Source organism: Necator americanus, chromosome X (assembly GCF_031761385.1).
Source record: "Necator americanus strain Aroian chromosome X, whole genome shotgun sequence".
Taxonomy (NCBI): Eukaryota; Metazoa; Nematoda; class Chromadorea; order Rhabditida; family Ancylostomatidae; genus Necator; species Necator americanus.
In genome coordinates, this window is record NC_087376.1 from 6329277 (window position 1) to 6390224 (window position 60948).

Sequence of the window (60948 nt, forward strand, 5' to 3'; positions counted from 1 at the left end):
CACAGCTCTTCTGGTTTATGTGACGCTGAAAAAGATCAATGTGTGAAGAAAATAGTACATGATACATAATCGCATGATTCAGTAGGAACTTCGGAAGTTTTAAAGAAAAAAAATTGACAGAGATTCAGGTGATGGTTACGCAAGGATGCTGCGCAGACCTTTATCAGAAAGATTCACTGTGATAAGAAACACATTTGTGGGGAAAAACACTTTCTACTTGCACACAGTATATACTGTAAGAAATACTTCAAGTACATAAAGTAATAATAACTAACAAGCTCTGTAATCATGTTGGGCAATTCCGAGATTGTTTTTCTAAGTGCCGTAATTTCATAGTGACGCAATTTTTAATTGGTGAAATGTAGTATGCTGAAGATTCATACACCCAAGCAATGTGACTGAAATGTTTCTGATGCAAATGTGTGTTTGCGTAGGAGGGCGTTAGGAAGGTGGTGGGTTAATTGTGCGAAAAAGGGCACTATTTTTTATCTCACAGCTTCTGAATTCTCGCGTTGAAGGATTATCCAGAAATCACATAAAAGGAAAACAGGTTTTAACAATCTGCCATTGCAATGTCGGTTTCAACGAATTTGTTTTGTAGCGTAAGTGTGGTTGTTTCATACCGCAAATTGATGTAAAATTTGTATATGAAATTGTATTGTGATCTTCAGATCCTCATCCTTGTAATTATGACAACTTTGGGAAAAAATAAACAAGGTACCACTGATTGTCACATTTATCTGAATCACTCTATGTATCGAGAAGAACGCGAGAGTTTACTCACTGAAGTCCGTAAAGTGAAAAAAGAAATGGTTAGTCCTGGATTATGCAGCAATTTCCAGTGTAAGTATCCTTTTGATAGTGTCATGCTGAGGAATAAATAGTGGACGTTTTTCACAGAGTTATAGATGCTTTCAGTAAAAAGTGTCTCTAAAGTGTTCTCTATCACTCGAAAGTGAAGTTCCTTACTATACAAGCCATTTTGACTCATATCTTATTAATCCTTGTTTTTTTTTCGGATGAATGAGGTGGACATAACAGAGGATTGCACATAGCGACCTTACTACCTCGATTAATAGCATAGAACTGTGGGTGTCGTTGCTAACTCCGTTTTGCTAACATGACACTCTAAACCTAATGATCTGAAAAGAGACGAGAATCCATAAAATAACTACCGTGTACAGGGAGAAGATTTCTGTTGAGAGGCATACAACATTTCGGAAACACTCGTTCTTTCTACAACGTTTTGAAAAAAAAACGCTCACGTTTTATTCCTCAGCCAAATAAATAAACAATCGGAATGCATCACTGACCTTTACTCTTGTACGAGTTTGAAGAGCTACTTTTTTGGAGCACTACTAATCTTCTTAAAAATAATGTCAAGCAACATTTTTCACTTCATCGTGCATAATTTCCAGAACTACGAATGCGATCTCGAGAGACTTGCTTGCCAAAACTGGGATCACCGTTACTCAGGTTATCTTAGAGTGATCGGAGGAGCTTTTCCACTACAACACAGAGTGTAATGTTAAAAATGTTGAATTTTCATTCGGTTAACTCACAAGACTTAATCTTATCCAAAACTACTGCGATTGATGCATAATAGCACAATTATAGAACAATGCAATCTGACAATCAAAGAGACTACTTTTTCGAAAAAGCATCAAATAAATGGAGTGGCAGAAGGCTCGGATCGGTAGACAAAAGTTCGCCGTTCCTTTCATAGCAAGAGATCAGTGAATTTCTCGTTTCAGTTGCATGGGGAGCGGAACATAGGTTGCGGATACGACGTGAATAATGTTACAAATGGCTACCTTTATGAGATATACTGTCTTGCTAAATAGATGGTCATTTTTTCTTGAATAAATTTTCAACGAAAAAAGGGCGAATGCTATCGTTCCTTTGGAACTCATTCCTGATACAAATCTGAATGAAGTTCGAAGTAAAAAAGGAGGATAAAGGATAAAGTAGCGTTAATCAATCCGCTTGGGACGCGCCCCCACGTTCATTTCGATTCAGAATCGTTTGAGGTTTACGATCGAGTAATTGGCCTACGCAATGACTTGGCGGTGGCTAGCCGATGTGTCAAGTCAGTGGTTTTATCCTCCCAGACAAGTCTAGTATCAATTTATGGTGCTGGTGCCACTTTATCGACTCTGTAGGGATGAAAAGCTTTGTGAGCACTTGGGCGGATTCGAGTCCTCCTATCGGTCGCGTAGACAGCGGAACCTCCTACCGACTGCGCTACACCCGTTCCAAAAAAAAAAACATTACAATTAAGAACTTTTCGCTATGCAAATTAAACAGGTTATGAAACCAATTTCTCCTTTGTACTCATTGGTTGACGCAGTATTTTGTGCTGAGTACGATGTGCGCAAAGTTAAGAATAGCTTGCAAGACTAGGAAAAAAGTTTATTAGTAGAAAATATCTGCAGTTCCCACAACATTACACAACAGAAAGGGCTTTTTCAATTTTTAAAAATTTTTCAACCATTTACTCTAAATGCTTTGCATTAAGCACATATAAAAGTGTCGATTAACACTACTCTCGCCGATTTTTGCCTAACATGTACGTCAACCGCTACCTGGCTGGAGAACAAGCAATGGTGAAACACAGAAAGCTTCTTATTTTCCAAAAAAAAATCCTAATTGTAGCCTTCATGATAGAATTCATCACGTGTTTTCTCTTGTAAATACTCTCCAAGGACCCACCAGTAACCGATTGTGGAAAAGGAACAGCTCAGAATTAGATTATTAGGGAGAAGTGATCACGACCACGCTTACAGTCTGTAACTTGAGTTCTATACCGTCCTATAGAGATCCTAACCACGTCTCTTTCGTGATATGCTACCTTTAAAGTGGACGTTGCGAATAAAGTGCGGCACGGATCAGTATTGTTGGAAAATTTATATCAACATATAAGTTATAAGGGAATGAAGAAGAGTTGGCAGCCGTATTACCCATAAGCCAATGGGTGATCCGATATTTACTTCGGAAAATGTGAATCTCGTGCTAAGACATGAAGAACAAGCAAATAATAGGAAATAACAACTTCTTTCCATGAGTGCTGTCAATTAAGCCTAGTCTAGTACATTTTGTATAAGGGTAAAAAAAAAACACACTACATGTTTCCTTTTTGGAAGAGAATACCTCTCAAATGAGTTGAATGTAATAATTTTTTAAACGTACACGTGATTATTTAGATGGATTCCGCTGGTTCGTCCTTAACGAAATCCCAACGCTTTAATGATTTAATTAGTGTTCTCACCACATGCAATAGACTTCGTGTTTTACAGTGCTTCGGTTTGTCGATATAATACAAATTCTGGACATACAAAATAACCCGTGTAGCGGGTTGTGTTACAGTAAACAGTTTTCACAACTGACGTTTTCAGACGCTCACATGTGGCGAAAGCTTGGAAATCGTGAGCGTGCGTTACAATTAACGTTTTCTTCTGTGTACGTACATAGGTGTTAATATTTTTTTATGAATTTCACTCAAGAATGGCCTGAATTTACAATTATCTCTGTGGATAAATAAACCTACCACTTGGAAAAACTCCTAAAATGTTGTCCAACCATTAAACAACTTCTAACTCATGCAAAGCTAAACAAAAATGATAAAGGAACTTAGTACTTAACTGTGGGTGAAACACATTAATTAGTTGCCTAGCTTTCAAAGAAATTTTGATTCGTACATTATTTTCCCTTCTCTGTTACTGAAAGACTCGCGCAGAAAACAAATTTCCTCTTTGGAGATTTGTAACATTTTTTTTCGTAAACGTGATTGTTCCGAAACTTTTAGGAGTTACCTTGCAGCAGTAAAAGTTGGACTGATCTGCGCTCGACATGCTCTCAAAACATAAATAAAAAGGTTGAGAAAGTAGCTTTCACATATAATAATAAACTATTGTAAATTTTTAAGTACTCGATAAATTGTTAATACTGCGAAAATCTCAGTATTCCACAAAAACATCAAGTAAGCTAGGCAGTAAAGCTAGGCTATATTGCAAACCGAAGTTAGAAGGGATTTAATTGTTGTTCTCGCAAAAGTTCAAAAGACTGCTCTTTTTTTCGTTAGAAGCAGTCGCCGAAATAAAAAAAATGAATCCGTAAAAATAAGATCTGGTCTTACGCAGCGAAAAAAAAAGATCTATAAGTTTCGTTCTGTTCTCTAAAGATTGTCTTTTATATGGGAACCAAAGATCCAAAAAAAAAATGTTTGTAACGTTTCAAATGCTGGATTTCTTCCAACTGAATCACAGTGAATTTAAGACAATCAATTATTTATTGGAAATGTTTATAAATGAATCAATCCTACGATTTCTTTTCTCACTACTTTCCTCGTACATTTCTCATGATCTGCTCAAGCATACCGAGCAATTGAATAAGCCCTTCTTGTAGAAATGATATAAAAACTCTGGGATTGTAATAACTATATAATATGTTGCCCTTGGATAAACCTTAGCCCACATCTTCGCAAACAAAAAAAAATCATTGAAATAGTTCGTGAAGGCAAAAAACTATGATTTTCTGAGTACAATTCTTCACTTTTTCTTTCGCAATAATTCTATTAGCCGTCGTGTTTATTTCACAGTGGCTCACGATCACCATTCCACTAAGAAGACCCCTGTCCAACAAAGTCCTAGTTTCTCTCGGATTTCTTATCGGAAGATAAGCGTCACCTCAAAAAGAGGTATGAAATGAAGACATGAAGGCTTACATAATTCATTATTATAACCCATGTTTGTTCATATGGTATATTAAAACGGCACAGACATGGACACAATGACTATGGATTCAAAAGGACAGACGAATCTGTACAGGGTAGCCCATAGCGTGTATAAATAAATAGTATATAAATACTATTTATCCAATCTTAGCGTGCATTTAACGTCAGACTTCGAACCTTTAGTGGTGCTCGGTTCGCCTGACTTCACTGATCAACACAAATTAAAAGTAGTGGCATTTTCTACAGGTTTTATTTGTTTTTTAACAGCTAAACCAGTAGGGTTTTTCTATTAATTTAAGCATAGATAAAAGATTTCACAGTTTTTTTTTTCTTGTTAAAAATATCAACACTGCATGTTTGAAGATTCAAACATGATTTTACACTAATCTACCTTCAATACCGCCATAATTTAGAAATATTTGAAACATTTTTCAGAAACATTTTTCTCCTCTTTTCCCCAACAATTAGTACAAAATGGTGTGTTAATACAAAATGTTGTGGACGTAATACATGCTGATGAAGAGAAGCTTCAAAGTCAGATGATATGAACTGTAAGCTACTGTTCAGACAACCTTTTGCATCCATATTTCCGATTTCCGAGGAAAGGATGTAATCAATTTGATGTGGAAAGTACCCAGAGGAACCGAGAGGAAAACGCAGGACTGAACCCAACACCTGCAGTTGTCACGGGTATGAAACGGTTTGTAACGTCTCACGTACAAAAGAATAATGGATAAAGTTTCTGGCGTTAATCAATCCGCTTGGGATGCACCCCCACGTTCACTTCAATTCAGAATCGTTTGAGGTTTACGAACGTGTAACTGGCCTATACAATGACTTGCGGTGGCTAGCCGATGGGTCAAGTCAGTGTTTTTATCCTCCCAGACAAGTCTGGAACCAATTTATCGACCCCGGAGGGATGAAAGTCTGGGTAAGCACTAAGGCGGATTCGGACCTCCGATCGATTGTGAAGGAGACAGAACCTCTAACCGCTACACTACACCCGCCTCCTGTCGAAATATTGATATAATGTTGTCGAAATAGTAAGCTGATTTGTTGAAATGTACATCTCACGTACATTTCGGCAAGTCAGCTTACTGCTTGCTGCCTTACTAGTAATTACAAAGACTCCAATTGCGAATACTACTCTTATGCGAAGTTCTTCACACCAATCCAATTCTATGGGGCCTCTTCAGTACTTTCTGGTGCCGGCTCACTCTATTTCACCGTTTTACAGCGCCTGAACACCAATCTGATCCCGTTGGATCCGTATGTCGCGTTCGAAAATTTTGTTATATACATATATCCACTAAATGAGGAAGATGACTGCGATTTCTGCTTTTAGGGAAATACCAATAAGCCAGCGAAGGGTCCTATTCCACTGAAACGATACATGCTGTCGTCTTATGAAGGCGGGAATGCCACTTTGTCGGAAGTGGTTTTCGGAAGTGTGGACATGGAGCCGGCTGTTAGCCTCTGCTCCTCCTGATATTTCGAAATTCTAGATTTGTGAGTACGGTTGCATGTTTTCATCCTGTTTTCATCCAACGATTCTGGATTGAAGTGGACGCATCCCAACTGGATTGATTAACGTTTCAGATAGCAGTTATTGATGTTTAGAGTTTGTTTAGACATTCTATTTAATATCTGAATAACGAGCAATAGATTCACCAATTAGGATTTTTGATTTCAAACTGGTACAGGAACGATATAAAATGAGGGCGTCATCATCCACCACAGTGTCTGCTTCAACAAATTTGTTTTGTAGCGTAAGTATGGACGCTCCATTCGTCCACGATTCATTTCTGGCCATTGCGTGCTCTTCAGATACTTATCCTTGTTATACAGACAACATTGGAAGGAAATGCAGAGAAAATACTACCAATTCCATCATTTGTCTGTACGACTGGAAATCTATGGAAGAAATAAATTGTTTTCTCAGTGCAGTCCGTGAAATGTATCCTATCCCTTGAGTAAATCTGGTTAAAATTCGAAATTAAGAAGGGAAGATTAGAAATACCCGTCTTTTCCTCGGCCACTGGAACGTGTCTTGAGATGAGTTGTTTATTCGTGTATACAAAGCACAGGAAGAAGCAAGGATGAAGCATAAACATAAATTTATTAGAAAGCCGTAAAAAGTGAAAGAAATCTTCCTAATTGCCATAAAAAACGGCCCGGAAGATATGGCTTTGGGCGTTCTGGCGCACTATTTTCAACAAGGAGTTCGACTGGAGCGCGCCAGCCTTGTGCACGCGCTGCTTCTTCCGGGGCGTTTTTCACGGCAGTTAAGAAGGAATGGACGGAGCACCTCTCTCTACATAATCTACTATCCCGTATACGAATACTCCACCTAAAATCCGTACCACCTCAGATTGTACAGAGGCTTCCCTCTATCCTGTCTATTTACGTGACCCTTTGAAGGATTATTAACGTAGTTAGTCTGGATTGATCCCTCTATCAAAATCAGAAAAAAAAAGGAAAAGCCCTTAATATAGTAGTAAACTGGTACCAGACCATACAAAGTTAAATACATCGAGGCAGAACAACTAAGGTTCTTTTCAATATTTTAGATTTTTTTAAACACTGAATTGGGGTCCTTTGCACACACCATAGATATTTGTGTCCACTAACACAACTCTCAGTAGATTTTGACACTTTTCTTCAATATACGCCACACGGCTGAAAAACGAATGATCGAGAAACACGGTAAGCTTCCTACTACCTGAATTTTCTCACATTTTTGCGCAAAAATGAACAAAAAAAATGAACTGCGTTTCTTTGAGGGAGAATACCTCTGAAATACAGTGAATGTAGTAACTCCTTAAGTGTACATACGGTTATTTTAATGAATTCTGCAGACCCTTCCTTAGCAAATTTCCAACTTTTTCATCATGGCATTTGTGGATGTTCCCACACAAATACTGTAGAAGTTTTCAACGTTTTAGTTCATCCGATTTGAATACAAATCCAGTACTTATACAAAAATTCCCATGTAATGAGTTGAGTTACAGTACACGACTTTCAAATTCATAACAACTCACGTATTTAGACTTACATACACATGGCCAGCATCCAAACATCATGAATTTGTATTGTAATGAATGTATTCTTTTATTTGCGTGGTTCTCTATATATTTTCATGGATATCATTCAAGAATTACTTGAATTCACAACCAATTCTTTGGATATTTATGTCTAGTCATTATTTATTATTTTTTAAAATTTTTTATTTTATTATATTTATGTCTGTCTATGTCTTTGAAAAACTCCTAAAGTGTTACCTAACTATCGCACACTTTCTAACTGACGTGAAACTAAGCAAGAAAATTCTGTAAGAAACTATGTACATGGAAGTGAATGAAGCACAACATTCGGTTCCCCAGCTTTCGACGACCTCTTTCAACAAAATTTTTAGTCATACAGTATTTCTCTTTCTCTGTTCTTGTTACTAGATGACTTACACAAATATTTCATTTCCTCTTGGATGATTTGGCATAATTTTCTTCGCAAACCTAATTATTCCGAAATTTTTAGAGGCTTCGATTTTTTGTTCAAAATGTCCACAGATTCGTGCTCAGTATAGATTTAACCATGAAATAAGCATATCTGACAAAGTTATTTTACTAACAATCTTCACTAACTTTCAAATATAAACTATCATAAATCTAAATTAGACAATAGAAATAATAAAGCTGTAGAAATACCTACATTATACAGAAATATTAAATAAAATAGGCAGTAAATTTTGACAATATTGTATGTAGACTAAAATCTATACGTATTTAAAAGACTTCCCAGCAGAAATTTGCACGGTTTGCAATTGTTGTCAGAAACAGTCATCGAAATAATAAAAATGAATTCCCAAAAGTACTGTCTGGTTCTATGTAATGCAAAAATGATCCGTGAGAAAAAGTTTGTTTTATTCTCAAAATGTTGACTGTTGTGCAGAATCTACCTGCTCTTTCCCTACAATCAACACAGAGATTTTTACGGTGTACTGAGATCATCGAGTAGGCTGTACAACCTATAAAGTAACAGAAAAAGAGAGAAACTAGGAACAAAATGAAAAACAATGTGAATCAACACAAAATAAAATGCTAAAAAGAAATAACGTAAACACAATATCATAGGAGCTGGTAGAAATAAGCTTCCAAGTTAGATCACACAAAATGTAAGCCACTATTTAAGAAACCGTTTGCATGTGTGTTTTCAATTTTTGAAGAAAAGATTTGACCAACCTGATGAGGCAAAGAGCGGGGATCTGAGATATGAGGGAGGACATTTCGGTGAAACGCAACCGTAACACATGTACTTGACACGGCTATGGAACGGTTCATAACGTCCCATTCCCCTTTTTGACAAATTAGCTTGTAATTGTAATTGTCCGGCTCTATTAAAGAAAACAATTATTGTAGCTTGTAATTTTTGTACGGTACTGATTAACTGAAGCGGACGTAGTACAGTTGGTAAGAGGTTCCGCTGTGGCTCTACGGTTGATCGATGGATCAAAACCACCCTGTAGCCAACCAAGCTTTTTATCTCCTGGGATCTCCTTAAGGATAAAAACACTGACCTAATACTTCGGTTAGCTCCCACAATTTATTGTGTATGTAGGCTAGACGCACGAACGTAAACCTCGAATAATTCTGAATTGAAGCGAACACGTTGCACTTTATAATCTATTTCAGATAGCAATTATAAATGTTTAGGATTCATTCAATTCAATACCTGAATAACGTACACTGCACCTGCCAAACAAGATTCTCGACGTCACATCAGTGTTGAAACAGTATAAAGTGAGGTTATGCCCCCAACCTCCATCACATCATGTCTGCTTCAACAGTCCTTCTATTTGCTGTAAGTGTGATCGCCCTATGCCTCTGCGTCTAGAAAATTCTGTATATTTTAGGTTATTGTGCTTTTTTCACTGTTAGCTTTGGAGGGAAGAGAAAACGAGGTTCCTAACTGTCGCCGCGGACTACTACAAGAAGAACGGGAGAGCATATTCAGGGCAGTGCGTGGAACGTATGCATACTTGGTTAGTTGTGGATCATGGATAAATTTGCGATGTACGTTACTCTTATTAAAGCAGTTGGTCGACTGGAACACGTACTTGGCCATTTCTATGTGTTTTTCGAACACTTTTGTTCTTGGAACGGTTTTAATTGCCTTTGGCACACTTTAATGTTACACTTTTCATCCAGAAGTATTCGTGCTTACTCGAACTGTCTGTTCACACATACTGGAGATACGGGATCAAAGAAACCCCTTTGGGATGCGAATCACCATTCGGCTTATGCACATTCTCTTACAGATTGTAATTTTTTGAAATATTTTTTTTTCCTTTTGCGAATTCATGGTACGCGACTACGTAGAAAATAGGTTAAAAAATCTGCTATTAATTTATCCCTTAATAATTTCAGGAACAACACCAACAAATCAAGAGATGAATTCTTCGCGGATGCAGCTCAGAAATGGCGCAATGATACACTCACATGTGTAAGTGTTGACTGGATTCCTTACAAATCCATGAAAACAGTCAATTTAGATTGGAATGTCGCCAAGATACATGCTGTTTTAGTTGTACGGTAAACTGGAGATTGGCTGCGGTTACAGTTGGGATATTAAATGGAATGGCACCAAAAAGGAGGTCAGCTACGCATTGTTTTGCCTTGCTCAAAGATCTGTGAATATGGAATGATTGGATTATCTTCAATAAATATGTATTCCTGAATAAATTCTCGCAAAGCTTTGTCCGATTGCTGGGTGCATATAAAAACTGAACGTTAGGAATTATTACTCCTTATCTCAGTAAGGATTGGTTTCTAGAACCATTAACTGCCTATCCACGAATATTCTGCTGAATTTTCCAGATAATATTGAAAAAATCTCACTTAATCTGCGAAATTTCATAAGCGCCCTACCATAGCTGCTCAACGATTTTCTCCGGTATTTGCAAGAAAAGTTTTTTTTTCTTTGTGAAAATAAAGTGTCATGCAAGACTGTTTCATATTACCGTTTCTTCGAGTTCAATAGCCAGGATAACCACTAAGTGCTAGCACTACAGAAATGACTTTATAACAGAAAACTTTTAAATCCTTGATCCTGAAGAAATAACAAATCATCCGCATTAAAAGTTGTGTTGTGCTGCCGCTTACGCAACCGCACCGAGCATCAGATCGTTTCGGCCCAAATTTATCGACTATTTGTTTTAGGAACCTCTGTAGAATTCGAGGATCTCCTCGGAAAAAAATTCTCGCAAAACATTGACTAATAAAGAGACGTATTCCTCAGCAACCAAATCCAGCTACCATTCCCTATCATTCAACTTCTGATAGGGAGAGAGAATTGTTCGCTTCAGAGGAAACTTTTCGCTATCCTAATGATTATTCGAAAGTGGTTAGACATCTCACTTAAAATGCAGATTTCTTCCAATTACTCTTCTAGAAACTTACATCTGTGTACTGTACATGTATGTAGTTAGATGCTGGTTAGAAAGAAAATTGACCTTGTTAAGGAAAAATTATAGCAGAACTGATAGGTACTTGGCTTCCTGAAGAAAAAACGCATCACCGTGATCTCAGTCATGGAGATAAAAAGAGAATTCATAAAACAAGTATATAATAGTTCTAAACAACTAAAAGAATATTATAAAAGAGGCCTTGTTCCCTCGCTAGAACCATCGGTGCTCAAAGGAAAATAAAAGATTCAAAAAATTATTTGTTATACTAGTGGCTTCAATTTGAATATCTCACAATGCGAAGGAGGCACAAAGAAAGGAGGCAGATATGGTAAACAGAGACGTGCAAGATCTATTCCACGCAACCATCCAGAAACTACTGGGAATTATCATTTCGTCGAAACGATTTCGCGATGGTTTTTATAAAATGATGCGGAGGTGCGGTATTGTTGAGTATGTAAAAAAAAGTACTACATGGAAAAAGCCGAACCGAGACCTAATTTACTACAAACAAATGTAAATTAGTTCTAGTTATAAAAATGCCTGTGACGAGAACTTTCAGAAATCCTGGGTTTGAGATCTCTTCCACAACAATCTGAGCCTGGAACACAGTTTATGAGTGTAACAAAGAATTACTACAAATCTCTGCACAAACCTATGAATCCGAGTCCCTGGAAATATTCACAGGATTTCTTAGAAAGTGAAAGTTTTTTCTATGAAAGTTTTTTCTTAACGTAAAAAAAGTTTAGTAGGAGCTGAGAATTCTATGATGAATTAATTTTTGCACGCCAACCACCCCCATACAGGGATTTCAATGCAAATTCGGGATTGAAATAATGATTGAGTTGTGACGATTCAAAAACCTCTAACTATCAGAAATACAGAATTTAACGCTCATATTCGTGGCAGCTCATGTTTTTGGTGCGGAATGCACGCGGCAAGCACCAGAAATCATGGATATGAATCCTACTGAATGCAATTTTTAACTTGTATGCATTTCAACTTGATTATCCGGATCCCATGATTTCCAACCAGACATAGCGAATAAATCTCTTACAATTACTTTTGAAAAACTTTTCATATCCACTATGTCAGACCTCATGCATCCTCACAAAATGAGGGGAATTTCTACGATGTGATGTGAACGACTTTAAGCAAATCAACAACCTAGTTCTGTTATTCTATCAGGATACATGTATTCTTTTCAGGACGAGAATGTCACTTTGTCGGACGTGTTTTCACGGATGTCGAGCAGACTGCTCGTGCTGTCAATATCTCAAATTCCTGAACCTGTGAGAGCAGTTGTACGTTTTCATCGTGGCGCTTGTAAGCTGTGTTTCAAGCAATTCCTACTGGTGTCTCACGTTCTTCCCAAGTTCGGAAATATTCTCAAATTGTTATCCGAGAGTGTGGAGATCCACAGAACTTCATCAAATAAACTTTCGTTCATTTACGTGTACTGTAAGTGGGAAGAGCACCTTCTTTTCTTATTATCAGATAACCGCTTGTGTTCGAATGAACAGGAACAAACAACAACGTAAACAAATAGCACTGTATCCAGCTGTTCGTTCCTCCATCTTTTCAGAACCCGTCGTTAACGAATTGGGGCATGTGTCACCATCCAGAAAAGATTTCCTCAATGTTTTGACCTTACTTCGCTTCTCTACACACAAAATTCTGAATTGGAACAACAATTACCGTATATTAATAGGTTGACAACAATGTGTCGAACATTTATAATCGGTTACATTTATGACAACTCTTGTTTTTCCCCCTACATGATACTTGGTATCCCCTAGACGATCAATAATGTAATTTCTTCCATGTATGATTGTGAATCTCACTTTTTTTTTATTCATTTCACATAGCACGAAGGTGTAGCGCAATCGATTAAAGGTTCCGCTGCGACTGCATGATCGATCAATGGTTTGGAACCTACCTGGTGCCAATCAAGGCTACCAGGGTCCTTCCGGTTTCAACAAATTGATATCAGACTTCTTCGGGAGGATAAAAACACCTACCCGATGCATTGAGCAACCTCCGAAAATCATTTTAAAGGTTAGGCACGCGTTCGTGAAAATGAAACGAATTTGAATTGAAGTGGTCGTGTTGCACTTTACAATTTATTTCAAATAAATAAATTACAAGTGTTTACAACTCAATCAATTTAATATCTGGATAACGAACAATGGATTTACCAAACAGGATTAGTGATTTCATTCCAGCACAAAAACGATATAAAATGGAGGCATTCTCTCATTCTCTTTCACAATGTCTGCTTCAACAGTACTTCTATGTGGTGTAAGTGTGGTCGCCCTATCCAAGTCCTGTCTGGAAAATTATCCATCCTTTAGGTTCTTGTACTTCTTTCACTGCCAGCCTTGAAAGGAAGGGTAGATGATGATCTCCGCTGTCCTCATGAACTGGGCCATCAGTTGAAAGAAGGTGAAAACAGGAGGAAATTATTCAAAGCAGTTCGTGCAAAGTATGCATATCTGGTTAGTTGTGGCTTATCCAGAAATTTCAAAATGTATCATTGTTCTTTTAGACATATAACTGTGCTATCGAAGTTTATGCTTGTATACTGTGGGATTTTCGATTCAAAGCAGATCCTAAACATCTCAACAAGACCTATGGATTATACCCACTTGTTTACCATCGGTAACTTTCTTTATATCTACTGCCTTTTTGCGAATTCATGGAGCATATTGAGAAAAGAAAAAACTCCCACTTATTTATCGTTGGATAATTGCAGGACGGAAACGAACCAAACAGTGACTGAATTCTTCAAGGAAGCAGCTGATAAATGGCGCAATGAGACACTCAACGATGTAGGTGTTGAGTAAATTTCTCACAATTCCATGAAAACAATCAGCTCCTATTGGGGAACTCACCACGATACATTTTGTTTTAGTGGTACGGTCATCGCCATATGGGCTGTGACTTCAAAATGAAGGATACCGGCAATCACATGTATCACAACTACACAGTATTCTGCTTCTTTACAGGAAAGCCTGGAATCAGAGATGAAAAATGGAAAGTTGGATGATTGAATAATCTTGAATAAATTTTCGTTGAGTGATCTGACTTTCACTTCACAATTGCAGCAAATCTGAGTTGAATTCCAAATAAAACGCGGAACATAAGAAATTAATACCTCTTCTTCCCTCACCAGGATAGAGTTTTTAGAATCATTAAGTGTCCATCCATGAACAATTTTGCAAGTAATTTTTGTAACATTGAAAGTATCTCATTTAAAGGCATCACTCCACGAATCTGAGGTGGTACGGATTTCAGGAATATTCGTATACGGGTGGGAGACTATGGAGAGGGAGTAATTCTGTCCATTTCTTCCTAATTGTCGTAAAAGACGGCCCGGAAGATGCGAATTCAGGCGTTCTGGCGCACTATTTTCTACAAGGAGTTCTACTGGAGCGCGCCAGCCTTGTGCGGTGCCGCATCTTCCGGGCCGTTTTTTACGGCAATTAGGAAGAAATGGACGGGATCACCTCTCTATAAATAATCTACGACGGACAGGTGGGACGGATTTCAGGTGGCGTATTCGTATACGGCATAGTAGATTACGGAGAGGGGGATGATCCCGTCCATTTCTTGCTAATTGCCGTAAAAAACGGCCAGCAGATGCGGCGCGTGCACAAGGCTGGCGCGCTTCAATCGAACTCCTTGTAGAAAATAGCGCGCCGGAACGCCCGAAGCCGTATCTTCAGGGCTGTTTTTTACGGCAATTAGGAAGAAATGGACAGGATCACCTCTCTCTAAATACTCTACGATCCCGTATACGAATACTCCACCTGAAATCCGCACCAGTCCAGATTCGTGGGGTGATGCCTTTAATCCTCCCAATTCCGTAAGTGCAGTACTAATTCTTCATGATCCTTCACTGCTCTGGGTGGTAATTTTTTTTGTGACAATAACACAAAAAGATGTATGATGTTGCTTTGCGTTCAAATCCACCATAACCTTTAATATTCCTAGAAGAAAGTCATGTCATGAAAAACAGATTTGACGCTTCGTGCGACAAATACAGAATTGTACGTTTATTTTGTTTCCGCAGATGCAAAAGCAAACTCCCTCAGCAGCGTCCTGGATGCAATTTGTGAAGAAATCCGCATCCCTAAGGTCCGTACAGTAACATGAATAGACACACGTTGACGGAATTTTGTTCTGCATTCATCGTCTTTCAGACCTGCCATGTCGATTTTCGGTTGAAGAGGAACTCCTCGGTTTCTCTTGTGGAACCGTATCTAGACGCTCAGAGAGGAACTGGACGGTGGTCAGAGTCGAACGCGACGTCCCAAACAGCTCCAGATTTTCGGATATTTGAAATCTGGAATATTCCTTGCCAGAACGTAGTCGAGCTGAAGCTTAAGAGCCCTCATCTGCCGCTTGCGCTGCTCTTCAGGCGTTAAAAGGGTTGACCCCTGCCGCTTGAGCTGATGGCGTCGATGATTCCCCTTAAACGTGGAAGCGATGATGAGGCCCGTCTGTTCGCACAAGTCGACCAGACAGTCACCGTTGTCCGACGTGCACTCCGCTGGATAATACCATTTTCCTTGCACATCGGATTGCTGTTCGAGTCCCATCTTCGCATTTGCATCAACGCATTGAGTTCATCATAGAAGGCGTCCTTACTGTTGCCCTCAGCTCTTTCCGTAGGTGCGTGAGCACTTGCGATCCAGAGTTTACGCCCTCTGTGATCCCGCAGTCGTAGAAAGGCGCATCCAGACGACGTTGTGCCAAATTCCTCCACCAGGTTCTTGTAATCGTTCCTCACAGCTATCGCGCAGCCACCTACTTTGTTCTCATCAGCGTCGCCGCAGTATATGGTGTAATTTTCGATGCTGATGACGGGCCGATCTCTCATGCGTGTTTCCTGTAGTGCAGCAAAAGGCACACAGAAATATCGCAGAAGTCTAAATAGAGCTTTTTGTTGGAGTACACTCGATATTGTTCGGCAGTACAGCGTGGCGAAACGAATGATTGTTGCCGAGTTGTAGCTGTAAGAGTTTACATACACGTGGAAGGATCCAAAAAATCATAGATATGAGCAGTAATAAACTAGTGGGTTTTTTCTATTCAGCAGTTTGTGCAAAGAAAAGAACAGACACGAACAGCAACGTTTAAAACCAGCATTGGATTCAGCTGCTCGTTCCTGAATCGTTTCGAAAACTGTCGCTGAGGAATTCGGCCACGTCATCACCACACATGACTGATAGACTTTCTCAATGTTTCGGTGTCATTTCACCTTCTTGGATACAAATTCGTAAAACAAACAATAGTGATCTTGTAATATTTAATTGATAATAAAATGGAAAATAATCATCACCATTCACTTCCATGACAACTCTTTTTCGTGTTTGTTTGTTTATGGGCTTACGTGCAAGTGGATATCGCCAACTCAGTTATTTCTAAAATCTCTTCCGTGCAGGAATGTCAGTCTTTTTTTTCGATTATCCCTTTTATTATTTCAGGCAGTTATGAATGTCTGGAACTCGTTCAGTTTAATATGCAGATAAAAACTGTGGATTCACCAAACAGTTCCCTAGATTTCACTGCAGCGCAGAAAGGATATAAAATGAAAACGTTTTCTCTTCCCCCCATCACAATGTCTGTTTCAACACTTTCGCTATGCGTTGTAAGTGTGCTTGTCCATTGCCGTTCTCTGTCTGCCTCAGTTGGAAACTCATGAATCTTCCAGATTCTTGTGCTTTTTCCACTGGCAACTTTGCAACGATGGGAAGATAATGCTCCCATGTGTTCAACGGATTTGAATCTACGGTTGCAACCAAAACAAAGGGATGGTTTATTCAAAGCAGTCAGTGGAAAGTATGCATACATGGTTAGTTTTTTATCATGGATAAATTCCTGATGTGTTACACTTACTATAGAAGTTGATCGGTCGGAACATGCACTTGACTCGTTTTCATGTGCAGTTCAATCATTTGCATATTTAGAACAATTTTTATTACCTTTTGGTTGCTATAAAGTTGCACCATTCATTCAGAAATATAATTGCACACTCGAAGAGGCAGCTTACTTACTGTGGAATTCTCGCTACAACGCAACGCCCGAGAAATTCAATACGATCTTCGGATTATACCCGTTCTATTACAATTGGTAACCTTCCGAATATGCCCAGCACTTTTTCGAATTCATGGTGCACAGTTACATTAGAAGGTCATCGCAGCGGTTTAATTATCCGTGAATAATTCCAGGACGGAAACTAACAAAACATCGGCTGAATTCTTCAAGGAGGCAGCTGATAAATGGCGCAATGATACACTCAACGATGTAAGTGTTGAGTAAATTTCTCACAACTCCATGAAAACAGTCAGCTTCGATGAGGGAGCTCATCACAGTAAATGTTTCTTGTTTTAGTGGTACGGTCACCGACAGATGGGATGCGATTTCGAAAAGAAGAGCAGTGGAGACCTACACAACTACACAGTATTTTGTTTCATTAGTGGAACCCCTATTGAATACTCCTATTAAACGATCCAATCTTCAAGGATAAATTTTAAGAGGGTTGTATTCGTTCCCCGGGTAATATGATTTCGGCAACACCACAAATACAACAAATCTGAGCCAATTTTATCTAGTGAGGGGAATTTCCTTTAGTGAAAGAGATGTGAATAAAGAGAAGATTTGTTAACAAGCAACAAAACTTCATCTATTACCCTCTATCAGTCAAGTTCTGAAAGACAGAGGACGTTGATCAATCTGTAGGAACTTTTACGCTCTTCTAGTGATTATTCGTAAGTGCTCGGACATTTCCTTTAAGCGATATATTTCTTACAGTCATTCTTCGATACGTTAGCAACTCTGCACTGCATTTTATGTAATGGTTAGTTGCTACTTAAAAAGAAGAAAGAACTTCCTAATAAATAATGATAGAAGTAAAAGGTGCTTAGCTTTTCGCGGAGAAAGATATGACTGTGATCTCTATCAGAAACATTCGCTGGAATAAGAATAGAAGTCATAAGAATATCTTCTAATTTGACTCTAATTTTTATTCTAATTTGCAACCACAACTTTCCTCAAGCGGAAATACAGTATCCAAAAAATCATTTGTTACACTTAATTTATCTATATTTTATATTTTATATACTAGGGTGTTCGGAAAGTATCTGCCGAAATACGGCAAAATTTCAAAACAACACAACTTTTTAACAACATTTTATTATTCGACGAAATAATCTCCATCAACATCGACAACCTTCTGCCAACATCTCACAAGATCACGGATTCCTTTGGCGTATAACACCTACGACTTGGAGGCGAAGAAAGCCCGAAGGTCATTTTCGAGGTGGTCACGATCATCGTAGCGCTTCTTTTCCAGGTGATGCTGAAGCGGTCGGAAGAGGTGGTAGTCGCTCGGGGCCAGGTCCGGGCTGTACGGTGGGTGCGGTAGAACTTCTCATCCGAGCTCCGAGCTGAGGCAGGTAGGGTGAACAGGGATGAACAAAACTCACTTGAATCAAGAGCTGTAAAATAACTAAAATTTTCTGGTTTTCTTAACGTGTTTTGGGGTGGTAGTTATGAAAGGTCTAGATGAAGGGCCTTCGAGTAAATAAAAAATACTACAATGAGGAAGATAGGAGAAAACCTCAATTTTTATGAGAAATTAGGAATGGGCTAGTTATAAATATAAATTAACAATAATATAATCCATAAAAAAAATCAAAGCAGCCTTTTTGTGAAATTCTGAGGATGAAATCTTTTACCCAGTAATTGGCGCTCGGACACAGTTTATGGGTATTACAGATACAAAGTAGCCGTTACTCTTTACATAAACTCAGGAATTAAACGCATCAGTAATACACAGAGCTATAAAATAAAAATTTTCTAAGATATATTGGCAAATTTTAGAACATTTTTCAGATATATTGGAAAGGTTTAGAATGTACCGATGGCTGCACCACTAACAACCTCATAAAGAGAAATAAATGTATGTTGGGACTGAAATAATAATTGCCCTATAACGAGTAGAAAAAAATGTTACCATATGATAGACAGTACTTCAAACTCATGTTCATTACAACTGATGCATTTGGGGCCACATACATACACGTGGCGAGTTCCAGAAATCCTGTGTGGAGACCTAGAGGATGTAATCTTCTGCTTGCGCGGTTTTCTATTCACTACTGGATGCTATGATTTCAATCCAGACATTGCGATTAAACCTCTTGAACTAACATACAAAGAGGTTTTCATATCTAACACGTTCAACCAAATGACTCGTACGACCTCACAAAATGAGAAACATTTTTGCGAACGCTGACTCTCCGTAAACTGCCAAAAGCTAGCGAGAGATTCTGTTCCTCTTTTTCTACCAGGATACACGCTTCGTTTCGTGAGGACAGGAACGTCACTTTGCCAAAAGTGTTTTCGAAGACATTATGTGGGCTGCTTGTGCTCCTGACATCTCATATTCCCTCAAATTCCTGGATTTATGAGGACAGTTGCGTCGTGATACTTGTGAAATATATTCGAGATTCCTACTGATGGATAGATCCAAACCTCGCAAATATTTCCCAATGCTGCTGACAAGCAAAGGTATGTGAATGCACAAAATTTAATCTAAAGAACCTTTACTCCTTCACATGTACTCTAAGAAATGCGTAAATGCAAAGAGAATATTTTTTCCATTATCAGAGCAGTAACTTGTGTACTACTGAACAGGGGTGACGTTTAGAAATATCAATGGATCCAATTCGCTTCTCCGTAGATTCTAAAATCGTAGTTAGGAAATTAGTGCATGGCTTCATCATTCCTGATAGACTTTCTCAATGTTTTGATTTCATTTCGCTTTTCTAGAAACAAATTTTTGAAGTGAAATAATAAATTTCTTGTATTATCAGGCTGACAACAACGTGTGTAACAGTCATAGTCGTCCACAAACATGGCAACTCGTTTTTTTTTGTGCATACATGAAAGAGGAAATCGACGAAACAATCTCTAACATAATCTCTACCGTTCATTATTATCAGTCGTTCTTTATCATCTTTCTCTATTACAATGTATGCTTTAAAATTTCCGCTTTAAGCTGTAACTGAGGTCGTTTTATACCGTGCTCTACGTATTTCTAGCAAGAAACCTATGTATCTTTCACGTTTTTCTATTTCTTTTCCTGAGAGTTAGAGGGAAAAAACTATGAGTTTAGCGGTTTTCATAATAAACTAGACCATCAGTTGAAAGAAAACGGAACAAAAAGAGTTTATTTGAAGCAGTGCGTCGAAAGTATAAATGAATGGTTAGTTGCGGATCAAGCATGAATTTAAGGTGAGTGTTACTATTGCTATAGTGGTTGGCCGATTGGAACTCGTACCTCACCTCTTTCTATGTGCACTTTCGTGCATTTCTATTGTTGAAACAACTTCAAAAGTAGCTTATCACGAAATTGGCAGAATGTAGAAACCAGAGAGGAACAGCAGAGTTTGGTTGTACATCCCGGAAACCAGCGTGACCCCCTCAACTTTCCCTATCCTTAGTAAAAACGGTGTGGAAATAGCGTTTGGGACGAGGTACGTTGGAACATGTCCCCTTGTACATGCTCCTTTACCGTCAACACCCTCTTCCAAGCTTTTAGCTGAGTAGGTTGGTGAGGTACCATGATTGATCCTTGACTGCTCGCTCGTAGACGCGACGCGCGCACAACGGTGGCACGTTGCAACCGACTTCGTAGGAAAGAACGTCGTCTTCTACGCAATTTTTTATGACGACCAGGGAAAGATGAGCGGAGTCACGCTCATTTCCGTAATCTGCAACCTGAACTCTTCGGTTATCTTAAAGTTTCCCTGCTACGTCAATTTTGTGACACGTTGCCTTTGAATCGTTTGAGCTTGCTGTAGGTCACACCGTTCATTCAGAAACTACACAATTGAAGAACATGCTTGGAAACTGTTAAAGCCACGCCTCGAACCAGATCCTGACTATCTCTGGAAAGGCTACTGATTATACCCACTCGTTTACAATTGGTAATTTTTCGAATAGCTGCTTTTGCAAATGGAGCACAGTTACTTAAGGAAAAGACGACTACAAGTTATTTATCCTTGAATAGTTGCAGGACGGAAACCAATAAAACAGTAGGTGAAATTCGTCAAAGAAGAAGCTATCACGTGGTCCAATGAGACACTCAAATAGATAGGTGTTGAGTGAATTCCTCACAGCCCCCCGGAAGCAATCGGTTTCGATTAGAGAAGTCGCCACGGCACGTTCTTTCAGTGGTACTGTCATCTACAGATGGGCTGCGACTTCCAAATCACCGGCATCAGTGGGAACCAATGCAATAACCCAATATTTTGCTTCTTTAATGGGACCCTTCTGAGTGATTGAGTAATGTTCTCAAATAAATTCTTGCTGAGATCTGTTCGATTGTCGAGTGATCTGACTCCAGCTTTACAGAATCTGCAAAGCTCCAAATCTGAGTTGAATTCCAAATAAAAGAAAGAAAATATTAGGAATCACTGCTTTTTTCTCACAACGAATACATTTTCGAGAACCTTTAAATGCCTATTCACAAACAATTTCTTTTCTGACATTGAAAGCATCCTCCCTTTGTTCTTGCAACTCTCATAACTACAGTAAAATTTCTGCACAAAAACTCTTTCTGTTATTCGTGAGGATTGCTTTTTTTCATTGGGAAAAAAATGTCATGGAAGAAGTAAGCTGTTCTTTTATTCAACCTAAGTAAATAACGATGCTAGAGGAATGATGTCATGACAAAATGGTTTCAAATCAATAATCCTGAGTAACTAAAGAATCATTGGTATGGAAAACCGTATCATATTGTTTCAGCTACGGACATTCCTGCGATATACTTATGATCTCTTCTGAAGATAGTTTACTGCCATGTGGAATACTGCAGGAAATTTTACAGCCGAAATTGGGAAATGTCTATCTAAAGGGTGAAATTTTAATAGAAATTATTTCTTTCAGGAATTACCAGCAATTATCTGCGTTTTTTTTTTCTCTTTTGGTGCATTTGGTTCTGCTATAGCTTCGATAGCGCCTAATAAATAAATGGGTAGATATTTCCTACCAAAACCAATACGTAAACAACTAGGGTTACACTTTTCCTAGAAATCCTAAATGGAACTAGAGGATCTCCTCGGGAAAAGTTGCTGAGTAATAGGAAGGTTTATTCATCAGCAACTAATTTCAGCTATCATTCCCTATCTGTCAAGTTCTGATAGGGAGAGAGCATTGTTTGCTCTGGAGGAACCTTTACGCTATCCTAACGATTATTCGTAGATGGTCTAACATCTCCATTAAGCTGTAAATCTCTTCCATTTATATTTGTAATTACTAGTAATTTTGCAATACACCTTCAAAGTTGTTAGTTGCTAGTTAGAAAGAGATAAAATAGCCCAGTTGATAGAATTGATCATATATCTGTAGACTGCTTGAAAAGAAAAACGAAAAGAGGGTCCTCAACTTTTAGCTGTTCATTTAGCGAACCCACAAAGTGATCTAGATTCGAACTGATATCCTGAAGAAATAGCAGCTCCAGCCACATATTTAAACTTTCTGTTTGAGTCGATCAAAGTTTCATTATAGTATGTGGACGGCGTTGAAACCTTTTAATACTCTTGCAGCGTTTTTTTTTCAAAACAAAGTATTTTCGGCTGTTCCTGGTTTTTCTTAATAAAAATTTATGGTCTATAACGGTTTTTGAACACTTTTTGTATTTGTGACGTAGATTTGTAAACTTCTCGAAGAACGTATAGCTTAAAATCCCTTTCAATTTCAAATACAATTCTATTGTTATCTTTTCTTTGCAGCCCCATCTGATTTAAGAGGATTTTAATCTAATTAGAGGCCTAAAAAGTACAATAGATAAATGTGAGTTCGTCATGAACTTATGAGAAAAAAACTAGAATTGATCGATTGCATGTCATTCATCGCTGTGTCAAGTAGGAAAAACTAAAACAAAAATTCTTCTTTATTGACGGGAATAGATATGTGGGTTTCGAGATTAAATTGTTCCTGCCGATACACGTAGAATGTGTACAGTATTTTTTTTTATTTTCGAAATACTCACTGTTATTTGTAGAATCTGTGAAATGATCCATATAAAAACCGATACAGTTGATTTTTCTGCGGAGAATTCCTGTTTTATACGATTATTCCAAACACTACAAACTTTTCTGAGGATATAGATCCTATTTCACGGATGAATTCTGCTTGTTCGTTTCTAGCACGTTTCCAACACCGTCGCTATGGCATTAATGCATGCCCAGATCCTACACAATAGACATCTTCAGTGCTTCGTAGTGATCCTTTACATTCTGCTATGAGGATCCTCTTCATCCTTCTTTCCTCAATTGTTGGACCAATAATCGCTGAGAAAAATGTAATTATTTCGATATTAGCAAATGATGGATTTCTGCTGCCAGCCAAGGTGTTAGGTAAGTGGATCTAAGTAGCTGATTTTTTTTAATGAAGTTTTCTACCCAAATAATTTTCTAATGAGATCAAGGAGAATATCTCCAAAAATGGACTTTCTTGTTTTTTTTTTCCCTCGAAACTTTGGCTAGCTATTATACAGGTCGCTTTGTCTTCATCAAATATGTGGAAATTACTTTTTTTTTCTCTAATTTTTTCTCTTCAGAAAGCTCACCTTAACTGTTTAATCTTGTATTTCCACACTAAATATGCGATATACAAAGTGGATTCTATCAATAATGTGTTAATTTTTTTATACCAACGTCTTTACGACAGTAATTACTGTCCATGAACTAAATTCACCAAAAAAAAAACTGCAAATGCCATGAAAATTTCCTTCAAAGAAATTTTTGTGATTTGATAAATGGCAATACATGGACTGCAAAACATTCGTAACAAATTGCTCTCGGAAGGATTAAAAGTTTGAATTTTTCGTGTCTACTACATTCTGATGTAACGATTACAACAGATCGCCGAATCGCTCTTCTTTTTTTCTTTTGAAAAACTACATCAACAACTCATTAATCAAATCTCAAATCACTTACTTTTTTCTGGAGTATTTAGGTGAATTTCAATTCCAACACAACTTAGGACGTGAGGTTCGGAAAACCCAGAGATTTGCAAGCCAATTTGTTTTTAAATGCTCAGCTTAGCTCCTCTTTTGTGCTATTTTAAAGTTCGAGAAATCTCTTTTTACTGAAAATTAATTAATGTAATTTTCTCCCGAATTGGGGGAGCAACGCAACGCACGCTCTCTCCTTTTATACACACACTTCCTCTTATCTTTGCCTTGCTACAATCGATCAATCAATCAAATCGTCGCTTGTACGGTTGAAAATATTCGACGACAGCTATGGTTCCAAATTTCCAAAGTCCAAGCAAACAAAGAATTAAGGTCGATGAGGAATTCTATAGTAAAGATGATTATCAAGAAGATTTGCAAACGAGAAGCTTATTTTCAGCATATCGAATGAAAATGTTAAATATGTCTGTTCCGTACATATTAATGGTGACGGAAAACGTTAGTGAGAGAAGTATTGGTGAACTGCAGTCGCACAAAATAACAGTACGACGTACATCGTTAATTACTGCTGCTCCAGCTAAAAAGGGAATCAAATATCAGGTGAGATTTTTTAAGGATTCGTTAGCAAAAATAACCTGTTAGCGCATATATCTCTGGTATCTTCGTGGAACTAGTCTAAATTAGTTAGGTGATAACGTTATCCTTGTCTAAAAGGCAGCATAGCATGAAGTTGTCGCTGTTGGGATCATTTCGTGGAAAGTAATATTAGCTTAGGAGCAAGAGCGTATTCATGTTCAATTCCCCTAATGTGCAGAGAAACTGCGTGGGAAAAGAAGGAACTGTAGTAGGGTCAAAAAGACATGAAGCACGTACGCAATTGCGTACGCGGCTTTTCTCGGGGCGCTTCGGTGGAGCGTAGCGGCTAAGAGCGTGGTGAAACCCTTACTAGCACCACCCATCGCTGCAGTTTATAAGTTTTTTTTGGTCCCAACTCGGTTCCAGAGTGCTGCATCCACCGCGCCGTTCCGAGCACGTACGCAACTGCACTCGTAATTCATGTCATTTTGACCCGACTGTAGCCAGAATTAAACTGGCCTTTCTGTACGAATTTTCCAACAAGACACCTTATAACGTCAAATTTGTACAACCACCGGTTCCCTCAGCAGCCTTACCATTGGTTATACATGGATAGACCGTTAGCAAAACTTCATTGATTATAGTTCACTCGTTCGGGAATGCGACTCGACGTGACAAGGGTGACACGTCACAAAGTGAGTCGTAGGAAAATTCGCACAGAAAGGCCATTTTTCAGGACAAAATTGACAGTAAGCAAACTCGTAATCTTCATCACGAGCACTATTTTTTCTTAATCATTTCTTGGAGAGATGCCAACATAGTCATTTTCGTGACATGCTGCCTTTAAACGATGTAGCGACAAGAATCATGCTGTATAATAACAGACCTACCTACCTATACTACCTTTAGATAGTAATTAACAGTTTAAGTGATCTGACGTAGCACTCTCATCTTTATCAGTTCGATGATAGCATTTAGTACTTTATTTTATTCATTTGTTATTTACGAAGTAGAAAGAAAAACTTCGCTCAATACTTTGAAAAATGCTCTTAAACTGCTGCGCTTTCGAAGAAATATAGGAGCAAAATAAAGTTTGTATATCCTCTAAGTATAGAATATTCAAACAATTGGAGAAAAACGAGTACAAAAAAACATAGATAATATATTAAACAAATTCGTATGTTTCTAAAAAAAAGCGAATGAAGGAAGAAGTAATTTTAATTCCATGGAAGAAGTTTACGATATATGTTCCTACTTTAAATTTTGCACTATCAGCACAAGGCAAATGAAGCCACCTCCAGAAGAAGTGTGAAGTCCGAGTTTTAGCGGACTTTGAGAATCATATAATATAGTAGACTTTGAGTTCTTCACAACAATGACTTGACGGGTGCGAGGGTGTGATCTACTGCGACGCGGAGCAAAAACAAAAACTCAAGATTCGTTCTTGATCCCCCCAAATATCAACGTTTTTCCTATTTTTTTTTTGCAAAAATTAGTTTTTTTTTTCAGTACACGAGATTGAGACTATGGTCAATGACTGAATATGATGCTATAATGTATCTCGATTTGGATGTTCTACCGCTGAAAGATCTGAAACCATTTTTCAAATGTGGATCATTTTGTGCAATATTTCGTCATTCCGATAAATTCAACTCGGGAGTTTTTGTATTGAGACCAAATTTAACGGTATGGATTTAGTATAAGTGGAATGTTATCCTTGTTCTCATATTGATTCTTCAGGTATATGAAGATCTCTTGGCAAAGGCACCTCTTCTACCGACCTATGACGGTGGAGATCAAGGATTTTTAAATTCCTATTTTGACCAGTTAAAATTTACACCAATGTTCGATCATACACATCCGAACGAGCAGAAATACAAATCTGAGCAAAGAACGTCAGTTTTAAAACGAAATGAAAGAAAATGTTTAAATTATTGAACGATGGATTTCTCACAAAGTACAGGCATTGGCAGGCTTTCCGCAGCATTAAACTATGATATTGGAATGTACTATTTAAATGGAGGACGATTTCTAGTGGATCCTATCATTGTTCATTACACAATGGGGCCTACAAAACCATGGATTTGGTGGACGTATCCGTTGTTTGATTTGAATTTATATTGGAGCAATACGAGGTGATCTCGAGATCGGATTTTGCTATCATTATTGTTTTGTGAGCTGTTATTCAGGAAAGAAATGGAAATATTTTATGGCGACACGAATCCAGATATGGAACTAATTATTTTCGTTGTATTAGTTGGTGTTTGTGCTTTGTTTTTCCGAAAGGTAAGACGATACTAAAAATTCTTATAATTTACAAAATTACTCAAATTGGTGAGGATCTAGGAGTCAGAATCGGAGTTGATATCTCAGTTCGCTGCACAGATTAAGGGGCAAAGATCTTTAGAAAACAAAACAAATAAGAAATCAGAGAAATTCAAACAGTGAAGTACACCACTCAAAAGCGTTGTTCGAGTAGTCACAATAAAAAAACACGATTTCCCGCGCATTTTCAAACGTCCTCTAGGAATAGTCAACGATTTATCGATTGGATCTATTCGACTATCATTTCTTATCTATACGTATTTCGATTATATCTTCGAATTAGGGAAAAATTACAAAGATTCCACCCTTTTTCAGTTGATTCTCATGGGGACCGAGGATTATTTCCGTGTCGATGCCTTAACGTCTTCCGAGGATCGGACAGCTCATTTCGTTATAGTGTGGATCTCGTTTTTACTATCAGTCAATTTGGTACCTCTAACAGCACATCCGTTTGCCTCCTGGATCTATTTCATAACAAATTTGGTATGTATATGGTATCGACTTTTTTTTAAGAAAAAAAAGAGTATTTTGACTAATTGAGTTAGTCGGGAATTTGGAGTTGTCTTTAATGCGACAGCCAATGACAGGCTTTCAAGTCCCGCCCAGTTCTCTCTAGTCTTCCAGGATTTTTGTAGGAGACCATGTCACTCTCTAATTAAGCTAACGTTCTCTTGTGCCATCTCCATTTCTTTCCATTTCAGCATTTCCGTATGTTTCAGGAGGACTATAGTAAAGAACATAAAAATTTCAGAATATTCTTATTGTCTGCCTCAGTGACATCTTTGTGAGGATACGACTCGGGAACTATACCACGAACTACACATATCCAAGGATCCTCGCATCCACGTTGATCTCACTTCTTATTCTGACCGCCTTGTCCTTGTTAGCGCTCACGCCAACATTTGGCACTAGAGCAATTCTTGCCGTCGTCTCCATGATCTCTTTATTTTTCATTATTCCATTAATTTGTAAGAAGGTGCTCATAGGATGCTCCGATTATCATTCCAGATATCAATTGTTATCTCTTAAGAAGGAATATACTCACTAGACGGCTTCTGTATGTTATCAGGATTCATGAAATAACAAAAATTTATAGGTGAACAGAAAAAACCAGTAATTACAAAAAAAAATTAGAGACGTTCGGTGGTTGGAAGACCTTGACAGTACCCAGCACGTTTTGTTCGATCTCGTGATGCATAAATCCTATATGTGTTGTAGATGACCCACCAGGAAAATACGGACATTCCGAGTATTGCCAACAATATAACTAGGATTGACCATGCAGCAATTGTTTGTGCTGAAATTGTATCATATTTTTTTTTCAATTGATGAACATTTCAAATAAATAAAATCCTTCTTACTTATTTCATCGTCCGGATCCAAATGATATTGATAGTAAAGATCTCTTAAAGGATGTGAATTGGTATGATGTTGTTGAATAGCATTCGTTGCTATACCGAGGAACGACAACGTTCCAGCGCATACAAAAACAACGGCGGCCACCAAACCCTAAAATACAGGATTATGGCCAATTCATCACCTCTTTTTTCAAAAAATTCAAAAATACAACAACGGGTGGATCATTTCACGTGCGGTGAACGTTCACCTACATGATTATCGATTTCTTTTCTGACTTTTTCAAACACATGAGTAGAGATTTAAAAAATAGTCTAAACATTGTGAGATTTTCTTCTAATATTTGGCTTTATAAAAAAGGATATGATCGTTTTATACTACCATTACTATTAATACCCTTCTACATGGGGACTGTCCCTTCCTGTAAAGAGAACATCGATGAACAGCTTCCAGCCTGATTTAAATTCTAATCCAAGTTTTTTTCATTTTTTAATAGTGCGTCTACGAGTTGTTTCAGATGGACCCTTTATTTTCCTGAAGTTTCGCATTTTCCACCGTTTTCAGAGGTACAAATAGAGGTTGATTATAACAATCCTACGTTTATTCCGTCAAGTGCCACTCTACCCTAGTTCAGTGTTTTGGTAATCGTTCAAGGTAGTGAAAACGGAACCCATATATATTTAAAATAATTTTACGTGCTGTTCCACTGGGTGTGCTGGTGCCGGTATGTACAAGTACGTGCTACCAGCCGTACTACATCCGGTGGAACAAAACGTAGGACTATTTTCAATACATCGGCTTCCGCTTTCACTACCTTGAAAGAATATCGAAACCGTGACCCGGAATACTGTGGCACTTAACGTAATATACGTAGAGTTGTTCAAGTCAACTCTTACTTGACCTCTGAAAGACGGAAACCGAAATGTCAAGCAAATAAAAGGTAAAAGATCAGGCAAAGGTTCTATCTAAACACCTTTGTAGGTACACTATCACAAAACATAAACAAAAGTATGCCGAGGCTTCAATTTCCGAAAATGTTTGAACTACTCCAAGCTTTTCCTTCTCATCTTGTATGCCTACCTCAGAAGAATGAACATCTGCAGAAGTAGAAGCCCTTTGCAAATTGAAATTTTTACACTTTAAATTTTACGCTGTAATTCAAATCCTTCATCACACAAAAAAGTTCCAGACGATTCGGTACAGTTCGCTTTGTTAGAACGCTGCTGCTGAGAACGTCTAATTTTCTGGAGACATAGTGGTCATAAGTCTAGAGATCACGTTACGTTGGTAAGAAAGTCTTGTCAGCTTTCTAATTTTTTTTTCCTTTATCATTTTTTTGTTCAGCATACAGTGGAAATCAATCAACAATATATTGTTGATTGACTGTGACTACAGTGCTGCTCCTAATGGACACATCAGCAAATCCTTCTCGCGGAACTGGGGAGGATGGGAGACAAAGAAGATGGCGACCGCCCAACTTATGGCATTGAATTTGTCGAAAGTTTTCTTAGCCAGTAAAGTTTTAAAGGTATCACTCCACGAATCTGAGGTGGTATGGATTTCAGGTGGAGTATTCGTATACAGGAGAGTAGATTATGGAGAGAAGGGTGATTCCGTCCATTTCTTCCTAATTGTCGTAAAAAACCGCTTCGGGCGTTCTGGTGCACTATTTTCTACAAGGAGTTCGACTGGAGCGCGCCAGCCTTGTGCGCGCCCCGCATCTTCTGGGCCGTTTTTTTACGGTAGTTAGGAAGAAATGGACGGATTCACCCTTCTCTCCATAATCTACTCTCCTGTATACGAATACTCCACCTGAAATCCGTACCACCTCAGATTCGTGGTGTGATGCCTTTAAGGGAGCCATAAAGTGATCATCAGAGTGAGCTATGTCAGAATAACACGGTGGATAGGGAAATGTGTCCCAGACTAGCTCTTCAATTTTTTTATGGGTCTCTTTGGCTTGGCTTGGATCTGAAAGAGACACACCGAAGCTCGTCTCGGCCACTTTTCTCGAGCTGTTTCCAGGAGCTGTGCAGCGCAAATAACAATGCTGATCGTGTGTTCTTGCAGGAGCATCTCAAAGTGCAGCATTCCCGTCGGACCTCAGAAACAGCGGAGGAAGGCCTTCTTGGATCCTCGAAGATTGTCCCTCTTCCTGCGAAGCAAGGGAACCAGCCATGGAAAATCCTGATGCGATTGGTGCCCTTCCCCAATCCATTGTCGATGCTTCGAACTGCTGTCGTCGCTCCACCGCCGCGCTGCCATTCATAGATGATGATGGCTCGAAGCTGCTCCTGTCAAATTCGCATCGTGCTTGAAGTTGCGGAGACATATCCGGCTATATGTACATTTCGCGGAGAATCTTCGAGAATGTTCTACAACTATAGGTTCGGTATGGTTCATCATAGGTATCAAGCAGGAATTAAAAAGGCTGGACTTCTCAAAAACTCTTACAAGACTTTCATACCTACAAACCTAATAACAGAATTAATTACTTATTTATACTTTATTGCTAAAATTTATTAATTATAACAATCTATCAACCTAATATCTACATAATTAAGTGCATTTTGTGCCCTTATAAAAATAGGGAACTGTTTTTTTCACGCATTGTTTGAAAAGGTACCTACAGAAAATCAAACGTATACATAAAGAAATAGGTATATTCTCAGAGATATCACCCAAAAGAAATGGATATTTCATCCTAACTTTCTACCTTGAGTTCACAAGTGCTCTCACCAACTTTTTTTAAACATTTTCCTTCTAATTTTCTGAACATTCAAAGTGTTTCGTTAAGAATGTTCTTTTTCTTTGTTATCCGTTCTTTTCTCATTTCTTTTAAAATCTTCCTTACGTATGAATAAAATCAACGTGGATTCCAGCTTCTCAGGAAGAATAATAAAACGTCCTATTCGCAGGACAATAAAGGAGAAAAGGTTAATTGCCCTAGTAAATACTTTTTTAATAGCATCTACATATATGTATGTACCATTCATCTGAGATTCTCACCTGGATAAATATGAAAGGTAGCAGGAACATCTTCTTCTCCAGGAAAACACCGTAAACTGTTGCTAACGAGTAGATCGTGAAAAGTACGCAAAAGATTGAGAAACTGAAAAGACGGATGTAGGAGTTATCGATGATTTTTCTTTCTTTTTTTTTCTTGAGGAAATTGCTGCCGAGAAAGAGCAGTCTTCAAACGGGCTTTAAGAAAAAGAAGAAACTTTTTTTTTAATCTTTGTTAACAAATAATTTGAGAAAGAATCGATATGAAACTATTCTAAATAAATTAATATGAGTGAACTACTTGGAATCATGGTAGATCAATTGTACAACTACTGTTTTTACCAAACTATTAAATTTACTGAAAATATTTTGATCCATACAGCTGACCTAGCAGTCTCAACAGAATTTAACTCAAACTTCTCGCTTTTTATTCGGAAATTAGTGAAAAATGAAAACTGATGACAAAAAAAAACCAAAGTTTAATGAGTAAAAAACCAACAAACAAAAACAAACCACGTTTGATCGAACCCAAAAGCCATAAAATTGAGTCCGGATATTAACAAGCAAACAACAAAAAAGTAGCATGAGAAGAATTTAGCCGCTGTCTGAAATAAAATAGTCAGTTAAGGGGAAGAATAAACATAACATATGTTTAAAAAATTCCAAAATTAAATGAAACATCAGAGCGTTCACCTATATGGATTAAAATACAATCAGAGATGTCATTTCAGACTTAAAAATCTCTTAAAGAAACTGATTACATTTAATTCCTTACCGTAACATAAAATAGTCCACAACATAATAGAAAGTCATCTTCAGGAGAATCATCTTCGTGAGTATCGTAACTGAAACCTGCCATTCCTGGAATTTGTATAAATGAATGTTATAGCTCTACAACTCCTTCTTAAGCATGTTAGAAAATCCAAAAAAAAAATAAAAGAAGAACAAAGACAGATAACAAATTTCACTGAAAGAAATCACAAATCCAGAAGGAGAAATCTTTTAAAAACCTTCCAGTGAGCTGTAGTATAGTCAGAGCTCTAAGGATGTTGAGAAATCCTACAATCCAGCTCGGTTTGACACAACGAAATGTTCAAACAGCACTTTTCATTTGCATTTCTTAGAAGTTCGAGTTTTTTCAGCCAGAAAAGTCAAATTGTGGGCCGTCGCGACACTCTCACTATGTATACATTCATTCACGTACAATGTGCGGGTGTGTCCGGTCCGGTAAATGAGTCACGAAGTGAAATGACGTCATTTTCACGTTAAAACGATAAATTTTTCGTTCGTATTGTGAAATTGAGGTAGAAAATCCTCATCGAACTAAGGTATAAAATTTAACATCGATCGGAAGTAGTGGAATTAACATTTGAAGGAGATAATCGTCAGGACGCTTGATAAATAGCTTCAACCCGATTGTTTGCTGAGTCACTTCACTTTCCACGAGTCTCGACGAAAATAAGAATCGATCGGAGTCATCACAGATGATCGTGAACACCTAAGCCCTAAACAAATACGTAAAATAATAGATGTGTACGATGCAAATCAAACGCATACATCAACATTAAAGTGATCTTTGAAAATTTCCCTTGAAATCAACAAAATAATTGCTGCTGCTAATTTTCATAAAAACTTTCTAAAACTGTGATAAAACCAGAATAAGGAAAAGAATTATAGTAAAATGTTACAAAATCACATGTACACAATCGAATGTAATATTTTTCTTCACAAAAATGCTAGAATTTCTCGCAAAAATCTAGTGTCCAAGGAAAAATTTCTAAGAACAACTTAAAACTGGTGTTTCAAACTCCTTAGTTCATTTTTAAAATTTTCTCGAACTGTACCCAATATATTACCCTATTACTCTAGATTTGGTATTTTCCTGAAATCAATGATGATTTTATTGTTATTCACACTTTTTTAAAAACTACTTGTACATGAATGCAGCGAACACAAACAGGAGTTCGTAAGTAGAAAAATTCTTACAATGTCAAGATAAGAGAGTCGTTAGTTGATAACTTCGACATATAACCCTACAAATTTACTTCTCTCTTCCAAAATATACAGATGTTTTAAAAAAAAATTAGTTTAAAATCGAACTAGATTCGAATTTCAACTGTGTTCTAAATTAATAACTATGTAATTACGGCTACGGTTGCACATTAAAAAATGTAAGAAAAATTTTTGAGATGTAAAGTAACATTGGCGGGTGTATAAATACGATAAATTGGTACCAGGCTTGTCTGGGAGGCTAAAAACACTGACTTGACCCATCTGCTAACCCCTGCAAGTCATTGTATAGGCCAGATACACGTTCGTAAACCTCAAACGATTCTGAATTGAAGTGAACGTGAGGGCGCATCCCAAGCGGATTGATTAACGCCAGAAACTTTATCCTTTTTTAACTTTAAGGTAACCTTTGGATTTGTATACTACTCAATATACTAATAATTACTTCATTGTTGACACTGTATTCCTCAGTAATCATTTCCCTAGTTTCACAAAAACCCGATCCTCTCCTTCCGTCACTCTTTTAACGACTGTCTGGATTGCCTAGGTCATCTGATAAAATCAATGCGTTATATTTGCACGGGAGGCACTGATAACCGCATCCATCTTCTTTTTCCTTGCGGAGGAGTGGTAAGTGCTAATATTTAAAGAGAATTAGTAATCCCCACCTCCAGATAACTACATTGTGATGTTTTAAGAAGAAAACCCCCACAAATATTAAGCAATTTAAGTATTTTTCAGCGTCATGTGGAATTAGACACGAAGAAATAATGTATGATGAAGTTTGACGATGGCCAACTCCAGGAATAGCTTTTAAAGTTATAGTGTTACTGTATCATCTCTAAGGATACTATAGTCCCTATTAAAACCTTTCGTAGATCATATATTGCTTTCTTTCTTTTTTAATAACTTAGGATATCATAATCATCCAGGTCTATAAGGGTGGAAATGTATTTCCGAATTTTCTGTCGTATATCTGCAAAATACAAAGGAGGAATAGTGACCTTGATCATCAATAGTCCGGAAGTGGCACCTCTCGATTTGACCTCTTCTTACTGCGTGCCTATTCCATCGATCCCCGTACTTGACTTGGACCCAATAACTTTGCCAATACAATGTCATGGATGGATCCTTCTTTTGCACGGCATGAAACCTTTATTCTATGTCTATTCATGCATTGCTTCTTTGTTCTGTATGAGATTAAATACATGATGGATTGACCTATAGCATATGGTAAGACGTTGTGTTGAGGTAAATACTGGAGACATGATGACAAAGCGATGACAAACACGTCGAGGTCGAGTAATTACAGATTAACAGTGGGATAGTGTCACCTAAGTAACATTGTTTGTGTTCAACCAACCGTAAACATCCGTATGCCCGTAAACATATTCGGAGAATTGCATCCATACAATACCGCTACTGAATTGAATATTGTCGGATGAGACCAGGTGCTGTCAGGTCACACCTCTATTGTTCATTAATTCGTTGATTGGCTCGTCTTCCGAGTCTTCGGAGAAGGTTTTGTTCCCAAGCCTTTCCAAGATCCCGACAAAGTCCTAGAAATTCTTTACCGAGAAAATTACAATTACAAGCGACAATTAGGAGAATTTATGCCCATCCGACGCTTTGAGATTTGAATCCCTGTTCTCAAAATGGTACTGAACAATAGCTTTGACGGAATCTGAAGAGATCTCGGAAAAGAGTGCAGTCAAGGACAAACGGAACGTGGATTAGTGGAAGCACGAACCACTTAAGTGGGAATCAGAATTTCTAACCCATTCGAAGTGTCCACCTAAGACGTACTGCATTATAGAAGGATCCGCTTATCTTAAATCACCTCCTGTACGTATGCCAGGTCTGAATGAAGTTACAGTATCACATTGCAAATTAGTACAACCATTTAGTTTCCCTTCAAGAATTTCAATATCGATACTAAGATTCATGAAAAATGAATCACATCGCGACATTTTGACGATACTACTGTCAGAATTGACGGGAACTTCTTCCAACTACTAAGACTTCTACTTTCCGTCAGATTTTACTTATTACAAAATTCAGATACTTCTTAATTTTTAATTAATTTTAATCAATTTGTTTCACTTACCTATTGATTTTTAATTAATATAACAAAACGAGTAGTTATTATTTTAAAAAAGTAAACATTTTTTAAACATTTTTCTGCGGTACATACTACGACAATTTGCGTATACTAGTATAGAATACTATTGCGGCTAAGAGTCATCAATACACACTACTTAATGTGTTATTTCCTATGAGCGCATTTCTCGTAATCCGGTATCGGATTATATTCCTTATCATTTGTAATTGGTTATGTTATTTTTTCCGATGAACCTTTTCTAATACCTTACTTCAGATTAAGAAAAAAAAAACGCACACACACCCATCTATTCATCAAAAATTTCTGTTGATATTTTATGATTCACGTCAGCAACATAGTATAACATCTCATAAACACCGCACTTCGAACAATATAGCATTGCTGAGCCAGTAATTATCCTGACCAGTGGTCAATTAACATCTTTATGACTTGAAGTATTGCAGTATGAATGACATGAAATACGACAATTCGACGGGCTGCTGACTCGGATAATAAGACATCTTGCAGATGAACGAATCCCACTATGAACGACTCTGCTGACATTATAAAAGTAGTCAGATATTTGAAGGAATTTTTAGACGGGAACCAGTTTTCGTGTTCAATTTTCATTAAGTTAGTTTGTGTATGTTTATTAGTTGAGAAAATGTTCATTCAGTTAAATGTTAGCATTAAAAAAGTATGGAAGAACTTTTGAGGAAAACCTTTTTCGGTTATTGTTTTTGTTTCTGTGATTAGACTTCTAAAACAGGATTAAAAGAGGAGAAAAGCCAGGATTCCATTTTTTTTATTAAAAAAATGCAAACTCATTAACATAAATGAGTTTTTATCGGTTAATTTTCAATGATTAAGCAAATTTCACGTGTGAAAAATCCAAGAATGAAACTGTATGTACTCGCTGGCGAACTATTAGCTCACTGTAAAATAGTTACATTATTTGGGGATAGATGATAGGGTAAAAATGTTTCCCTTAGCACTTCCGTTCCAGCCAGGAACACATATTTTAGCCACATACCAAAATCGCAGAAGCTTAAGCTAAAGTGATAGTCAGTTTTTTTTTCCATGTGCATGTAATGTTTCCAGAAGCGTCTGTTTATTTGTTTATGATTTTAGCGTCGAATTTGTCTCAGTTCGATAAATACAGTATAACTTGATGATTAGTGTAAGTATTATAAAAGTTTCTAATTTGGTTTGGATGAACTTTTAATTGTGTTAAGCAATAAGAATTCCAGATTATTTAACCTACCACATGATATTATAATTATTCAAACGTCACAACCAGACCCAAGTTTTGCCTCAAATAATTATCAATTGCAAAGGGATTATCACAAAATCCATTGGTGTGTCTGATAATAGTAGCTCTGGACGAGTTAATGACTGCTATGAGGACGAGTTATCACATTTTTCCGTCGATTGCAACACTGGTTGCAGCTGAACTATGAATTCTAAGAGATTTTCTTCAGGAAAAACTGCAGAGGCTTCTTTAAAGTAAAGCTTAAGGCATTGACATTAAAGGATAATTAAGCAAAAGATTTCTTTAATGAGACAAGAGAAAGAGTGGCAGGTGCATGAGGCAACAAATTCCTCGACAGTTTCCCACTAAGTGCAGTTTCAAAAAAGATTATTGGAATGGGCATAAAACTAATCCCTATTGTATCATGCTAGGATTGGAAAACTCATAAAAGCAAGTCTTGCAAGCATTCTACGTTTTGTTGCGCTGACTGGAAAAAATAAACTCTTAACGAACACCCAGAACTTTTCCAATGTTCTTGATTCAAACTTTAATGGAATGATCTATCTACATTGGTCTCTTTTTTTTTACACTTTCTAACACTTCAAACCCAGATTTTGCGCGAATTTTTCAACTGTTTTTACAAATCTGTTTCATTAAAATTAAATTTACATTATAGAAATTATAAAAATCATAATATTATTGCTGCTATGACTAGTAAATTTACATTTTTCTCTCAAAAAAGTAAAAAGAGACAATACATGGAATTCAAAAGGAAAATTGTATTCATAGTATAATTAAAGTGATCTTAATGTGCTCACACATACGAAAAAATGCTTCATTTCTGGATCTCTGGATGAATAGTTCCATAGCAAACATAATACAAACTTTGGTTCAACGGTGCTGCATAGTTTGGTTGTCAGCACAAGAACTTTGCAGAAATAAGAGTAAAAAAAGAAAGTTTTCTGGATTTCAGCGAATGTAACCTATTTTTATGTACGGTTACTTTGAAAGAAAATTTTTTTTCCTGCAATAACTCCATATATGCAGAGAAACTACATGCATTACTTTTGTTTGCAAATAAAAGCTCAAATACATTCTTTTTTTTGTAGATGTGTAATGAGAAGCTGGACTAATTTTGCACTCATCAGCCCACAACTCAGTACATACGAGATTCCTGATATTTCCCATTATAATACGTATATTAATCCATAAAATACGATGCCAGGTGAAATGTTGCCTGATTCGCTGCTTACTGAAGTGATTGTCTTTTATGAATGTACTATGTATAGCAAATGCGCTACTAGTAATTAATTCGTTCGAAGTCAAGTCGATTTGAGAAGCCTCATCAAGGATTTGACTCATATTCCTACGGATTCGAATGTCCAACGATTATGAAGGGACTTCGCTGGGAGTTACTGCGAAATTGGATAGTTATCTTAGTTTAATACTAACTTAATTCGTGCATTCCCACAACAACAAAAAACTTGTAAAAAAATGGTTTAAGTAAAATAGTACAGCGATAAATTCAGTCCTCTATGTTTCTTTTGCAAAAAAAAATATTTATTAGTTAAACTAGTAATTAAATCTCTAGGATAAATTTACTATTCTGAACACAACGTTACGATGATTTCTGCAATCACACCCATTTTTTCATTTCTCGACAGCTGCAATTATCACCGCGGAGATCAGCTGGAATTATTATCCGTTCGCTTTTCCATTTAAAGCGCCAAAAATATCCTGTTCACGTAGTTCATGTAAAAATTTCTGGAAAAAAACGTCGTGGATTCTGTTCTACACCTGCTTGGAAATTCAGCTGGAAAGGGGTTTTGCCAAGAATAGGTGATTAAGTGAAACGACTAGTGTGAATTCTTGGATCAATCCATGATATTCTCGCTCGCAGTCCCTTGAAAAGGAGCTGAGCACTGTTAGCTAACGTAAATGTACTTATCGATCAACAATATTAAATACTTTGCAGTGGTTATTTTAATAAACAATTTTTTATCGAACCAATTGTCGAATTGAAGCAAAAGCCAGGATTGTTAACAAACTTTATTGCAGCTAAGGTTCGCTGTCGTCGCCTTCGTGAGAGCCTGGAAAGTCGGATCATTTGTAATATATCTTCTTGAATCCCTCATCCAGAACAAGTCATCATTCCCTAGGATGCTACATCCAAAACCGAAACCAAAAGCGTCCGAATCGTTGTGCTTACCTAAGTAGATTTTATCACGCGGAGGTCCACTAATAACGCTGCTACTTAGGTAAGCACAGCGACTTCGACTCCCTTCGTTTCGGTTTTGGATGTAGCATCTTAGGGAATAATGAGTTGTTCTGGATGAGGCATTTGAGAGGATATATCACAAATAATCTGACTTTTCAGGCCCTGACGAAGGCGACGACGCCGAAACGTTAGCCGTAATAAAGTTTGTTAACAATTTTGGGTCTTGCTTCAATTCGACAATCGACAACTTTCGATACTTATGCCAAGATTCAAGGAAGGTCGAACTTTCGCGCTTCTAAAAATTTGTCCAGCTATATACCCAAAATTCAGAGAATTTTAAGGTCTTTTGAGGTTCACATTAACACATTCACATTAAGATCTACTTTACTGGTAACAAATATGTATGGAGATAAGTAAAATCCAACGGAAAAAATATCTGTGCACCTAATTAGACGAATGTATGTCGGCGTGTACAATATGATCTCTCTCATCCATACTTTTCACATCATTAGCCTACAATTAAACCTTTTTGATTCTGTGCCAAAAGACTTATCGATATCTATCAAATCTGGAAGAAGCGGCAGTATTTTAGGACACTAAATAGCTGATGAGTTCGTAGTTCATGAGTCAAAAATAGAAGCATCTACAGCTTTTGATGGGTCTTCTAGCAATGTTTCGAGTTAAGAACGTGAAATTAACTCATTCCTATTTTACGATCCATTACTTCTAGAATCGTCTCCAAATTAATACCATCGCCGAAATAATTAAAACATTGACGTCCGAACAGATGGTAAGAAAAACTTTTCGGCGTCTCTATCGATGCCAAAGTTAATACGAAAGCTTTATCTGAGCTATGCAGGATTTAATAGCATAGATTCCCGAATTTCAATATTATCCTTGATCTCTGGTTTGTCAAAGATCTTCGCTCTTGCTCGTAGTTTATGGCTAAGCCAATATTAGCGACTGTAGTTGGGGGAAGTGGACGAAATTTCACACCGTCTTCTCAATCATCGCCCCGTACTCAGATTGTTTACTCACTTCATCGATGTCATCGTCACTACCGATGCTTATGTCATTGTAGAACACTAAAAAACTACATTTAACACAATATAACAATACAGGTTTCATTAATAAACTTTTCTAACTGAACTTTGTCATTTGAAATGGTTTTGATAGCTCATATAAATGACAAATATTCCCGAACATTATTAACGAACGGTTATTTGATCCCTCACGGATGAGTTATATTTCAGTAGAGAGGTTTTCTCAGAAGACTTAAGCCGGCTTAACCTACAGGATGCAAATGATTTGTGACAAGCGTTAACTTCTTAAAATTTGCCATAAACTAAAATACATAATTATGTAGTCATAGGTGTTCGTAGAAAAAAAATACAATTCACTTCATCTACAATTTCTGGCTTTTGTTTTTCTTCGAATGAATGTAAGTAAAATATTCGCTGAAAACATAAAAGTACATTACCAAAACATTTTGCCCTTTTTGTGATTAAAGTAAAAAAGGATATTTTTGAGCCTTTTTTTCTTTTCCTATTCAAACAACCAAGTTGTGACTTTTAAAATTATAAATATGTTCTTTTAGTCGCTGTCTTGTCTACGGCAGAAATTTGTCTCATAAAGGACCTCCTGATTCCAAATTTCTTAGTCCGCATTTTTAATATACAACGAAGAAAAAATCTAAGCAGGTTCACATCAAAAATTGATTTTAAGGGACATAGCATAATCAAGACTGTTTTCTAATGGAGTATTGTTTTATTAATAATAATAAATTTAATTTATTTTGAAAGTTCCATCATGTTTCCCGCTAGAGAAACGCTAAACGTTGGCGTAGTCTATAAAGGAAATAGTAGGAATACAAAAAAAAAACAAAATAGACAACATTTAATAAAAATAAGTTATTCAATAGAAAATAAATTAATGAATTTAGTACTTATTTTTATTTTTTTCGAATGATGAAGCCTATTCTGAAAATTGACGTTGAGAGCACATACTCATCGAGTTACCTATTGTTTGATATGGATTGAATGTCGGTACGTAATCCTAGCAAAGACCTCCAGATCATAAAGATGCCGACAATTATCAAAGGTGAAGAAGGGCATAGCCGAAAGCGTACAGAACTGATTTACACATAAACACGTGTATACCCTACAGTAATATGCTATGAAGCATTAAATTACTGTAGGATATAGAGGGGGGGGGAGGGGGAGGGTTGTCGGATAAATGTCAAATATGTTCTAAGATATGTACCAGATCGTATATCGTGTATTCTGGGCATATCGAGGTGTGAGTTGTCCTGAAGACCATCCGTGTCAGCTCCGCCCCCTCTACATAGCCACCGCATTCATAACGCACTCGAATGTATAGGCATGCCAAGGTCTTCGTGTGCATTGTTTGGACGTTCGTTCCGTTCGGACCACGAACCCGAGTACTGGTCACAATTACTGGTTACATAGCCAGTGCTGCATCATTTCTATATTTTAACATATTCACCATATTGTACCTATTTTTTGTTAACTTACTTAGTAATAGCTATTGAGAAGTTGAGAATTTTTTGTATTAAAAAAGTCATTACTGTAAAAGTTCAGCTGACAATCCGTGCGGCCAATTTCAACATGTGCATGCCTTCTTTCTTCTGACGATTGCATTCTTTTCATTCTTTCTTTCAAACAATTCCACCCCTATCAATGTCCAGATGTTGTAAATTCTGCAACACACGGGAACTATTTCTGACTCATCTCCGGAAATTTGCCCATACTTATCCTGCTGATTTCTGTAACAACTAGCTGCTAATTTTTCTTATCTTTTCACATTTTACTCTTTAAGTTTTGCGTTATTCTATAGGTGAATTTTTCATGGAATCACTGCTGTAATATGCTAAAAATGAATAAGGAACTCGATAATTCTGATTTACAGAAATTTTTCTTCATTTTTAGAAATCGTTTCTGAGAATGTAGCATTCTTTTTTGTGCATGAAACATAAATGATAACTTTATAAAAATGCACTACAATTTCCTACATTATCCACTGTTTTACAGAAATTTACTAATATCTGGGCAAATTAGTGATAGAACACAGCTCTTTTTTGTTTTTTTTTTTTTTTTAAGTGATAAAGGCATTTCAGATATTTTTTTCTTACAGTTCCACTATGGCGACTGTTTACAAGGGTTCGTTCTATATGATACTGTATACATATTTGTTGTATCATCTATGACCTTATTTTCGCTTCCCATCAAAAAATGTACATAGATCGGCTTATCTTATCTGTAGAGGTCTTCATTGTTTGCTCGTTACTCCTTTTCCTCATCGTTTTGCCCTTTCTTTGTGGATTTTTTTTTCTTCGTCCTGCCTAGCTTTTGCTTGTTCTTCGTTCCGCCATTATCTTCTCATCCAGAATGCTCATTGCCTAAGCTCATCTGAAGCCGTACGACAATCAACTGATATTATGCGCACATGTATGAATAGGTGAGAAGTGTGGCATGTTATTGCGGTTGTCGTACGCCGATAAACGCTTCTGAGCCGTCTTTGACAATACCGGACTCTCAATGAAATGAGCGAGCAGAGCAGATCAATTAAAATCCACCCTTTATCCTATAACTAATTATTGCAGTATTTATAATCATCATCCCAAATCCATAGCTCACGTATTTTCCTAGTATCCGCTAAGATTCCGAAAGGCTGCACATTTTAAGGTCTTTGGCATTGTAGCGCTAACAAACGCTAACAATAGAAGTGAGAATAAACACTTCCGGCAATGTACTTAGGAAAAAAGCACAACAGTTTAGCGCACCTACCATAACCTTTGCGTTGACATTCAAACTCGATTTGTGTAGCTATTCGAATATTCGACCAGCCTCATCTCATCCACTTGATCTCATAGCTAACGTCTGAATGAGTTGAGTCAAGTTCATGAACACATATAAAGCGTTTTTTAGAGTTTCATCTTGATCTTGTTATCCATTGACGATCTTGAATAGATTTTCTAAGGTAACCAGCAGTTTGAATCCACAAAAAAAATCCTCAATGTCTCCTTCTTAATGCAGTAAAACGTACACATGAACAGCTTTTCGTTGTTTTTTTTTTTCACTGCTCATTTGACGTTAATTCCGTGATATTCTTTGATAGGCATCCCCTATATTAAACTAGTTTTTATCGACAAAATGTCAATGTTTTAGATTCATTGACATTTTCTATGGATTTTTAAGTAGTCCTGCAGTAAACACTTAGTGTTAGACGCGGTGACATACGACGTTCAAGTTTTACGTCAGCAAACATTCTAAAGCAATTTAACGAATAACCACGAAAGGAAAAGTCACCAAAATTGTTAAAACTTCCGGAACCGATGAAGTAATATCAAAAATCGTTCTACTTGTTTGAAGAAAATTGCTTCACATTTACTGCGAATTGAAATGTGAAAACATTTTTTATTTTTTTTCAATACAAATTCTCGAAATAAAAAAAGGAAACAAATATAAAAGTGTAGTTTGGCCATGGTTCATTTATATCGAAGTAATCCTTACCGATCCAAACGAAGAACGCATGAGGTTTGTATTCATGTCAAATACTTTCTGCCTAATTTTATTACGAAGATGAATACTCAGTGTATCAATCGGATCCTGATAAATCATCCAGAAAATAGAATTGGTCGAAATTTGAAGTTATTCGATCATTATACTACTTACTGATGTTATTTTCACGGGAAGAACGATGATTTAGCAGGTCCTATTGGATTTTGATTTATTGCACCAATTCATCTGTACTTACTTTCACCACGATTATTTATTTCTACGGATAAATTTTTTTTGACTGAATAATTTCGGAATGAAAATGCTTCATTGACAGAATCGAGCAGCTAGCATTCAGGTAAATTGTAGTATTTTCTCATTTTCGAACAATCTGAGCAGATTTCCATATTCGTACGTTTGACCTTAACGATTACCTTAAGGAAACTATATGGAATTTCTCGTGGACATTTTATGATCCTAAAAGGTCACTCGTTCGTTGGCGGAACGTCATCACCTTCGTCGTCCTTTTAGTGCTCTTCATCTCTGTGGGGCGCTGGGTCACTCAACCATCGGTCATTCACCTCCCATTGGAAGTGAGTGAGGAGTCTCATACGGGAGGGAAGCGTTTATCTATATTTGCTGTCTCGCCTGTGTAGTGTGCTCGTCTTGGACCGATACCCAGGTTTTCTCACTGACCCGTATCGTTTGCATACATATGTGGGGCTTGGCGTGGAGGTCGGAGAGTAGCGGGATGAAAAAAAAAAACCTCGAGCACAGTCATGAACGTTTCCTGTCCGAGTGCTTGTTCGCATTTCACTTTTCATATGTTTCTCTCTATCTTTTTCTCATTCGTATACGTACACAATGAATACATGGGTATGTTTCATCAAACAAAACAATTCTCACGTCGTTGCCGTTCCCACGAGCTATCACTTACGGGCCAAGTTAATTGCAAAGCTATACATTTCGAATCGAGAATCTAACATTAGTTTTCCCATGATCCCGTCTGATATTCCTTTATTTCAATAATTAAGATCTTAACCCTAAAACTGTACTGCTTCAAAAGTCGTATGTAATTATAGTTCAGCTAGAGTCTTCACTTCCAATAATGATAATTAGTTTCAGCACTCAAGAGAGCAACTCAACTACAGCGCTCCTCTATGACTATTTAAGTCGAAATAATTGAATTTGTTTAGGATGAAGAGAGGAAAAATGAAGACCACGTGTGTCCATTAGTTCCCTAATCATATGAAAAAAAGTAATTATGATGTATAATTTAACATCAGCAGTAATTTGTTCGATTGTTTTCCCCCAAGTGTGACCGGACGTAGCGTAGTTGGTAAGAGGTTTCACTGTGATTGCGTGATCAATGGATGGTTCGAAACCGTTCTAGTGCCAGCCAAGCATCTCTCCTTGATCCTTCTGTTGTTGATAAATTGGTACCAAAGTTATGTGAGAGGATAAAAACATGAGATGGATTTGATACATCAGCTAGACTCTGCAATTCATTGTATAGGATAGGAACACATCCAAAAGCGGATTGATCAACCTCAGGAACTTAATCTTTTTATCCCTTTAGCGAATTTTTTTATCCTTTCATCTTTCCATAAATGGAATAAACGCTCAAAAACAACCCTATATTCGGTGCTTACGCTTAATCAGACGTATTGTCCGTGCTTCTATCAGTGTGCTGAATCAGTGGTGTCTCTTCTGAATAACTAGACGAGATGATAACGAACCGTCACGCTCCCGTACACGCGTCCAAATCGATTCAGTTCTACTGATATAGCCGATCGATAAGTATTACTTCTATATTATGAACATATCGTTTAACATTTTCATGTGTTTCGCCGATCGGAATTCATTCTCATGGTTGCGCAAATGTGTAGCGATCTCTCGTCAACATAACTGTCAACATGCTAGCTGTCAAACGATTTCTTCAGCTATTTAGACATTCCATAAATACAGTATACAGTTACATAAGGTCTGCATCTATGTATGATTCCATAAATACGGATTGATATGAAAATTATTCCACTCTTATCTACAATCTCTTATCTGGATATTTCAAGAAACATCAAACGGCACACGTTTCTCGGCATAAGCATCGAAACATGTCATTCTTAGCCTTCTCGTACACCTCTCGTTATATCGGGTGATCTCATGAGTGAGGTTCGTTTTGAGTGACAATCGGCTGACTGACATGCGAAGGTGTGTTCTCACCCACCTGCAACATTCTTAACTATGCCAATCCCACTACCATGGCTCAATCGAGCCCATGTCATTTCCATTGGATTCCCACATACTTTGTTTTTATTCCCATGGACGAACTCTTCGTATGGAACGATAAATGATGCAAAGAAGACTCACAGCCTTCAGATGTATCCAGAAATGAGAAGTGGTAGAAGTAAAAAAATTAGATTCCTGTTATTTTCAAGAGGTCTTGATATGCGTGAAATTTCGTTTACTTTTCATTTATCATTTGTCATAGTAGAGCTATAAAATGGGGGAATTGCGAGGGTAAAAGGTTGAAGATCTATTAACCACTTCTGAAGCCTTCAAGCACAAATAAAAAAGATTACTTTCATAATTAGAAAGGGAAAAATAAAGAAAAAATTGAGAGAATAAGAAGAAGAATAGAGAAAAGAGAATGAGAATATGGTATTTTCGTACAATCTCTAGGATATACTTCAGTTAGGCTTTTGTTTCAAAAATCACCAAAAAAAATATCCGACCTTCGATTGAAGAAATCTGTATTTGTAGTCTTGCACTTGTTTCAGTTCGTCCCCAATATTCTTCTAGTTCTTAAGGAGCGCACACCTTTTTGTTATAAATAATTAATTTTTTTTTCCAATATTCAATGACGTATGAATGACTATAGGCTACTAATTCCTGTGGAAGCATAGTGCTGTGCCGTTAAAGAAAAGTTCTTGCATGAAATCTGCATAGATTTTGCATGCAGTGCATGATATAGCGACGACGTGATGAACACCAAAAAATTAACTTAAAGGATTTTATTGAATATTTGTTGTCATTCTTGTTCCAAATATGTTTAAGGAAATGGATTCAACGCTATTTTATTTTGATAAGTCTGGTATTATTTTTATTTCGGTCCTTTTCTAGTGCACCTTTTATTCGGAACATTTGATGTAGTAGGATGTTTCTGGAAGAATAGAGATATTCAAAAGCATCCATTCATTTCAGAGAAGCCCGTTTTGTAAATGCAAGACAAGCGTGCTCGACTATCGTGTTCTTACTGAATCTTTCCTGGATCTCGTGCCTATATATTGTTGTCCTCAAATCGTTCCTTGGACGACGGCTTTCTCGGTTTACTTTTGATAGTTAATGCATGTGCCAGAACTAGGAGCCGCGTAGATGCTGCATTATTTAGTGAGCCCTCGTCAGCGAAATCGGCGTCCCAGCCTCTTATGTCGAACCGGAATTTCCTCAAAAATGTATATTTTATGCGACAAAATCTTCTAATTGCTAGTAGAAATATTCTGATGTTTGTATGACTATCCAGGATATTCATATTGTCACTTGATATCCATAGTATTGTCCTCAGCATGACTAATTGCATCGTTAAGTGCGTAGTTATGTTGTTGATCGCTTTAGGTTACTTGTTAACTACATATTCTGAGTATATTTGGTATATTTGCAGGGCTAAACATATCCGTCACCCACATACTCATTTGTCCTTCACTTTTTTTGTCGTGATCCCCGGAACTAGTTCTAATCTTATGTCTTCGTCACTTCCATCCTTGATTTTCTCGCATTTTATGGTCCCATAGGGCACCATAAACGATAATAATAAATAAATTAGTAATATGTAGCATATTTTGAAGATGGTCACTCTATTCGCATCATTTATTGTCGATCAGAGACTATTGGGAAGGATAGTAGAAATGTATTACGGCACACTCTCATTGAGACCATCGTTGCAGGACCTGCTCAGTGTTTTTGCGTCTGGAACTTATCGCAGTTTTTCACTGGCTCGAATCCACTCTCTTTCTCATGTACTAGTTTTTTTTTGCTAACAAATCGTTTCATTTTTGTAACTTTGTACTAACTTCTATCTTTGTCACCACGTTTGCTGCCACCGTCCTTTACAGTATCTGTATCCTCGAAGGGCGGCATACATTTTCGATTTTTTCTTCCGAAAGCTTTTAGAACCACTTTAAAGCTGCATTTCTTGTCAGGATTAGCAGTGGGTTGGCTACAGCGTCTGGATACTTGTCAGAACCTTTCCATTCTCTGCGAATTAATCTCACCCAGCTTTTCTTATCTGAAAGTACCGATCTCATTCCAGAATGCGACGTATAACAGTGTTGTCCCTCATTGTTACCTCATGTCTAGCATATAATGATCGTTATGCAAAAGACTATGGTAGCCGGGACTACGCTATCGACGAGTCAATTGTCTCATACCCGCGGTCAGGTGAGTGATTCATAAAACTAGCGTTGTATAAAATTCCTTACTTTGTATTATTACCAGTAAAATTTTTAGTCACACATACTTTCCCGAATCGTACACAATGTATGGAACTATGCGAATTACCGTGCACCATCACAAACGTCTACATGGAGAATCGTAACATTGAAATGTACAACTGTGTCAAGCTTCGTCCGCCCAAGGTGAATACACTTTTTTTTTCTGGATAGTGGGACACTACATAAAAAGAGCGGACGGCATATGTACGGATATTGAAGTCTTTGTTTTGTAGTGTTAACCATGTTCCAGTGAATTCTCGTCGAAAAAATTGTACTTTATCCGTCGATTCTAACATTCTCATTAATTATTTTCAGCATAACATAATAATTCAGGGATTTTTCCAGGTTTCCATGCTTGGCTCCATCAAAGCGAATTCATTCTACATGACATTACTAGTGTTAGGTGTAATTACACTAGCTATTGTGCTCTTCATTACTCTCTGTTTTTGCTGTTCATATTGTTGTCGTCAACCTGTTGGCAGCAGAGGATCATCGAAGGATGCGTTGAATCCGGCTGATGATGGAGAATTTAGGTGAGTGCAATGTTCCAACGATCACAATAAAACATATCGCGACTTGCGACCAGCTTGCTATGCAGCCGCGAAATTCGCTACAGGCGTTCCTCCCCCAAAAAAAAACTCCACTGAATGTCTATCCTGTACGAAATGAATTACTTACCGTATTCTGATGAAACACCAATAACGCGACAAATTTTCCCTTCATGCTTTGAGGCACATGACTTGCGTTTGGCTTTGTGCCAAGTCGCACGTACAGTATCTACCAGTAAAGGATGAGGGATAAGCCGTATGGCGTTAACCAATCTGTGTAGGATGCACCAACGTGCGCAGTTCAGAATCGGTTGAGGTTTACGAACACGTCTCTAACCTATACAGTGACTTAGGAGGGGGGCGATCCGTTGTATCAAGTCAGTGTTTTTATCCTCACAGACAATTCTGTGAGGATAAATTTATCGACGCCGGATGGATGAAAGTCTTGGTTGGCACTAGGGCGATTTTGAACCATCGATCGAAAGTGCGGTCACAGCCGAATCGCTTACCGATAGTTCTACTACGGCCGCGTTTAACGGAGTACGTGATGGATTTGTAGGGAACCCATGGTTTCCTGAGGTTTTTGCCATCATTACGCTAGCTCTCTGTTGCGCAAGTCTTGCGCTTTCGCGGCATACATCACTTCAACCTTATGTTGGTGCAAAATAGATGGGGAACATTAAGATGTAAGTGCATGAGAACATCATAATTATGAGAATGAGACATGAAAATGAGTCAAAACTGTAGCAAACCCTGTGTGAGAACAGCAGCAATTGCGGCGAGAATTCCCGCTAAATGGGGCCAAAATGTCGCCATATAGAGAAAAAATCTATGAAATATTAATGTAAAAATGTTCCATGCATGCATAAATGAATTTACATGACATGATACCTATATACAAAAATTGTTGGAACTGTTTAACTCGAGGTACCCAGCAGTTCATCTGCTACGAGCGAGTGTATAATATAGATTATCGTAGATCAAACGCTAAATCAACCAATAACGAATAGCCCAATCGAAACAATCAAAATTAAAATTATTCAATAATATTTTATTCTAAACTAAAACCAACTAAAATTAATATAATTTCAGAGAATATCTGACGGAACCTGATGTAGGTGCTATTAGAAAGGAACGAGATTTTTCGAGAAGACCTCGTGGAACTCCTCATGTTGTCTAATCGTATACATACATTCTTCCATGTCACACATTTCCATATCGATTAGCTTGATTTACAATAGATCATTTTATCATAAAGCCTACAAAAACTATGTATCCGAATCATGATCGCCTTCTCTCATCATCATAATCCACGGGTTTTCATTCTGCCTGAATTTGGTGCATGTCATAGCTTTCTTATTGTGTGCTTTTTTTTCTTTTTCCTTTTTGTCGAACGCTTTTGTTGTTTTTTTTTTCTAAAATGAATTTTTGCTCTCAACTTGGGTTATTCTTTTTACGACTCAGTTTTTTTTTTGAAATTAATTGCGATATTTTATATTCAAATGGTATTTATACGAATCAATAGCCAGAAGCATTACATTTTTTTATGTTTTCGCACATACATAAAATAAATATGAAGTTTTACATCTTATGTCCGCACACATCGAGACGATTTTTATTCGAATACAATGGGCGGAAAAGAAAAATCCGCTCAAATTGTTGTGTATTTTATTCAATAATATGTCATTCACATTTCGAATAATGAAATGAAAGCCGCAAATAGCGCTGTTAGACGAAAGTTCTTACGTTTTTTTTTTTTTTTTTTTTGATGGAATATGTAATTTTGTCACATTCAGAAGGTACACATCAAATTTTCCCCTTTATGAAAATATTTCTAAGATCGATTCAAGCTTTTAAAGTGGTACGTTCAAATGCTGTAATTTCCTGCTGGTGATTGCGTGATGTGATTAGCAGCACTGATGATTGCGTGTAAATAGGACTACTTCAGGAACAGGATGATTATCCTCAACTAGATGGGGAATAGCAAAAATGTTTCGATGATGAGATAAGCAGTAATTTATTATCTGCTAAAATAATATGGATTTTTCGAATGCGAAGAGAGTATTCGGGGCAACGAAAAATTTTCTTTTACTTCATCATCGATAGAAATCATTCTTGTTTATCAGGATACTGCATTAATTAAAGTTAAGGATAATTCCCTCTAGTTTCAAATTTGAATGATAGATATACTTAAACAATAAAAATTATCCCAATCAAATATGATGACACATCTTACTCAGATGAATAATTGCCAAGTAGTAGTCATCACGGGACCAATTAGGTTTTTCTTTTTCTACAGCAATGAAGCCACGCTTTTATGATAAGATAAACGGACCAATATTGTTGTGGTTAGGAATAGTCCATAAATAGTTCCAATAGTTTCAAAATCTACGAGGTTTAATCTCATTCAGTGAAAACCTTGAAGGAGTAACAACCCCTTTTAACTCCTTAAAATCCTTATAATTCCAATTTTGACATGATGAAACCGTAAAAAAAAATCAAAAGTTGAAGGCCATCCCAGAATTTTGGTTTGGATTCCTGAGTATCTCGACGCTTTTTAACAAAAGCTTTTGAAAAGTTTTTAATATGAATGGCTAGTGGTTCAGTTAGCTGGTTGTTAGAGTTTTTATTGAGCAAGTTATTACTTCAAATTGTTCCTCAGACCTAGGAGGAGTGACAAGGGTAGGTCACACTATAGGGAATAGATACCATTCACAGCCAGTGGATCAGAAGAAGGTCAATCCCAAGGAAACAATTCAAAAAAAAATAGAGGATTGTGGCGTTGAACTAGCAGTCCTGAAAAGTCGATTCGTAAAAAAAATTGTTAAGAAGATTCGTAAATGTAAAAATTTTCCAAAGAATAAAAATGAATTGTCTTGCCTTTGAACTCCTCCAAAAAAATCCTATTTTGAATTCATTGATCAGTATATGTATGTATTAGTCAGGCACGAATTTGTAAATAAATAAAATAAAATTGACTAAATTGGTTATAGGATCTTTATAACATCTTTTAAAGTGCCCAGTACACATAATTTTTAAACAATATACTTTCGTTAGGCACATTGAAGTTCAACCAATAGAAGTTTATCTGTAAGCTTGTTCTGATATGCATCTTATTTTCTATGATGCTATGAACCTATTTTTTTAATCGAAAAAAGGTCACATGCAATAACTATCAAATTATCACTATAATGTTACTTACGAAAGAGTGTTGTTTGGGAAAAAAAATGTGTTTAGGGTAGCTTCAGGGATCCGTAACGTGCTCGACTATTCACTGTACTGTCAAAAGTACAAACATGCATGAAACTTTAGCTCAGCACACTTTCAGAATCGTAAATGCTGTCCATTATCCAAGCGCGCAGCACTTTCCTTCAAGTTTCTTAATGTATGCGAAATGTATCCACACCTCACGTTCCTCGTCACCCAACTTGACGTGAATAAACAATGTGGCGTCGAGAATGTTGTCGAGAGAACGTGTAACGCTTTCCCGGAACCTCGCACCATATAGACAGGAAATAAGCAAAAGAAATGACTAATCAAGATATCCTGGATTACATTAAAAACAATAGTCTGGATCGGAGATCTTTGAAATGTTTGCATATCCATAAATATAACATAATATAATATCAGCATACATTGTTTACATGTGTAGATAAAGTATTTTTACACATTTTTAAAAACATTTTCGATTTAATAACCAATCAACAGATAACAAAGGTTTTATAGAAGTGGATTTACAAAAATGTAATGCTATGAACGGACCAGAACGCACTTAAGCATCACCAAAAATGATTTTTTTTTTTGAGTTAGGATTTTAAGCCCTCATAAATGACTCACATTCCATCCTTGCTTCGCCCGATAATCCTTCCATCAATCACTTTTCTTTTCTACACGTTACATCTATATATTTGGAAAGTTCTTCAGTTATATACTTACTGAAACTTGTTCTTTGATAATTAGTTTGAATTGCTCCCATCGTTTGAACTTTTTAAATTTTTCTTACATCGATCGTTCTCGTTTTTGTTACTCTTTGAAATGAAACAGCTCTGAGAACAACTTTGATGTTTTTGTTTACAGCATCAAAGCTACAACTCAGCTTTTTACTCTTCGAAATCTGCAGCTTTGTGGATTTCTTACCGTAACTGTCCATTATTGTGATATTGAGTTTTATGACCAACTACTGCTCACTTTTTCTCAACCAATTTTGAAAGATTATGAATAGGAGCTACTCTTGAAAATAAAAGAATAAAGAATAGAAGAAGAAAAAATAGGAATAGAATAAAAAAAAAGAAAAAGAAAAGAAAATATAGAAAAAAATAAGAATAGAAGAAGAAGAAATAGAAGAAGAAGAATAAAATACATAATCTGTCCTTAGAGCTGATAGAAGATCCTAGCTGGTAGAAAACTTCTTTTATACTTGTAAAATGTTTTTCAACAGTGCTTTTTGAATCGACAATCAATGCGTGGGTAATAATCCAGGATTTGGAGCTTTGAAATGAGCCTTTTGGGATTCGGTTTTTTCTTATTGGTCTATACAATTTTACGTACAATTCTTTATTTTTCCCTTTATGCATCGATTCCACATAGTACCAAGGATATTGTGGCACTACAAAGGATATTTCGATTTTTGGACTCGTGTTTCTTTGATTCGTTGACTATTGATCGATTTACCAATACAACTCACATGGATCGTCTTGAGTTCGCTTCGTTCCCACATCTTCCAAAAATACGACCATTCCAAAATAAGAAGAGTAGAAACGGAAAAATTTGCATAGGGATTTTTCGCTTTCCGCATCCAGAATGTTCCAGGATTTCTGGATAGTGAACCCACAAACAAATAGAAATCATATGACGATATTTCTCCAGAAATGAGCACGAATCGATATTTTGTTTAGCTGCCGTTTGTTGTTCAAAAGATGATTATTCATCGGTTGCTTATTGCGTCGCACTGACATAGGCATGCGCTTCTTACGTCTCACGTGGAAAAACCATACAGATGGTAGATGGAATGCGGAAGAAACGCAAAACAGGGACATTTTCTTGCGGAATTCAGAGCTCAAATAACACAGCTGCGATATTTCTTCTTAGATGTGGAAATATCGCCGAATTCTTTCACTGAAATATTGAGGGAGAATTCAAAAGTGAAATTAAAGAGAGACACAGACAAACACAAGAAACAAATACCCTTAATGAAACACCTTTCACTTAATCGATATTTATTGATCGGTGAGTTGGAGCTGGAATCCTTTATATTTAGATTTGTAATCCTAACCGCTTCTATCCTTGACTTGGTTTTTAAGAGTTCTTTTTGGTGGTAATCTACAAGGACATCTTTCAAGGATTATGTTGTTATCGGCATGTGGTTGGACTTATCTTTCTGGATGAAATGTGAAGACGAGAACTCGTCCCATTTTCTTCCACCGCCTTTTTTAGATGTTGGTTATGTGTTTAGGCGCTCATTTGTATTTTTTTCTGAGTGTGAAATCCGATCACAGATTCTTTAACTTTATTTTCACCTTCGACAATATTATCGAAAAAAAGTAATAGTAAAATATCAGTAGTAGAGTATTCATATATAATGCACTAGTCTTGTATTGCTAGACGACCTCATATTAATATTTTATCTATGTGTTGTGCATATTTAAGAAAAATCCAGCCATAAGAATAATAATTGATGCACGTGACACGGAAAAATTAAGAAACACAATGTTCTTGACGTTTTTTTCTTCTCCCAGAAACACCACTGTTCATGCGAATGGAAAATGTTACCCTTGGGATGTATCCATGACTTGAACTACTGAATTGACCCAGGCCCGTGGCAGGAAGAGCAGCGGATAGTAGTTCTTTCAAGAACGTTACGCAGTTACAGTAGTGTAGAAATCTTGATAACCGATGAAGCAATCGTTTGATTACAGTAATTAAACCAATATTTCGGAAAAAAAAACTAATTACCCCTGAGCTTTTTTGACAAAAAAAAAATTCATTCTTGGCAAAATAATCGTACTGTTTCAAAACATACAAGTCTATAACATTCTAGAATTGTACCTACAGCTTCTATGGATTCTAAAAGTCTATGCAACTGTACGGTTGACCTTTTCATCATATCCGGAAATGTATGGATATCAGTCCGTGTGGAAACACATTTTAGATGTATTTAGTATAGCAAAAAAGAATCAGATTATTGGTTTTTTATTACACTGTCAATGCAACAACATGCAAATTGGTAATTAGTTCTGCTTCTTTAAAATTAAATCTACATCCAGAATTATATTATTCCATACGGGAGCATGTTCTCAAAGTTCTCTTCCTCCGACGTGAAACCGATCCTCATAATAAAATTTTCATCATTCATATGTCACCTCAGAATACGATGTAATTTAAACTATTCAGATGAATGATCATTTCTGTGGGTGCTATCCTTGTTATCCCGGGGAATTCGGAGGACGTTATTCGAATGTGGAAGAAGGTTGTGAGTATGATTCAAATTTGCGCATCATCGCACTATTCATAAGGTGTTGGAGGAGAAATTCGAGTACGAAAACAATGCCTGATGAACACCATATTTGTCAATATACTGAGAATCGTTCGCTAACCACCTGGATAACATAAGAAACACCCGTACAGGAACTAGCAGGAAAACAAAATGAGACAAAAGACTGGCACCTGCACGGGAATTCGCAGTAGCACTGAGATAAAACCTCAAAGCGAGTTTTTGAACTAATAATGTGAGGGTGCAAATGTAATTAAAATTAATTACTACTACTATTATATTTTCAAAGCATCAGTAATACCTAAGTAGATTTATTTCATTTCAAGGATTAGTACTGATCCTCGAAATAATAATCTCTTCATACTATCACAAGAGTCTCATTCCCTGATGCATATGAAAATATCAAAAGAAATTAATGCAATTCATTATAACATCTGAAAGATGCAGATTATTTTCCCACAAAAGCCTTCCTGGAACATTTGGGATTTCAACAACACTGCTATCGAACCGATGATTATTTTTCCAATAAATCGACGAAACCTCATAATATCTATGCACGATGCTCAACTTTAAACATCTCCAATGATATGGTTCAATTTTTGTTCGAGCAACTGTATTTTAGACAATGCAGAAAAAAAAAACATTTATTTAAAAATACATATAAATAATTACGCATTCACGTCAGATACAAGTCATCGGGAATTTTAGCACAAACTTCTTCAAGGAGGTATTATAGTAATCCACATTGTTTTATGAATAAAAGAAAAAAAAACGAACAAAAAATTATATATAGGCCGACCCAGCAGACCCTTTACGTCTATGAACCATAACGACATCACATGCTCTGTTATGGGCGGGTTCAGGACACGAAATGCGGCGCATATCTCTACCCTAATGCACAAACGACTATTTGCACAAAACATATAAAAAATAAATTACTACTCTGTATGACTCTAAAAAAATCTACTTTGTACTGAATAAAATAAATATACATAGTTTGAAAAACTACGAAAAGAAGTTGAGCGGGACACTACTAAATTACTAAATCAGTACATAAAATACGTGATTCCGTTCTTCACATCGATTCAAACAAGCACATCGTATGTGGAAAAACAAACACTTATTTGATGAATCGTAGCAGTTTCTCCGCAATCACAGCACCATCCCGAATCACAAATGCATGTTCACAACCATCTTCGTCTAGGACAACGTGACCCTGGGGTAAGCGCGTCTCCATCGAATATCCTGAATATGTAGCCTCAGCAAACTGACAATTGAATAGTACTATTGGGTGCACCAACCGAGCTCCTCAGGACACCATCCATCTTCTTTTCCGTAGTAAAAATAAACGAGATCTTTATTAATGAGTAGCGATTGGTCGAATTCGGATACCTGTCCAAGTAACAAAACATTTGAAAATTTAGCTCTTATGATAAAATCCGGATAAAATCACCTTAATGAGTTCGTCATGAGACAGATGAACAATATTTCTGAAAACATTCATGTGTAGAAGTTCGGCGGCCGACAAAATGACATCATTAGGCACCTTCAAAACTCAAAATATATTTCAATAACACCACATTTAAAATGACTGCTAAATTATTGAGGAAATTTCCAGGCACTTTCCCTAACCCATTCTCCTTCATTCTTTCATTTCATTCTATCACTTTTTCACATTTTTTTTTCATAAAATTCGAAAAGCCTTCTTTTTCTTTAAAATTCTATCTATGAAAAATATCTGGGGTCTTGTCACAGATATGATTTTAACTTTTCACGCTATCTTCATTTTTATAGTTACAGCTACATTATGTACTGAACTGAAAATTTCCTAACATTTAGTTGACCTATGACAACAGTATACTGTAGAGTAACATTCTATACAAGTTTCTTCATGAGCAAATGCTCTTTTCGAAGTCAAGTAAGGTGAAAGAGAGTACCCTCTACATAGAAAAAAGTCTATATTGCTAAGAAAAGGGCATAACGAGGTTTTCAGTGAAAGTGTGGTGATTTCAGAGAGTTTAAGTACATCTGCACTAACAGTGGTTACATAAAACATTCAGGAAATTCCACGGAACAAAATCTAGAAACATGATTGATGTGAGTGAGTGCTATGCTTCCGTTTCAAAACAAACTTTCGTCGATTCGCACAGTTGAAATCCTCACCCATAGGAAAAGGTCGCATTAGAAACCAACTTGGTTATGGTGAATCCTTAACATTTACTCCAATTCAGGCCGATTACGAAGTTCATATATGGAATATATCCTCAAATTCAAACTTCCTTTACGAATCTAACTGCACTATCTAGATTCGAAAATAGCAAAAATCTCTACTTTATTAACACCAGTAAAAAGCATTCAGATGAACGCTAGTAGCACAGCTTACAGTTTCTCCGGTAAGATTCCAGGAGACAAGCCACTTTTTTACACCGACTGGCAGACAGTCTAACCAGAACGATACAGCCTTTGCTAGCCAATCGTTAGCATCCAATGTCTGGAAGAAAATTTTAAAATAAATTGTGAAAAAGTATTAATACTAGAGAAACTTGTGAATCTCAAAAAAGAAGAAAAAAAACTAACGGCTAGCACTCTTCTCAAGCGCAGCCCGTTCGGCGAGTCGGCCATTTTCTCCACAGTAGGGAAGAGTCCAATAGCTTTCTTGATGTTAAAGTCATCCTTGATGTAAGGCAATATTCTGAGAAAAAAAAAAAGACTTCAATGTTGCAGTTACAATAGTGCAAATAAAACGATAATTGTTGTGTTTGAATTAGTCCCAGATAAGAAAAGCGGCATTCGAGTATGTTTATGATAAATAGATGCACAAAAAAAAAAAACAAACGAATCTCCAGCAGCACATATACAAGTAATGTAGAATGTAAAAGCATTTTTTGTTACGGCAACTAAGCATCGTAGCGTTAAGAAAGACTGTATTTGAGCAATAAATGTAAGTAAAGAGATTTGGAGCGATAAAAACGTAATGACAGAAAGATCCCAACTAAAGACGTTTCATTCTTCAGCTTTCTTACCTTTATTGTTTTCAGATAAATATTTACTCTTTGTACAACCTAGGATTTCATTAAAAGTGTGTAGAATATCTTCTGGTAAAGAACACAAAATATGCTACTTGTTCATCACTAAGGATCAAATGCGATGAAAACAGAAACAATAACACAATCAGCCCATGACATCCAGCAGTACAGTAAGAAAAAGAAACACACTATGCTATCCTGTCGCGACGAATTCGAAGGAACTGAAGACAACAAAATTGAAAATAGAATGCACCGCGTCTTCGTAAACAATTCCATAGTGTCCCTTTAGGGAATACTAGAGACAATTTGTTATTTTGTTTGTGAAAAGGATCATCTCATCTCATCGCACGAAAAGTGATTTCTCATGGGCACAAAGGCCACTTTAGAACAAGATCACCTCATAATATAACTCGGGGTACAAAAATACAAAACAAAAGAAATACCTGAGCATCATGTATGAGCCTATGCTATGACCAACGATGTACACTTTCTGAGCTTTAGGTAGATGTTCTCTGACAAAGTCGAGTTTGTGTTGTACTTGTGCATCCAGTTGGAATCGATCTAGATAGAAGCTGTTCATACATCACAATGAAGGTAGAAGTACCATCTAATTTTACTGTGCTGCCAGTGGTGCTCACATCGTGCTATCCAGACCTCTACTGCTATTTTTTAGTTTTGCAAGAAAATTCTGTCGCTATTTTGCGTATCGTCAGGGAAAAATGTAGAAGTCCGTTGAAAACAAGCGAAACAGCACCATCAGCGAAATATAGCTGGATCAAAACAACGTGAAGCTCGGCGCACTTGCGTAAGCGACTCGTAGCAACGCGGTGGACCGTAGCGGTTGAAATCGAATAAGGATCCTCGCTAGCAATACTGATCGCTGCAGTCTAAGTGAAGCTAGCCATGGTCCCACCTCAGTCCCAATCGTTAGCTCCACTTACGTCACTTACACGATTGCGCCGAGGTCCAAGTTATTTTGACGTAACTATATATCTTCTAAGACAACGGTAACAACAATATTAATTAAACAAAGCTCACCATAGTGCTTATGTTTTCCGGAATTTTTCAATTCAGGTGGTAGTGCAACATGATTTAGATGCGATACTGTGTAGAACAGATAGTGTCGCTTTCGATCACCCATACGTTCCTCTCTCGACAACAGAGATTTCACTACTCTTTGACCAAAATCAGCATAGAAACCTTCATTGCCAGGATTCCCTGAATGTAAAGTAATATCACAGAGTCGTTAGAGGGAAACTATTCCCTTAAAATGAGTAGAACATGAGGCATAAGACAAGCTATACGGGAAATAATGCGCCTTAGCACATATTTTCTTACTTAAATGTCAACAAATAAACAATATTTTGGGACTGGAGAGATGTAAACAACAAGGTCCTTGACATTGAATAAAAAAATGTCGTGTGAAAGTAAAGGAATTTAGATAAGATTCAACAAAACTTCGATCAACACCTTCTTTTAGCGAATCTGATAGGTGCTGCGATCACGATGGAATATTCCTATTCAAGAAATACCTCTAAAATCGCTTTTCTCACATTATGACGTAAACTAAAGAACTTTGCGCGGTCGTTATCAGCATAACACAACATAACATGAGAATTCGCTAACCAAAGAACGCTCCAAGACATTAATAATAGCTCCAGTACTGAGTATCTTCAGCAGAGCAGGGAATTCGTCAAGGACTGTGGGTTACAGATTTTGACGATAACGCACAACAACGAGCGATTTAAAAACAAACATATACGATTACTGAATTAATTTGTGGAAAATGCGCCAAATTATTTCAACTTCTTTAATTCTGTAAACTGTGGGGAACCCGAGCTAAACATGAACATCGTTTTGTTAAATTGACAGTACCTGGTATCATAAGGATAACTACACGATTGTCGAGTTCACCCTTATTTTCTCGATCCAAACAATCGTTTGAAAGGCTCGTTCCGATAATAGAAACACGAGTCCAACGACCTCCGACGAGTACCCAGTCGACGCGTCTGCTGATTTCGCGCAGCATCCCTTAATAAAGACGTTAAGCCTTCGAAAACGCAATTTGTTAACAGTAGGAAGGAGAATTCTAGTTGGAAATAACTCCAATGAAAGTCTCTAAACAAATGTCAGAATTGAAAAGAGCTATGAAGGCCAAAGCAATCGCGATGAGTGATGAGGATTGTCATGGGACAAAAGGAAAACATGAAAACTTTCTAGAAGTCTATACATCAAGAGATTCAACGAGATAAAATCTTTTTGTACGAATGCAACATGTGATGTGTTTTAAGGCGGTTTTTCACGATAAAACGATATAATTTCGAGCATAGACTCTCGTGGGAGGTTCCGCTCCGACCCAATAACCGAAAGCACCCCTAGGAATATTCGTCATCAATGTGACATTTCAGGATCGAGGAGCTGAAAGCGCAGAAAAAAAAAGTGTCCAAGAATTAACATTAACCTTTGTTAGTTATTTTTCGTAGCAGACTTAAATGTGCAGAATTTCGATGTAACAGTTTGGACTAAAAACTACGGGCACTGCTCATGAAGGAAAATGAAACTTCAGTATTTTCGTAATGAAACGAAATCAAAATAGTTCGCAGAGTTGTGCGCAATAGTATTATTTGCTAGTAAAAATCAGCAAATCAAATTATTTGACGGGTAACCCGCGGAGATTTTCGGAAAAATGTCATCTGAAAGCAAGAAAGAAGTTTCTTAGAGAATTGATGATTGCCGATGTGAATATTCCTTTATGGAGTGTTTTCTGGTAAAAGAAAAAACTGTTTGTGAACACATTCCATACATGACTACATAAGCGTGTGATAATAAGAAACGTGTACAAGAAACAAA

General features: G+C 37.0%; 8 protein-coding genes across 13 annotated transcripts; 5 read left to right on the forward strand and 3 right to left on the reverse strand.

The window, feature by feature from the left end:
- Positions 1 to 572: 572 nt before the first annotated feature.
- Positions 573 to 1844, forward strand: RB195_021630 (uncharacterized protein; the record flags this gene model as incomplete). Its single annotated transcript, XM_013451921.2, has 5 exons — positions 573 to 602; positions 672 to 812; positions 1419 to 1522; positions 1618 to 1696; positions 1755 to 1844. The coding sequence occupies 5 exons, from the start codon at positions 573 to 575 to the stop codon at positions 1842 to 1844; spliced, it is 444 nt and encodes a 147-aa protein (XP_013307375.2).
- A 7715-nt stretch (positions 1845 to 9559) lies between these two features.
- On the forward strand, positions 9560 to 14241 carry RB195_021631 (uncharacterized protein; the record flags this gene model as incomplete). Of its 3 annotated transcripts, XM_064208475.1 has the most annotated exons (10): positions 9560 to 9589; positions 9642 to 9770; positions 9937 to 10049; positions 10156 to 10231; positions 10314 to 10382; positions 12401 to 12496; positions 13547 to 13690; positions 13741 to 13853; positions 13948 to 14023; positions 14107 to 14241. In XM_064208475.1, 10 exons carry the CDS (start codon positions 9560 to 9562, stop codon positions 14239 to 14241), a joined length of 981 nt encoding a protein of 326 aa, XP_064064355.1. The 3 variants fall into 3 exon arrangements, with proteins under 3 accessions (XP_064064355.1, XP_064064356.1, XP_013307377.2); XM_064208474.1 differs by lacking the exons at positions 12401 to 12496; positions 13547 to 13690; positions 13741 to 13853; positions 13948 to 14023; positions 14107 to 14241 and having other exon boundaries at positions 10314 to 10433; XM_013451923.2 differs by lacking the exons at positions 9560 to 9589; positions 9642 to 9770; positions 9937 to 10049; ... (1 more) ...; positions 10314 to 10382; positions 12401 to 12496 and adding an exon at positions 13464 to 13493.
- Positions 14242 to 15487: 1246 nt separating this feature from the next.
- RB195_021632 (uncharacterized protein) lies at positions 15488 to 16077 on the reverse strand (the record flags this gene model as incomplete). 2 transcript variants are annotated; one of them, XM_064208477.1, is made up of 2 exons in its annotated part: positions 15488 to 15667; positions 15727 to 16077. In XM_064208477.1, the coding sequence occupies 2 exons, from the start codon at positions 16075 to 16077 to the stop codon at positions 15488 to 15490; spliced, it is 531 nt and encodes a 176-aa protein (XP_064064357.1). The 2 variants fall into 2 exon arrangements, with proteins under 2 accessions (XP_064064357.1, XP_064064358.1); XM_064208476.1 differs by having other exon boundaries at positions 15619 to 16077.
- Positions 16078 to 16818: 741 nt separating this feature from the next.
- Positions 16819 to 17705, forward strand: RB195_021633 (uncharacterized protein; the record flags this gene model as incomplete). The annotated part of the gene is made up of 5 exons (XM_064208478.1): positions 16819 to 16848; positions 16912 to 17052; positions 17218 to 17330; positions 17429 to 17504; positions 17592 to 17705. 5 exons carry the CDS (start codon positions 16819 to 16821, stop codon positions 17703 to 17705), a joined length of 474 nt encoding a protein of 157 aa, XP_064064359.1.
- A 5803-nt stretch (positions 17706 to 23508) lies between these two features.
- Positions 23509 to 28132, forward strand: RB195_021634 (uncharacterized protein; the record flags this gene model as incomplete). Of its 2 annotated transcripts, XM_064208479.1 has the most annotated exons (8): positions 23509 to 23623; positions 24623 to 24783; positions 26269 to 26445; positions 26500 to 26654; positions 26733 to 26894; positions 26949 to 27045; positions 27400 to 27567; positions 27836 to 28132. In XM_064208479.1, the coding sequence occupies 8 exons, from the start codon at positions 23509 to 23511 to the stop codon at positions 28130 to 28132; spliced, it is 1332 nt and encodes a 443-aa protein (XP_064064360.1). The 2 variants fall into 2 exon arrangements, with proteins under 2 accessions (XP_064064360.1, XP_064064361.1); XM_064208480.1 differs by lacking the exon at positions 23509 to 23623 and having other exon boundaries at positions 24646 to 24783.
- An 82-nt stretch (positions 28133 to 28214) lies between these two features.
- RB195_021635 (uncharacterized protein) lies at positions 28215 to 41611 on the reverse strand (the record flags this gene model as incomplete). 2 transcript variants are annotated; one of them, XM_064208481.1, is made up of 9 exons in its annotated part: positions 28215 to 28381; positions 28446 to 28593; positions 31450 to 31552; positions 31960 to 32051; positions 32222 to 32307; positions 34925 to 35015; positions 40066 to 40112; positions 41395 to 41501; positions 41562 to 41611. In XM_064208481.1, the coding sequence occupies 9 exons, from the start codon at positions 41609 to 41611 to the stop codon at positions 28215 to 28217; spliced, it is 891 nt and encodes a 296-aa protein (XP_064064362.1). The 2 variants fall into 2 exon arrangements, with proteins under 2 accessions (XP_064064362.1, XP_064064363.1); XM_064208482.1 differs by lacking the exons at positions 34925 to 35015; positions 40066 to 40112; positions 41395 to 41501; positions 41562 to 41611 and having other exon boundaries at positions 32222 to 32305.
- A 6243-nt stretch (positions 41612 to 47854) lies between these two features.
- On the forward strand, positions 47855 to 49762 carry RB195_021636 (uncharacterized protein; the record flags this gene model as incomplete). Its single annotated transcript, XM_013451927.2, has 4 exons — positions 47855 to 47981; positions 48051 to 48178; positions 48380 to 48567; positions 49675 to 49762. The coding sequence occupies 4 exons, from the start codon at positions 47855 to 47857 to the stop codon at positions 49760 to 49762; spliced, it is 531 nt and encodes a 176-aa protein (XP_013307381.2).
- A 6430-nt stretch (positions 49763 to 56192) lies between these two features.
- RB195_021637 (uncharacterized protein) lies at positions 56193 to 60127 on the reverse strand (the record flags this gene model as incomplete). Its single annotated transcript, XM_013451928.2, has 8 exons — positions 56193 to 56317; positions 56374 to 56464; positions 56526 to 56618; positions 57456 to 57563; positions 57650 to 57764; positions 58542 to 58659; positions 59137 to 59316; positions 59974 to 60127. The coding sequence occupies 8 exons, from the start codon at positions 60125 to 60127 to the stop codon at positions 56193 to 56195; spliced, it is 984 nt and encodes a 327-aa protein (XP_013307382.2).
- Positions 60128 to 60948: the final 821 nt, after the last annotated feature.